This window comes from Dipteris shenzhenensis, chromosome 24 (genome assembly GCF_047967505.1).
Source record: "Dipteris shenzhenensis isolate YYH24624 ecotype China chromosome 24, Dip_SZ_1.0, whole genome shotgun sequence".
Taxonomy (NCBI): domain Eukaryota; kingdom Viridiplantae; phylum Streptophyta; class Polypodiopsida; order Gleicheniales; family Dipteridaceae; genus Dipteris; species Dipteris shenzhenensis.
The window spans coordinates 10,955,001-11,026,173 of NC_141619.1; the positions used below are offsets into that span (position 1 = coordinate 10,955,001).

General features: G+C 40.1%; 2 protein-coding genes across 2 annotated transcripts; both read right to left on the reverse strand.

Annotated features, from left to right (window-relative positions):
- Nucleotides 1-10,491: 10,491 nt before the first annotated feature.
- Nucleotides 10,492-32,836, reverse strand: LOC147886210 (uncharacterized). Its single transcript, XM_087395065.1, has 20 exons — nt 32,464-32,836; nt 25,799-25,861; nt 19,061-19,336; nt 18,646-18,950; nt 18,499-18,556; nt 18,241-18,389; nt 18,071-18,112; nt 17,641-17,974; nt 17,062-17,560; nt 16,920-16,980; nt 16,720-16,809; nt 16,097-16,403; nt 15,853-15,970; nt 15,575-15,692; nt 15,052-15,438; nt 14,421-14,753; nt 12,103-14,269; nt 11,702-11,986; nt 10,757-11,593; nt 10,492-10,668 (listed from the first exon to the last, which is right to left on the reverse strand). The coding sequence occupies exons 1-19, from the start codon at nt 32,834-32,836 to the stop codon at nt 11,157-11,159; spliced, it is 6,402 nt and encodes a 2,133-aa protein (XP_087251191.1). The 3' UTR covers nt 10,492-10,668; nt 10,757-11,156.
- A 24,332-nt stretch (nt 32,837-57,168) lies between these two features.
- ACBP6 (acyl-CoA-binding protein 6) lies at nt 57,169-58,427 on the reverse strand. The gene is made up of 4 exons (XM_087395560.1): nt 58,283-58,427; nt 57,680-57,797; nt 57,536-57,598; nt 57,169-57,453 (listed from the first exon to the last, which is right to left on the reverse strand). Exons 1-4 carry the CDS (start codon nt 58,292-58,294, stop codon nt 57,389-57,391), a joined length of 258 nt encoding a protein of 85 aa, XP_087251686.1. The 5' UTR covers nt 58,295-58,427; the 3' UTR covers nt 57,169-57,388.
- Between the last annotated feature and the right edge of the window lie 12,746 nt (nt 58,428-71,173).

The following is a 71,173-nucleotide window of genomic DNA, read 5'->3' on the forward strand; positions in this document are numbered from 1 at the left end:
AGACTTCAAGAAGATGATCCTACATTGCTTGATGTCACATTTCAAAAGCGTGTGGACTTTCTTGATGCTTTTGAGAACTTTAGAAGGAGTGACTTTGTTCGTGGAGAGGTTTTGTACCAAAGCTGATATGGGACTGACATCGAGAAGAGATACATGCTCGCAAAGAATAGATTCTTGGAAAGATGCAGGTTTGAGCCCATTGATGGGCAACACTTTTGTGAAGCTTGCAGGATCACCCTTGATGAGGGAAGAAAAGAAAACTTGCCACAGATTGAGTGGATGGAAAAGTTTCAACGAGTCATTTGTCATGTATGCATATTTAATGATGACTTGAAGTACATTCTAGAATTAGAAAGGCTGAATTCTGGTCCATTTAGGTTGAAAAGAAGCTCTTCTCTTTCTGAGATCCTAATAAAGGAAAGGGAGTTATGGGTGGCCTACTGTGGAAAGCCACAAACAGTGAAGGGTAGGAGACTTACATCTGAGTACATGGCAAAGAGGACTCAGTTCTATAGATGCTTGAAAGGTGTTGTAAGCAATATGCAAGGTGTACCAAGTAATAAGGTTGAGGCCAAGGATTTGAACAACGCCGTTGCAAGATATAGGGATGTTACTTGCATTGTCTCCCGTGAGGACTCAGTGTTTCAAAGCATGGTGGATGTTTGCCAAGCATATGAAATAGGAAAGATATCCTTTAACGCACCAGAGCACACTGCAACTCAAAGGAAAGAAATAATGAAACTGATGTCTATTGTTTGGTGGAGAGCATTAAGGTTTGTTCCAGATGCAATAACACAGAAGTATGCAAGAAGATCCTAAGCGGTGACTGCTTCTTTGGAAAGAAGAGCAAGCATAGCAACTTGGATGAAGTGGTCACCCGAATGATTTAAAGTGAGGTTGCTCTCTCGACACTATTATTTTTATTAAAATCTGATGATGAGTTAGTTGGCAAGTCAATTGATGTGGATAAGAAGAAAGCACTTAGCCTAGGTCAACTCCTTGATAAGACATGGGCTAGAAAGTGGTTCGCTTCGATGGATGCAGATGCGACACCAACAAAGGATCTAAGAGCTAAAATGCCAAAGGTTGTTGAGATAGAATATATGGACATCAAGAAAAAGGCTTTGCAGTCCACTGCCCAAGGTAGAGCAATTGGTGGTTTAGATGATGGTTCTCCATTCAGCTTCTCCTATGATATATTGCGATCAAAGAATGATACAAATTTTGCACACATCAATGGCATTAATACAGAGCATTTCATAACAATGAGCAGTGATGCTTGGGAGAAGCCATGTGTATATTTCATAGATGAATTGCAAGACCTTGCAGTGTCATGGATAGTTGAGAACTTGTGTGGTTTATCATAGAAGGTCCTATGGCAGATAAGAAAAGATCAATATTGGTCTTGTTTATGACATAATCACAAAGGGATGCCTTGTATGCGAGTTTGACATCTGCATTTGGGTATTTACTTTCAAAAGTATACCATGGTATAGTCCTATGCAATCATATGACTGTCTTGGAAGGCCCTGCCATTCAAGTCTTGCAGCCTTTCTTGATGTGCTTCTTATGCAGGGGTGGTGGCAATCTAATCAAAATTCCTTTAAGGACTCTCGAGCTTCATTACTTTAAGGACAATAAGGTTAAGCTTGATACAGCAATGGTGGATTACAGAAAGTCGATGGATCTTGATGTGATACTAGAGATGACAAGTTTCAATACACAAATGTACTACGTCCATGAGTGAACATCCCTCACAATGATGCAAGGAATTCAAAGATTTTGGTAATCATTGCAACCTTAGAATGCATGTCTTTACTTAGTCCATCTTATCATGTATAATACACAAATTTGGTTTGGATCTAGCTCTAAAGATAAGCACACACATAATACCAGACCCTGCTAAGAATTTTGTTGTAAACTATGTGCCCTCTAACTTTTAACCTTTGTAGATTCAAGCTTCAACTTGAGGGCAATACATGTGTCACACTTGGAGAAAGTGCTAGCTTATTATAGACTAACTTGCTTGAAGGCATCTTCTGAGTGTAGAGTTTGACCCTAGTTTGATAAACTCTTGTATTTTATCCCTTCCGATGTAGCATTTACTTCATGCAATATGTGCACTTGCTTATACATAGAAGGCCTAACCACTAAAGTGTCCCTTTGTCCATGCACTAATGTGTGGCTCTTATGTGACACCCTTTGTCCATGCACTAATGTGTGGCTCTCATGTGGCATCTTCTTTGCATTATTTTCCACAAGCATTTGAATTATTGATTTTTCCATCTCCATATGCCTCACAAGGTTTCTCAGCATATCCCTATTCCTATGCAAACCTTTGTATACACAATTTGTTTGTATCTCTAGAAGGCGGCCTTTTGAATACCATGTTTCTTATTCCATGCACTGCAAGAAACAGTTATGGCTTTAAGAGGGAACTTGATCCCAATCCCCTTTTTCTTATCTTGTTGTACTATCAATATATTTTCATAAATACAATTGACTCAATCCTCAACAATTTGACTCCAGTATTTCTTTCATAATTTAATGATCCTTGTGCACTTTGCCATCTAATAACAATGTTTTTTGCAATGATTGATAATTCAAAATTTTTAGTCATTATTTACAATACATTTACTCTCAACTTTTCTTATGTTTGGTTTAGTCCACTTGAACTCATTTTAGTCATCCTATGAGGTCTTTTCTTAATAGGAACTTCAATTCTTATAGGCCCATCAATGACATACTTAAAGTCCAAAGATTATAACAGTCACCTAAATCATCACAACTCATCATGTTGTGCACCAAGCTCAAACCTACTCCCCTTTACAGATGCAAGCAATTGAATTAACCACTTTAAGCACCTTACTCCTAGACCATTAATCTTTGGGTCAAGGTCAATGTAGTTTGTAATACTTTTCCAGATATAGTTATTCCAAGATGATAATCTCCTAGTTCCATACATTTAATTGGCTCAAAAGAATGCATGAGCCATAAATGACCTTCTCCCAACATTGCTTCCATGCATAAAACTTTTCTTTCAACTCATTTGTGGAATGAATAATTTGTTAATATTTCTCCTTTAAGTGGTTCATAAGAATGCATGAGAAATATGTTACCTTCTCCCAGCATCACTTCCATGTTTGCTAACCACATCAAACTTTTCTTTCAACCCATTTATTATATATTTTTGGGACCATCGCTCCTTTAAAAAGCTAATCGTAGTGCACGTGATGTTGGAATCTCTCATGTACTAGAAGCAAGACATGAATGGTTTTGTGGGTTTGGCTAAGCATATGAGGATGAGCCAATGCTGGGTGAGTAGATTTAAGGGATAAAGGCCCAAATCCAAATGCTTATGTAAGGACACACATGGTTGAAGTGTGTGGTGTGGAATGAAGACCAAAACTTTGGAGTTGGATAGATCTTCCTCTCTCATCTCTTCAACATTTTGAGAGCTTCCCTTTTGTGAGTTTCCACCACTCGAGCATTTTGAACCTAAGATTATTGAATGGGAATTAGAGCCTAGAATTTCTCGTTTTCGTAAGATTTTTGAGTGGCAAATTTCTTCCATGAAGCTACTCGCCTTTAATGCCTTATCCTTGTCGAATGTGTTAAGTTTTATTGCTAGTTCTCCTACTGGCTTAGTCATTGTAGAAGGAGCTACATAAAATCTTGCAAAAAAACTGTGTAGAATGGCCACAAATTACAACAATAGTTGAAAAGCTTTAGAAGAAGCTCTCCAACAATGGAGGGAAAAGAAGAGTAAGCACAATATCTGCAAACTAAGAAGACAGATTGTTGAATAGCAGTGTGAAAAAGCTTAAAGGAAGAGATGTATAAAAGCTTAAAAAATCCAATGGAAGCTACATTATAGAGGCCTAAAAGCCAAAGAGAAACTTAAACAGAGCTACAACAAGTCCTCAACTAGCAAATTGCTTGGGTAAAGTAGACCAAGAGAGTTGAAATGAACTACAACAGCAAAGAGCTAGAGGCTTGTGTGGGCAGTCGACCACACAGTTGCAGTAAGAGAAAGGTTCATCAAAGGAGATACAAATTGGATCTTAAAGAAGAAATATCAATGGATCTAGAGACAAAAAGGAATGCTACAAGCATAATACAAGAGCTGCAATACCAAAGCTAATGGGTTGTAGCAAAGATGCTAGAAAAGCTAATGAACATAATCTTGTAGAGAGATTATAGGAGACAACTTCTGCACAAAGAAGAGCCTCAAAAGACTGTGCAAAGAGATTTAATAGAATCCACATGTTGTAGGCTTAGAGCTTGAAATGGCCAAGCTAAGAGGAGCTCGAGCATTCATGGTTAGTTGGAGAGGCTGTAGTTACTTGAATAGATAGCCCTATACAAGGTTTCAAACTATAGCAACTTGCTTGAAGTAAGCTTTGACTAGACAAATGGAAAATAGAATTTCTTGGAGGCAAGCAAGGAATCTTGGAGGAGGAGAGTCATGGGTGGCAGAATCATTTAGGGCAGTGGGATAGCATGAAGGAGGGAAAACTTTCAAAAATTGATCTAGGGTTAAACTTATGACAACATTATCTTTTGATGCCTCGTTCCAAACTTATTTTGGGCTTGTGAACCCGATGGTTGACTGAGTTTATTTACATCTCCTTTCCCTTGTTAAACCTTAAAAGGGAGATGAAGGTTTTTGCCATTTATACTAGCAATACGTTCCTTCATTCTTTGGGTTGTAATGGCTCAAGCACTTTTCAAGCATTTTCAAGCATGGCAAACATGTATTCAAAACCTCCTGATGAATAATATGTTATTGTCATGTATTTTTTAAGAGGATAATCAATCTAACAAGTGCAAGAGACGAAGGGCATAACCCTTATATTTTGCTTCACTTGGATAACAAACTAGTCCATCATTTTGATGAGCCCTCAAAGGTGGGCACTTATGTAAGCATGTCACATGACAACTAAGAGGGAATCCGAAAATTGCAAGAGGAGAGTACATGTAGCAAGAGGGCATTTAAGACCTCTTATGTATTTTATAACACTTCACATGAGAATGTGCATGGACTTCTCTAGTTGCAAGAGAAGAGTGTACACACATAACATTGGTTCTTTAAATGCATGGCTTGATTACAACCACATGGTTATGATGAATCTCTTGAACCTCCATGATCTTTTTATAGTCCATTAGAAAGGATGTATTATAGAAAAGAAACCCATAGTGGTTCAAGGATTCATTATGACAACATCTTCATAATGAAGCCCTTGGACTTCCATGGGGCTTCCTACTTGAAAAGGATTTTTATTTTGACAACCATGTGGTCATAATGATCAGTCCAACAGGTGCACTATAACCACATGGATGTCAATAAAGATTTAATAATCCTTGGACCTCCATAGTTAAGAACATATTACAAGAAAGATTTCAATGGAGGTACAAGGGCTTGATTATTACTACATGGTTATAATGAAGTCCTTGAACCCCCAAGGGATTTTTTGCAATACATTAGCAAGGATGTAATGCAAAAAGAAGCCCATGGAGATTCAAGGGCTTTATTATGACCATGTAGTCATAATGAAGACCTTGGACCTCCACAAGACCTCTTTCTTGTAATTGATCTTTATTGACACCCATGTGGTCGTAATGACCCCTCCAACTAGGCACATCATTACAAGAAAGAAACCCATGGGAGCCAAAGGTCTTTATTACATGGTCATAATGAAGCACATGGAGGCACAAGGATTCATTATGACCACATGGCCCCAATGAAGCTCTTGGACATCCATGGGCTTTTTTCTTACAATGATGAATACTTAATTATAATGGGTCAACCAATTATGCTCATGATCATAATGAAGCCCTTAGATATCCATGGGATTTGTTCTTGTAATGATAACCACTTATTTGTTATGAGCCCTTCAATTAGGCTCATTACTACCACATGGTTATTAATAAGGATGTCTTGCAAGAAAGAAGTTGATGGAGTACTACATGGTTGTAATGAATCCCTTGAGCCTACATGGGCTTTTCTGCAATCTATTAGCAAGGATGTATTCTAAAAGAAAATCCCATGGAACTTTAAGGGCATCCCATGAAACTTTAAGGGCTTTAGTAAGACCAAATGGGTGTAGTAAATCCCTTGGGACTTCCATGAGATTCCTTCAAGCTAACAATGACAGTTATATCGAGTCCCCCAACCATTTGCATAGCCGTAGTCATTCTATGTAATCCTTACTCTTTGATGTGGTCATAATGAAGAATGTGTGTTGATCTTTCATGCAAGGAATATTTTGCATGTTGAAAATTTGATTGGGCTAGTTTAATTTTAAATGGCAAGCACCAAAATGGAGGGAGGAGAGATGTATGCAATGAAAATGTCAAGAAAGACAAAGGTATACAAGCCTCCTAAGGTGAAGGTGGAGGAGATCCCTCTATTGCCATGCATCCTTTGTACATTGAAAAATATGATCCCATGAGAGGAACACCCATGCATGATGTCCCTAACTTCCATCAGACCAAAAAATATGTGAACATGTTGGCATTTTCGTGAACATGTAGTGTCATGGAGACAAACAGGGATGATGGCTATTCTTCAACACAATCAAGATGCTTGATAATAAATGTGTCATTTTGTAGATATCATCATTTGGGAAGTTTGAAGTAATGAAGATGGCATCTATTGATAATAACAAAGAACATTCATAAGATTGGGTTGGGAATTGATAGAGGGTTGTACTCTAGAGAAGCATGCAACAGTAAGCATTGAAAACATGATTGATTGGTTTTCAATAGAGCTCAAGATTTAGAACAACCAAGAGAAAAAGAGAAAATCAAGAGGACAACTAAAACAATGGAGGGAAAAGAAGAAAAGCCAAAGCCAAGAGAACCTCTCAAATCCAATACAAAAAAGATGATTAAAAAAGAATCCACCATAGATGTACTTATACCAAAGGGTGAAAAGGTGTTGGCTCCTTATGTGGCACCTATAGGAGCTACAGTGCCTCAAGTATACATATTGTGTAAGCAGGAGATGTAGAGATTACAATGGAGGAAATAATGGTGCTTGACAAAGATAGGAAGTTGAAAGAGGCTTCCCTTATGACATGGGGTAAGTATTATCCCATTGGGAGAGGGGGTAAGTATTATCCCATTGGGAGAGACAAGACATGGAGATTGAGGTTGTACATGCCTTTGCAACTCCATGATGGATGTTGTATAGGGAATTCGTGCCTTTTTATGTAGACACACCGAGTAGAGGGTTTTTCCAAAGTACCAATACATATGGGCACCATTGTGCAGCTCATGCCATGGGATGTTAAAGCATAAGAACCTATCTCTATCTTGAGAATAGAAGATGTTCCAATGACATAGCTTTTTATTATTTCAATGTTGGAGGATTGAGGGGGAGGGGGCAAGAGAGAGAGAGAGAGAGAAGTTAATATACTAAGTTGTATTTCAAAGAAAATGAGATATGTACATAAGCCCTTTAGAGTTAAGGTTAGGGTTTGTCCCATGAGCCCTATCTCAATGGTGCAATTTACACCATTCTCAACAACCAGAGAGAGAAAGAGGAGTAAATATACTAAGTTGTATTCCAAAGAAAATGAGATATGTACATAAGTCCTTTAGAGTTAAGGTTAGGGTTTGTCCCATGAGCCCTATCTCAATGGTGCAATTTAGACCATTCTCAACAACCCCTCTTAAATTGCATTGGATAAACAAAGGGTGCTTTACAAAAAACAATTTGAATTTTACTTGTGCGCGTGATTCGTGGTGCTGATTTCTTCTTCTCCATGTATGTGCTTGAATCGACCCTACCTCCGCTTGGAGCACAATGTACTCCTCTAATCATGCACTTCTATACCACATAGTAGCAAACAAGGGGATTCAAAGTGTGGCCATCCTTACTACAAGTCAATAAAACAATGGACAGACAAAAGGGGCTAAGTTGGTTCTCCCCTCCTTGCAATTAAAAAAGAAATGGACCTTATGGTAAATTATGACATCTTGAAAGTGGGGGTTAGAGCTTAAAAGTGCTCGAAGCTTTTTGTGCCACTAACAAAACAAGGAGGTGGAATTCTCTAGTTTAATAGAAGGTGAGAACGACAAGAGAATCTTCTAGCTAATGATGATACTATGAAAGTGGGCCTTGCAACTTAAGCTTTGCTCATGTTTTCTTACTTGAATTTGGAAGCCCTCCCATCTTTCTTTCCTAGAAGTTTGAAGCCCTCACATCCTTTTCTACTCAAATTTAGAAGCCCTCCCTTTTTGGCATGCCAAACCTTAGAAGCCCTCCTATCCTTTGGCCAAAAGATGAGATCATGCTTTAGGTGGTGGGTACCTCAAGTGAGTCCTACTTCACATTTATGGTGGGAGATGATGATTGGATGGAAAGACAAGAGGTCAGATTGAAGGACTTTGGAGGATGTACGCCTCAGAGAGTCAAGATAGTAGCTCAATGGTACATTGATCCAAATCCATGCACATCAAAGGAGGAGGCTTGGAGGTTGTGGATTTGGGAAGGAGACCCTTGCAAAGACTTTAGTGGGACCCATGACAATTCTCTTGGTGGGAGACCCTTCATTCAAGATGCCCTCAATATTCCTTTTTTTCAACAATTTAGTGAGATTAGCAAGAGGAGGAGGATTCATGCCAACCACATGGACTCTCAAAAGTTTCTTGAGGATTTTTGGCATAGGCTCTAAGACAATTACAAGCCAAGGAAGATCTCCCACTTCTTTGGATGATGGTGTACACAACCCTTGTAGTGGTGCAATGGGCTTATGGCTTGGGCTGTCATTTTCCAATTACATGCTCATTGTGTGTGGGATTGCCCCTCAACACAATAGGTTTGAAGGAGAGCATTGACGATGGTCTTTCTTGAGACTCAGGATGAGATGGTCTTGACCTAGGGAGCAATGGTTACAAGGACATTCATGGGAGATTGTCCTTTAGATTGGTAGGGCTGGTGTTGACCTCAATCCATAGTCCTAACTTCATAAAGACGAGATGAGGATATGTCATAGATGGAAGGTGATAGCAAGCATGGTTGCCTAGTACATTATGAATAGCTGCATGCACTCACTCCGTAAACATGGTTCATACTCTAAGAGGCAGATGGGATAGAGTCTAAGTAGTCTCAAATTGCACTAGGCATAGAAGGAGGCTTTTATCAATTCATGGGAGCCTATCCCGTTCCTTAATGGCGGTATAATGTGGTTTTATAATCACTGAAGTGGCTAATTGTCCAACCCTTTGTACAAGGTAATCCCCCATAGAGCGGCCAGCCAAAGGGATATCCTTATATTTTTATATTGTACCCTTCATTGGGAAGTTCTATTTTCCTTGGTGTTCGTGTCACTGAGGAGTTTATTGATAGCCTGTTTTATTCTCTCAAAACAGAAGAATGTTATTCCTCTCTTCGAATGGGAGTGGAACATCTAAGCTAGAGGGAACATCTAATGCGCCTTTTTCAAGCTAAGCTATGAGTCGTGCTTGGGAAATAGTAGAGCATGCCGAAGGTAAGAAAAGCGAAGGGGGGGCAGTATATAGGGCTCTAAAGTGACCCGTTGTACAATTATATAATAATAGGCGAAAAGGGGGGAGGGGTAAATATGTATAGAGAGACAGAGGGAGGACGAAACAAAGCAAGAGAGCTAAGGGGTCTATGATAGACGTAACAACAAAACAAGCAACAACAGGTGAATTTGGCATCTCTCTACCTAAGACACTAGTGCTGAGCCCATGAAAACAGAAGCGCAAAGATGCTCGTTGGAAAATTGGTATATTTTCAACTCTTTAGTTAAAGGCAGTCCACAAGAAAGGCTAGAACTCAACAATGAAAGACACCTTAACAACTCCTTGCAGGACAAGTAAAGACAATCAAATTGGCTCTAAAATCATAAGAGCATCTAGCGTAAACCATACTCCTCCCCCTTCCCAAGAAACATTAAGGATGGGCAATTTCCATATTATATTCCCTCCCATTATGCAGTCCTGTCCTACCCCTTCACACATCAATCTTCCCTAGGAACAACCCATCCTCAGTCCTATACTGCTTGCACACTGAGGCTCCCATTTCTGAGCATATTTGCATCCCTCCACCAGAATGAACTCTTCCATGAAAAACAAACAAAGAGCCTTTGCCAAGAAATTGATATTCCCAAATTCCGAAGTCCTTTTTCAGCTGTCAAGAGTCACAGGTCAAGACCAAAGGCCAAATTTGACTTTAGCCGGTTGGTTACGTCTATCACACCTGCATAACATATGAGGTAAAAGCTTTTGAGACGACTTGAACGAACAGATATCCATAAAGAGTGTCACAAACCACCAAAACTGATGCACTAATTAGTTTGATAGGATTTTGACTATACCCGAAGAGCATTCATGGCTGCTTCGCTGTGTTTGCAAACTCTCTCAAATAACAAGATAAAGATATATGGATAACACTGAATTATACACAGGAACCCCTACTGCTGTTGGGGCATGGCACTCTGATGCAATGTGAATATGATCAAAATTGAAATTTGTTCACAACTGAAGTGGCTCGTCCACTGAAGTCATTATTCAGCGCTTACAAAATAGCAAATAAGAGCCCTTCCACATCCTGTAGGGCATAACTTTACACCTTTACAAATGCTCAATGTTCAAGAGCAGTATAATGGTAAAATAACCTGAGTAAAAAAGTCCCTGCAGAAAAAAAGAGTGGAACGAAAGTTAATAGACATAAAGCAAAGTTCCATATTGTGAACGCTACTACGAAGACTTGCTTGCTTACCCAGGTCATTATCTTTTCCCTTGAAGTGACTTTAATGAATCTTCCTCTTGTGCACTCATGTTCCATTGTGTAGGATATTTGTCAACAGATTCATCATTCACTCCACCTCTCACAGCAACTGAACAGACTTTGCCTGAGAACTCCAGCATTCACAAATAATGGCCATAAGAAGAAAAACACCAGCTCCAAATGTGCTATGAGGAGAGATCATTCCCTCAAGGTTCCTGATAGCTGCATAAAGCCGACTGATCTTACAGTTTACTTGCTCTTTTCCAAAAGGAAGAATGCAACAAATGCCACTTGAGAGCTTTGGCACACGAACAATATTGTCCTCCTTGCAAATGTTGAATGCTGAAATCAGTCTCCTGTGACAGGCATCAGCAGGTATAGGTAGATAGATCTACGAGGGTCCCTTCGATTCTGATGTTTGCACGGATGCAGGGGTGCCCCTTGATACAGCTGAACCACTGGGTGAATTGCTTTCCACCAGCTTTGCTGCAGTGACAGGTGGATGTGGATTTGGTATTTTTCCTTGGTGCATTTCTGCAGATCCTGTCGTTAATACAATCTGTGTGTCGGAAATATGCTGTGAGGCATTAGTGGCATAAGCAACCATACTGTTAGAGTCACTACTTGATAGCATGGCTTGAGATGTGAAGCCAGTCATACCACTCCCACTTCGAGGAGTGGCACCATCTCCCCCAAAAGTACCAGTCCCACTTTGTTGAACTCCTGTGTTCATCATTGGACCACTGCTTTGTGGGCGGAGAGATGATGCTGGGTAGTTTACACCCATTACAGAAGATGTGTGGGGTGGCAATTGACTAAATGCCGCACCTGCAACAGACATGACAACTTAAGCTCAAAAGCCTCATCTTCAAGACCAGCAGTCCAATCAAAGAAGCTTTAGATAAGAAGTGTGACATAAATGAAAACAGTTATTACCTGTCAAGACATTCTCATTAACAAGTTTTCCTGCTGAGCTGGAGAGAGAAGCAGAATGCAAATAAGATAAAGAGCTGGCATTTGTGCCTGTAGCACATACTGGCTGCAGACTAGAGTAAGTAGTGCCAGCTGCCATCTGCGGATGAAAAAACTTAGGGCTTGAGTTATTATTTCTTTGTATGTTGGATACAGGGGGAGGGGGACCTCCAGGATTTCCAGATGGCTTCACATTAGGGACAGACCTTGAACCAGATCCATCGGAACTCACTGTTTTTCCATCAGTGCCTGTCAACACAGTTAAAATTGGAGAAGCATTAGGAAATGCACGACTTGAAGCTACTCCAAAGGAAGCACTGAAGGCTTTTGAGGGGACTGCGTAGACTGCACTGACAGATGGTTACCAGACTGCTGCTGGGGATAAGGATGCTGCTGCGAAGGCTGAGTGACACTCAAAGTTGATTGCTGTTGCACAGGCTGTCCAGACTGCTGCTGTGTGAGGTAAGTCATCGGTTGTTGGTCAGCCAGTGAGTGAGACTGTGCCTGTTGCAAGGACTGCTGCTGCTGCTGCTGCTGCTGTAAAAAATGCTGCTGCTTCATTTGAAGCTGTGGCTGTACAGACTGTTTACTTGCTCCATGAGGAGCTACTTGATTTGTTAAGGGTTGATGAAATTGTAGTGTCATTGTTTGCTGCCCACTGGCTAGGTGGACTTGTTGCTGCATAGATTGGGCAAACTGTTGCTGCTGCTGCTGATGATGATGCTGAAGACGATAGTGCTGTTGCTGCTGAAAATTTTGTTGTCCCTGTTGATGTTGTTGCTGGTGTGACTGAGACTGTCCCCCTTTTGTAGGAATTGGGCTAGGACCCAAAATTGATGTGGAAGATTGAGTAACAGGACCAGATCTCTTGGCTGAAGCAGCTCCAGTTTGTTTCTGAGAATGGTGCACATGATTTTTTGCTGGGGGAACATTCTTTAAAACTGTGCCAGTGCTTGACTTTGAAACTGGAGGCAAAGGTGGTAAAGGAAGAGCACCACCTATAGAGGATGTAGACATGGTGGACGAAAGCATTGGGCCTAACATTGCATTCAAAGCAGGCTGCTGACCTCTTGCAGGTTGCCCCTGATGTTTAGTGATAGGAGCACTAGCAAACATACCAATAGCCATGGTATTAGGTGCTGTAGAAAGTGATGTTCCAACTTGCATCCTTGGCACAGGCTTTACTTGAGATGAATGCTGACCAACTGCTTGTCCTTGCCGCAGATTCTCGCTATTACCACTTATGCTTTGTCCGTGAAAAGGCACACCTAATGCAGGAATCTTGTTCAAAGGACCTCCAAGTGATCGATCTGAGAAAGGGCTAGATGTAGAATCACCTGCTCCACCTGTCACATTAGCCACCCCTTTCACTCGTCCAGTAGCTGGCTTGAGGCTTTGGCTTGGTGATGGTGTGGCGGCAGGAAGACATCCAACAGGAAGAGCCCCAATCTGTCGAGAGCTCATAAATCCAGCAGGTGAAGACATAATGTTGAGTGATGCACCTGTATTGCCAGACATACGAACTGGCACCTGTCCACCACCATTGTTGTCTGGTGAGGAACCTTGCACATTAGGGGAGGCCTGAAGCTCCATTCTTGAAGTGCCACCTGTAGCAAGTGCTCGCTTAGCCAGCATCCTCTTGTTATCAAGGCCATCAAGGCCATGGCCGCTGCTAGAGTAGCTGCTCTCTTCAATATTTGAGCGAGTCTCTTCCATCATAGATGAACCAGCCTTCGCCATAAGTCTATTCCGATGCTGCTGATGAGGATGTTCCTGACGAGCATGTACATGACCTCGGCCATTCTCAGCCATGCTCTGCAAGACAGCATGACCTTCTGGTGCCATAACAGCTGCAACAGGTGCCAAACCCAATGGACCTGGACCTAATGAGGTTCTATTCACCACTCCCATGGGCATGCTGGAGAAATGTTGAGACATTTGAGGATCTTTGCCCTTCAAGCTAGTTTGCAGGGTGGAATTTGGGTCATGATGCTGTGATATCAGATGTTGCTGAATCTGTGTAGACACCATTCCCTGCTGCTGGGCTTGCACTTGTGCAGATGGTTGCTGGTGCTGATTTAGCGGCTTACCGTTACCAGCTTGCTTCCCACTGAAGACATCCACTAGAGAAAAATCATGAGCAGGCAAGGCTGGCATGCCTGCCACAGAGGAAGAGCTCATAGTTGGAACTGGCATGTTGGAAAGTACCTGATTGAACATGTGTTTGGGAAACAGTGGGATTTTACCCTCTGCTGGAGAGAAAATTTCGCCTCCCATATTCCCTTCCCTGCTGCCATGTGATGCAGCACGTTGTTGAGATTGAGATGGTGAAGCAGAGGGGGTGTGGTGCTGCTGCTGCTGAAGAGATCCAGATTGGATCAGACAGGCACCTTGTTGCAAGTTCAATTGCTTTTTCTGCAAAGAACTCATGCCGGAAGTTGTACTACATGCTGCAGATGGACCCTGCTGTGACTGCATAGGGGGATGTACTGAGTGCGTGTTATAGAAGGGGTTGCCAAAGAATTGTGTAGCCTGCAAAATACAATTACAACATATAGACTATAGCATGAGGAGAATGTAGCAGATGATACAGACTTTATTATAAAATTCAGCAATTTGGTTGGAGAACAGTTCACAAAGAAGCTACAAAGACAAGTGGCACAGGAAAGGATTAAAAATCAACCTGCTGCTGTGTGATGCAACCTGTGGACGCATTGAAGGTAGGTCCAAAAAGTCCAGGCGGAAAAGAGAAAGGGAAAGCCTGCTGGATCATAGCTTGCAATTGGGCAGCAGCTGGACTTACAACATTAACATCGGAGGAACTACTTGCTGACCCGTCTGCAGCTCCAGAGCATGACACAACCGCTGCTGCAGTCCCTGCACCTGAAGTGCAGCTCACAGACGTATTACTCTCTCCTCCCTCGGCATTTCCAGGAGCCATGATGGGTGAACCACTGCACATTGAAGATGCAGTGGGTTGTGTGACAGGGTATCCAAATGCTGCTCCTTGTGCAGCCTGTTACAACAAATTTCATTCACTAAATTTAATTTTCTCAACAGTATGTTCACTAAAGAAAATCCAAGGCAAAAAACTTTCCAAAATAGAAGGAAAATATAATTTCTATTTTCAAGAATTACACAACAGAAAATAGAAGAAAACAAAGACAACACATATAGCAAGCACAGCAAAGGTGATGTGAGACCCAAAATCTGAACATTCCAGCATGCCAGAATTGAGACCATATTTTTTCAGAAGGATCGCCTTAAACGTGAAGCTAACTACCCAGAATATAAAGTTTTCCAATTAGAACAACCTGGAATGGCAAAGCTTGCTGGGCTAGGGGTGGCATGGCTTTGTTCCTATCCATGTACGATGCTCCTTTCTCTTTTGAACTCTGCATATTACTCATGCTGATGTCCCTTTCATTATGAGAGCCTGACACCAAACTTGAACCCCTATTCCCAGCTCCGGTACCAGTTAAACTGCATGCACCATTTCCAAATACAGCATCAGGAGGAAGAGGCATGTTCTGATTGTATGACTTCATAGGATATGGACTTGCTCCAGGATTCCCAAAAGCGGCAGCCCAGTGAGGATGCCGGCGCATTTGATGCTGCACATCAATGAAATGTGCAACATATACATGAGTTGCACAGCGCTTGCATGGTAGTCGGGCACCAGGGAAGGCAAACGGAGGAACCTACAATTGCATCCTGTATGTCAGAAATAAGCACTATTTGTATAAAATGTAGATTCTTATATTCGCAGAATCCCATTGTATAAATGGCAGTTGTCCGGACAACCATTTCACAGAGTTTGTTGGAGTGAGAGCCTACCTGCAGAACTAAAGGACTATTTTTGTCCACAGAAGCAGCTCCACTGATTGCTGCAGAAGCAGGCCAGGCAGCAGCAACTGCTGCAGCAGCTGCGGCAGCCACTGCAGGAGAATAATATCTGTTTGCAAAACAACATACACGTGCCCTTGACTCAGGAATCCTTGGAAATAAATCTAGATGAATCCAGGAACATGCCCAAAGACATCCTAGATAATCAAAATTTGTGAATTGAAGGTGTTTCCATGGTTCATGCTTAGCACTTAGCTGCTGAAACTTACCCCATCTGAGGAAGACTCCCAGGCCAGCCTGCCATTCCCATTGAGATAGGCAAAGATGGGCTAGCCATGCCACTTGTTGCACCATTTGCAGGGGGGCAAATCATTGGAAAGGGTAAGACTGCAAACACAACTTAAAGGACAAAAATGAGGCGAGACATTCTACTTTTTCTGCTAGCTTATAAGAAATAGTGGCAATAACACATCCTATTTGAGAAACGCCAGACTGTATACCAGCATTACTCACCAGATCTGTCTGTTCTCTGCTGCAGATTTAACTCGGACTTCACTCCCTTTATGGTTGGCGAAGGAGCCTGCTTAGAACCTCCCATTTTTCCTTTCTCCCTCTCTGTCTCTTTCGTGTCTCCTTGCTTAACAACTTGATGATTCCTTGCATGGTCCACAGTCTTCAGATCTTCCATACTACTCTCCAAACCTTTTCCCACCATTCTAATACTACAGTAACTCATATGGCTCTCCACATCATCCCTCTCATCCTTGACCGCCTCCTTAGCAAGCCAGTCACCTTTGATTGATCCATCGTTTGGATTCTCCTGTATGTACAAAGTACACAAATTTGTCACTCCAATGACATATGAGTACCAACCTTGGGCCAACTATTAGCAAGCAAGTATGCCGAGTTGCATTTTAAAGTCAGCACTGTGTGAGATAAGCCGCACAAAGTACATCATACACAGCGCAAGGAAACCATGTGGTCTTTTGGAATTCGCTGCACTCATAATCCTATCAGCACCGGCTTGCTGCATGGTCAAAGAGTAGTATGCCAGGTGTTTTTAACATGGTGGCGACAGCATGCAGTGTCCATTGCTTGTGACCAAGGAAAGAAAGAGACACTGTAGAGATGCCTACCTGTGTCTTTTCGTTGAGCTCCAAAGCAACCGATTCTAAGCTGTTACCAGTTTTATCACTCGTACCGCTCGCTGATGCTTTGGGAGGTGCCTGTTGTCAAAAGCAGAAGTAAGAATCCTGTCAAGAAGTTTCTAAGAGTGCAAATATTACCGAGGGTCTAAGCATCGCTGGAGCACTAAAGAATTAAAGGAATAGCATACCATAAGATCGATCTCATACTTGCTATGATGAGTGGCGCGCATTGCAGCAGTTCTTGGCGAACTGTCAATAACAAAAAAAACTTCATGAAGACAGCCCTTCTTGCTATATCAAGTTATAGAGAGGTTCGAGACAGGGACGTACCTTTTCCCTCTCTCAAGCTTTGTCAAAGCGTTGCGCGCATCCAGCAGCTTGCCTTCATCCGCACTTTCTTGCTGCATGGGCTTAATATCAGCAGGTGACGAAGCATTGGCAAGAACCGTTTTGCTTTCCCCTGACGAAGCAGATGTAGGATCCTCACAAAGGGAATTCGTAACACTAGGATCGGCAGAACACCTTTTGTCCCCTCTGGCCAGGGGATCGATTTCTGAAGGGGGCAAGAATTGAACAGATAATGGTGGAGGTGAAGTGGGCAGTGACGCTGGACTATGAAGAGACGCATTCCCTAGCGACGTACTTGATCCTGTTTGGTTCACCTCAACTTTAACCTGAGCCCTATTCGATCCAGCAGACTGTACACTATGATCGATGTCGACTTTAAGCTCCAAAATTGAACCGCCACCAGAGATGGTCCTCGGTTGGCATTGTGTCGTGCTCCCATCTTCAGCCTTCTCTCTGACTCGAGGACGCTTCCTTTTTGGAGCTGATCAAAATGGCAAAGAATAGAATACGTGAACGGTTGCCTTTCAACTGACCAGAAAGATTCAATTATAGAATCCTTACCTTCCGCTGAAGCTGGGACAACCATCGCCACTGGATTGGACGAACCCGGTGGAGCAGAGACTCCAGTAGAAACAGGAGCAGGTGAGGAAACTGGAGGGGTAGAGATTGGAGTGCTAGAGATTGGAGTGCCAGCTTGAGCTAGCATGGGAGAGAATGCTGGAGAAGTCTCGGAAGCTGGCGGCGAAGATTGCAAGGGATGCGTTCTTTCTGGTTTTACTTCAAGTTTGCCTTCGGACAAAGATGGGCTCGCCTGATTCGTCACCATTCTTGCAAGATCGAACAAAGCTTCTGCAACCTCTACCTCTTGCTCTGAAATCGCGCTTGTTGTGGAAACCTGGCATGCAAAGATCAATGTCAAACCTCAACACCTCTTCATTGATCTTTGCTGGAAACCCGCGCTTCACTTCGTATTCATTCTTGTTTTCTTTACCTTGGCCAGCTTTGAAGCTCGCAGCTTCGTCCCATTGGGTTTCTGCTTCGTCCAAGCGCGAAAAACAGCAAGAGCAAGTTACTCTTCAGCTTTCTTCTGGTTGCGAAAGGAAGATCAAACAGAAGCCGTAAGCGGAGAAGCTCTAAAGAAGTCATAAGCCATGAGCTAACCGTTCGTTTCGTAGGTTTCGATGAAGAACTAGGGGGTGAAGGAGTTGAAATTCTCGCGTTTGATGGCGCAGCACCTGCAACAGGAGATTGGTGCCTTGCACTGTCCCTGACCAGCGCAGGCGGAAATTCATGCGGTCTCTTTGTGACAGCTGCATATTGAAGCCACGAAGATGATGAGTTTCGAACGACGCCCAAGAAGCATTCAGTCTGCTTGCTATCTCTTCAAATCCGTTGTGAAGCCTGGATAACAAGAGCTACCTGTTCGAGCCTTTCGAGGCACGGCTGAGATAGCCACTGCATTGCTCTCGTCCAGTATCTGCAATCCACAACGAAGATACAGCACTGTCATTCGATTTTTGAACCTGGAGGAGAAGTCAAATCCGAGCTGCAAGTTCGGCTGCAAACCTTCCCATGTAATAACCTCAGTTTTCCGTTTCTCCGAGGGATTGTAGGAGGGGGCAAATCGTCGTCGTCTTCCGACACACCCATTCCGGTGTCTTCGGTTGTTTCATCCATCTCCTCTCGCGGCATCGCACGAGATTGAGGTTGAACCTCGTGCGTTAACCGACGCCTTCTTTTGTTTCGAGATCCAGACATCGAGCTACTGGAGAAGACACCCTGTAGCAATGACATGCCACTGAGCTCTTTCTTGGACCTTTCCCGCAACCTTGAATTGTGGACGTCCTCCATAATGTCATCGTCGTCCACAACTGCAGCCAATCATCGTCACGTTAGAAACACTAAAGCAAAGACGCAAAATGCAAGAAACAGCAAATTAGAATAGCCGATCGGAATGAGGGGGGGAGTAGCCTCTCCCTACGATGCTGAGACAAAAGGAGGACAGTGAGTTCATCCGAAGGCACAAAGAAAGCGTAATGAGAGCGAAGCCTGCTGCCTAGGAGCATCGATCGAGCAATCAGAGAAAGTTCGTTTTCGGGTCCCCGTAGGACCTCCGGATGCGCAGATGAGCGTTCCGGCTGTCCCAGAACCGGGAAAAACGGTGCAACGCGATCGATTTGCGAAGCAATGGGAGCGCAAACGAGCGGAAAAGATCCAGCAAAGGCAAGGGAAAACTGGACTACAATGCGGAAGAGATCTGAAAGGGCAAGGGGAAGAAGAACCTGAGGAATCTTTGAGGCCAGAGGAGCGAGGGCGGCGGGGGGTGGAGGAGAGGCTGGAGCGGCGGCCGTCACGGCTACGATCCATGGAGAGGATTTCAGGCGAGGGAAGATTCAAGGGAGGGGGAGGGAAGGAGAAGCAATAGAAAGGGAGGCTATGGAGGAGAGGAGGAAGCCATAGCCAAGGAAGGTTGAAGGAAGGAAGCCATAGCCAGGGAAGCTTGAAGGTTTGGCCGCCATAGCCAAGCTCGAAGCTTTCAGAAAAAAACCAGAGTAAACAGAACCAAAAAGATAGTAATGTTAGTGATGAAGAAGAAGATGATGAAGACGACGATGAATCAGTCCCTGTGTAAATGAGCCCTTCCTTTAGAGAAAAAAAGAATTCCCTTTGAATTCTTTTTTTTGAGGTTTGCTTTTCTTTTTCTTTTTCTTTTCTTTTTAAAATCGAGAAAAAAGAAAAACCTTAGACTTTCCCCCCTCATTACGCCATGATGTCAGTCCCCGAGCCTGCAGATTGAATCGACGGCCTGCATCCGTCCTCCCAACTTGTGTGGACCTCTCTCCGCCGTCCGATCGCCCACCTTGCTCCTTGCCCTTCCACGTGCCTTCGCTTCAACCTCACACGTCAGCCGACTGGAATGACGTGGCGGTCCATGCTGACGTGTTGGACCCCTGGGCCCACCCCCGCCACCGCGCAACGCCTTTCGCGCGCGTCGAACCGAGCTCCCGCGCTTGCCACCGTCGGATCGGAGCGACCATCGCACGGTCCGCATGGCCTAGCGCCCGGTCGGCTCATCCCAGCCGTCCGTTTGCCGGGATCTTATCCGGCTTGCCGACACGCGGCGCCGAGCCGGCGCAGGCTCGGGCGATCAACGGCCAGCGTGGCGGGGCGGCCCCCAGGGCCCACACGCAAAGAAAAGCTCGTGGCAAAAAAGGGATGGAAAAAATCAAAAGGTATAACGGCCTCCAAATATCCGCAGCCCCTTAAATTTGGTGTCCATTTACACCGGGGCTAAGGGTCCGCCTCACATTAATGCACTTGTCATTTGAACTCCGTCCGATGCGACAGCTCCAACCTTTTAAAAAAAGCCGCAATAAAACAATATCCCATTTAATAATAATAATAATAATGACGCAAAACTCCACCACTCTGCCAAAAGCACGAACTGTTTTTTTCTCCCCCGTGGCCCCCACGCACACGTAGCGGGCCTCAAGCCTGCCCGTCCACGTGTCTAGATTTTGCCAGCTTGGCGCGTGCAGTCCGTTGGATGTTTCCCAGCTCGGCGATTGGTCCTTTTGTGGTCCCCACTTTTACATAAGCGCCTCCCTCATCATTTCCATGCCTTGGCCGTCCACGCTGGGCCATGCATCATGCCACATGGGTCCATGGCCATGCATCGGTTTCGCATGTCAGCCGCATGGCCTCTCGTATGCAGGAGCTTCTGACACGTGTCACGTCAAGGCTTCCACTTTGACATTTTTAAATTAAAAATAGCACATTTCTTATCTTATATTAAATTAGAAATTAATTAATTAATACAAACTACCTTCATTAACATTCCCTCACTTGGAGACTACAAGTTAGTAGTGCCATCTTGGAGTCCACGTCCACCCGTGTCTTGCGTCTGCGTGGGCAAGGAGATAAAAGTACCCACAGATAAAGCGCTACAAGCAAGGAGACCATTTTGCAAAGCAAGATTAAGTAAAAGACGCTTGGTTTCTAATGGGTGTGCCTCTCTACCACAAATTTTTTGGCTACCCGCAGATTAGGTGGAGTTCGAGCATGTACATACAAGGTCATAATTATAAAGCTACAATGCTAAGTATGTATGGCTAAAACATTACTACCAACAGTCCACACAAACCATTCTCACCTTATCAAGGTGCAAAACTCTCAATGAGATCTCCAATAGCAAAGCAAAAAGTCCCACAAGTCACCATCAAGTTGACAAGGCTATTTTCAATGGGGGGCAATGCTCCCCTTGGATGCATGACATATTCCCTACTACCTCAACAATGTGGCATTGCATTAAGTGAGGTGCTTGGTTCTAGGGACAGCAAAATTGGCAATCCCATCATGCTTGTCATGTTTGAGATCCCCTTGGATGAATGACATATTCCCTACTACCTCAACAATGTGGCATGGCATTAAGTGAGGTGCTTGGTTCAAGGGACAGCAAAATTGGCAATCCCATCATGCCTGTCATGGGATAAGTAATAACTGTACCATCGATAGCCTCAACCACCCCATCAAGTTTGAGATCCAACCCCATCTCACATGACTCCATGTACTCTCCATGAGACTGATGCATGCACCACAAATGTAATGTGGGTTGAAATTCACCTTCCACTCCAATCCAAGTTAATATTGAAGTTTAGCTTAAGGCATATCTAGACATCTATACTACTAGCTCATCATTGAGTTGAGCCTACTAGTCCAAAAGCATTCTATGTATTTCACAAAAGACTCTGTATTTAAAGAAGACATCATATAAGGATGCATTGAGTGAAATAAAGAAAAAGGAACATGACCCATATAGAACACATGAAATGACTTGAGGTTTTATATGCTTTAAAATATTTTCTTTTCATGGTCACCTATTCGCTTTTTTTAATCATTACATACGCGGTTGTTATTTCAACAACAAAAGGATATAAAAGGAGGACTTAAGTGAAAGGGAAGGCAACGTATTGAAGGGCATGAAGCTGCAATCCATTCACAAGGTTCACAACAAAACTTCTTCACATAAAGTATTCCAACTATATCAATTGTCAAGAACCTAGAGGCTCCTTGGGGGGGAAATTTTATAAAGAGATGGAGTAGTTGAGGGGAGTAAGTGTGTTGTTGCTTCTAGATTTTTGTCTTTGGTTTTGGTTGGCGAGTCTATTTCAATGAATGTATGCCATTTGGCAAAAGAAAATCCCATATGTAAGAATGGTATGAAAGCCTAAAGAATACATAGGAGAAAAGACAAGTGATGCTTTCGAAGGGAGATCCTAGTTTTTTTAGGGTTGGGTCTTTGTCATTTGTTGGCACCTACATACTTAGATTTTAAGGATAAAAAGGAAGATATCCTAGCTATTGGAATAGCAAAATTCAACAAAGTGTTCAAGATAGAAGGAAGGGCAAAATCGGTGTATCCTAAGAATTGCAAAGATTTGACTTTTGATGTGTCCCAAGCATGTGTCGCATCAATTGAAAAGAATATCTTTCCTTTGAACTTTTGTGCCTCTCTATTAGTGTACGCGGGTGTATCCCACGTAGTCGGCCAAGTTTTGTATATGGTCCCATTTGGCCTGTCCAACCACTTTGCAATATATATAACCTTTTTGTTAGGGGGGAAAAAAAAGATCAAAACATCAAATCTAATATCCTCCACAAATCTCTATATTTCAGCTCTATATAAAGATTGATATTGTGTTAACATCAATGAGTTTTGTTTGCATATTATAATTTCTAGCATTAGAAAGCATATTCTAGAGAATGAAGGACTAGTTTTTTTCAAGCTTGAACGTCATGAGTGCCCCCCTCTTGCCCATAATGAGCAACCTCCTCAATGTCTTGAATGCCTCCTTTATTCCCTCTTACCCATTATCAACCCCTCTTGCCCATTTGTCAGCAAACTAACTCACATTTATAGGAGTTATCACCACCCTTCAATCGTTTTCCCCTCTCCCTCCCTCTTTTGATGTGCCTGCCCTCTCCCAATCTCTCTCCAACTCCCTTCTACCCCCCCTGTCTCTCTCTCTCTCTCTCTCTCTCTCTCTCTCTCTCTCTCCTCCAGTGAAATTCTTTTGCCCCTCCCGTCCTCGTCTAACACTCCATTTCCCCATCCCCCTCTCACCCTTTTCCCTTTCCTCTAAATCCTCTTCCCTTTTATGGACAACTTTTGACTATGGAAAAATAGTACATGGCATCCATGTGTAACATTTCTTCATGCATTCCTTATGACTACATTTTGTAGTCATTTCCCCATCCCCCTCTCACCCTTTTCCCTTCCTCTAAATCCTCTTCCCTTTTATGGACAACTTTTAACTATGGAAAAATAATACATGGCATCCATGTGTAACATTTCTTCATACATTCCTTATGACTACATTCTGTAGTGTCTTATCAATATCATTTTATTACTTAGACGTTGAAGAAAAGGTTACCTTATCCATCAGGTGTGGATGTAATTGTGTTGCATGCTTTCTTCATTTATTTATCAATCTATATAGTTATAAAGCATGGTCCTAAGTAAAAATAACGATTTAGGAAGTGACCATATGATCATTTTGCAAGTGCTAGGGATATTAAGGCACTTATGGCATGATCCACAAAAACTTTCATGTCAATCTGCTAAAATTAGATTCATCTTGAGATGGGCGTATTTAGGCACATCTTAATTGCAAGGTTAAAAATTAAGGGTTTGATTGTTTGATGTATAGTTTACTTCATCAACTCTAAACAAATCCAAAAAATGCAAAGAAGAAAACCTTCATGCATGTGCATGCGCGCGCATGTGTGTGTGTGTGTGTTGGATATACTTGCACTATTTTAGCCACATATACTTGCACTATTCCAATTCTACCTTTAAATATCCTTGTGCCAAGACGATCAAAACCCAAAGTATTAGGAAGAGCATAGAAAGACCCAAAAATAAGCAAGTGGTAGTCAGTTTTACAAAGGACTCCCTTCTCAAGCAGTGACGAAAACTTGTGGACAGCCATATTGCAAGCTGCCTATCTTCCGATACATAAGGAATCGCATGCTGACTTGAACTGAGATGTCGCAGATCTTTAGACAAGCTAAAATTTCCCTTTTGGAAGCAAATCAATCAGACATTTGTATAAAAAGTTGTACCCTTCAATAGTCTTCCCTTTTGTAGCGACAATCCAGATGCAATGTAGCACACGGAAGTAAGGAAATGGACAAGCTATCGCAACTTGTTTAAAATGAGTTGTAGAGAAAAGGTAACAACGTGCTGGTCTAAAACAATGAAGCAACTAACACCGGGATGAGGTAACAGCCATGATGGTCCAAAACCATGAAGCAACTAACACCTGGTGCGCAACGTGATAATTCCAGTTTAGCATGAATCTAACAAAAAGTCGCGGACACGGCTTCATGTAGAAAGAGTTCTGAGCATGGACCTAACAGAAGGTTGAGATTCTATTGATGTAAGAGCTTAAGTAGAGAGCTCTAAGCCATAGGAGAGACATAGAAAGCTTGAGCCGTAGGAGAGCCAATCATGGTCGTGTGGCCGTTTAAAGCTAATCCACTTGGATCAATTATGAGCTGCTCAACTAGCAGTTGCCATGGCAAAGCTACCGCCTAGGGTCACTAGCTTTGCAAAGAGGCTAAACGTAAAATGTAATATAAGCAGCAGAACGAAAATAATCCTAGTACTTTAAACCATGGATGTAAAAATGCAGACATGCACAAAAGATAAGGACAAAAGCCCTCTCTGCCCTACTGTTGTTCCAGAGCAGCGTCCTTTCGGAAGGGTTACTGTAGCTATAGAGTGCTGGCTTCAACCAGCCCAAACTGCATGGCCATACCAGTGCTTAGGAGGAGCCTCATCAGCAATCCCACTTAAAATGAACCGAACTCTCTCAATGATTGTAAGAAATACTAGTATCGATCAAAATTTTCGTGTGCCTTCACAGAGTCTATACAAGCCGAGTTCACAGAGGTTACAGTCTGTGGACATATATCTTTATGGAGCAATTAGCAAACAACAACAACTTACAGTTTAATAGATCTATGGACATAGTATTGAGAGCCATAGATATGATATATAATGGAGTTTAGCTCATGGATGCGTTGTATATCGCCCGACCCAACTGACTATCTCCTCGTATTTCTTGGGCAAATAACCTTGGATCCTCTGATGGCCAAGAACCTTGGAGTCTTGCTTCGTAGTTTCATTAGCCAGCGAGTTGCTTCAATCTCTCAAGCTAGTCGGTAATAATAGAGCCAAATGAAGTCCATGATTTGGATACAAAGCTTGAATACCTGGTTGGGGTCCATTTGAACGAGAGGAAGATTGATGGAGTCTCCTTGATCTTCTCCGCATCTTTGCTGTTGTAGTCTAGTCGACGAGTCCCTACATTCGTCCCACTACGTGCTCACACGGAGAGATAAACTGGGCTAGTGCACTTGGGGGTGTAGTATCCAAGCTAGGAAGTGAGAAGGGAATGCATCAGGGTGAGCAGAGGTCGGAAGGTTGTTCTGCATGAGTCCTTGCACTCAGCTGTCTGGCCTAGTTAAGCAGAGATAAGTGTCCTCAAACTACCCGCCATAATAGCAAAGGCTCGTGCTCATGGTGGTCGGGCTGTATAGCAGCTGATGGAGGTAAGTTTACGGGTTATAGAGGGCATGAGAGGCAAGAAGGAAGGAGATGGAGGCCCTCAAGGCGGACAGGTGTCCCTTTTTCCTCCCATTTAGTGCATACCTTTGTCCTTTCCACCATCTTTGCTCAGAATATCTGCCTCCATATCTTCCATAAGATCTCTACCTAGTTCAATACAATATACTTATTCATTATGAGCTTGTGTGGTGTCAATTGCCCATTACATCACATTTTGACTCCTAGTAGCCCACTAGTGAGCCTGGTGGTCCTTGCACACCCTAGTATCATAGGGGTCCCCAAGGGGAGGAGTGTGTGTGTGTGATGCACCTATCATGCATACACACTCATACTTACATAATCGCAAGCATTCATGCCAATATGTGTATATATGTTATAAAGTCAATCTTGATAGTCTACTTTTGCACATTATTTTAGATGTATTGATGTCATAAACTATGATGCATCAAAAATATTTACACAATTCTAAAAGGCATAAAGATGGAAAGAAGAGCACTGGAGCTTCCCACGTTATCATCTCATGTATTAGATTAAACATAACTTTACATCTTGGCCAAGATGATTTACCATGTGCTATTTATTGCATGCTATGTACAGCTGCACCTCACCGATCTAATACATGTATATACTATTGGATATGCATGTGGAGTTCTTGAGCTTAAAAGCCATTCTTTTTCTTTTTGGCCCATCTCTCCCACACAATCCAAGGCTACGAATTCCATAAAACCAACTATTTTAATCCTTAGCAATGTACAATGTAAACAAGGAGGAGGAGATGGCATAAAGTGCTACGAAACAAAAGGATTGTATTCTATTTGACTCAGCAAGGTTTAAGTAAGTGTTCATCTTTAAGAATAGCTTCATTCTCGCAACCAAGCATGGCTACAAATGGATTTGTAAATTGACATTTAAAAAGATAATCATTCTACAACCCTCCACATTTCTTCTTATGGTTCAAGACTTGTTGTCAAGGTGTCAATTTCCATTTGTTAATATGCATCCATTACGTACAAAGTGTGCCAACTCATTGTGCTCATCATTTTTGTCCCTACATGCGCATCATACATATCCCAAATAGTCTTTTCATTGGTGATATTAAGGCTCAAACTTCCCCACTATATTCTTTATTATTATGTTATTTTTAATATGTAGGAATGGAATGGCACTACTAAGAGTTCATAGAAGCTAGTGTCCTAAATACAAATTATGGCATAGTATATGAACATTAACAAAGGTTACTCTTCTTCAATGTATTTGGTAGAAAGCATATTTATTCATTCATGCTCTTTGTTTGGATCTCATAAAGTATTCATCCTAGGAAGCAAAAGGCTTTGTGGTTTTAATGTAAGTATTGTTGTGTAATTTGAAATTATATTCAAGAATAGGATGTAAACTACTATACTAAAAGGGGATCATGAAAGGGATCTTGTGTCAAATGTCAACTTGAAATAGGATGCCTTACATTAATGTGTACTAAATTAATCATGAGTCATAGTTCTCAAATTTGTTGATTAGCCAATGTGAAGAGTCATAACCCACCTTTTGTTTGGTACCTTTTGAAATTTAGTTATATGTGCCTATTGAAAGATTATAAATGAATAGCTACATACATAGTTAAAGATTCAATTTCAAATGTGCACTTGGTTTCTTTGCATCTCAAGATTTTCCAAATTTTGTCAAAGGCATTGCAACATAATATTTTTTCTCAAAGATGTGATTCTGTTTCTCAAAGTCTATGTGATTTTGTCAAAGGTAGTGTGGTATAATATTTTCTCTCAAAGCTGTGATCAGTCAAAATTATATCATCCCTTTGTTTTGTCATAAGCTTCTATGAAAAGGAATATGTCATGACACACAATGACAAAAAATTAACATGTTTTAAAGGCTTAAAACATTATGTTGTTCCCACCAACACTTCATCCTTATTAGCTTTGTGTCAGCTAATCTAATAACAATGATCGAATTTATTTATACTTATTTCAGTCATCTCATGGTCTAATGCATTGCGAAAATTAATGGAAAAGTATTCAAGATAGATTTGTTTAATTGTCCTTTTTTAGTATAATTATTATCTCAAGTAGAGGCTATCTATACTAAAATACTATAAAGTTTGTTATATTTTAAAGATGGAAAAACCTGTTACAGAAGATGCATGATACATCGTGTTTTTATTTTACATTTTTGAGAGAACGTCCAAAGTTGTATATGTGCTAGATCCTTTAACCAAGAATACCTTATTCTTTTGTTAAGGTTATATCTACAAAAAGCACACCTTACCTCTTCCTCTAAATGTTTTTAATGGAGTAAAGAACAAACTATGGATTTGGTTCTGAAAAGAAAATTCCCACTATGAAAATGTTTCTTTTTGAAAATTAAGCATGCTTCTTTTTGGTGGATAGCTCCACATATTGTAGGTTGGTTTTCCCAATGAGCCATGCAAAACTTGTACAAAATAGCATGCCTTTGAACCTTCAATTCTTAAATCTTGGTATAGATACGTGTGCAATAAAAATACAAAAAATGGATTTCTTTTACATAAATATATGACTTTCAAACATCGTCAACATAAATAACTCCTTGGAAAGTGTTATGTCTTGTCATCACAAAAGCTTTAGCATGTGACAATGTAGATGGAATGATTCTTGCACATATTAAATGCTATATTTCTCAATTATTACTTGAAATGTCACTACAAAACAACAATAAAATGGAAATAATCAATATCAACCTTTGACCAAAACCGATCTCTGTGATTATCTAGAGATATAATAAGGTATAGAAGAATTGTCTTAAAAATCAACATTTAGGCAACCAATGTTTAGTTGTAAAGTTGATAGACTAATAGGGCCCTTAAACGTATACATAAGGATTGCAATGACTACTTCATTTGAGAAAGGAAAAAGTTTTTATACTTTTTACTAATATTTTTCTAGACACCAAAATGTAGAATCGCTATTTTCTTACACTTAATTTTCCTATTTGCTATGGGAAGGAAGAAATAGCTAAAAAAGCATTTGGCGCTTGTCAAATTTCACACCACATGAGCTAGGCTTGCAAGTTCAAAAGCATTAAAGAAGGCTCTGTGTATTTCTAAGAGTTATTCTTATTTGTGTGTGTGAAGTTTTCCATTTTCCAATGCATATCAATGTAGTGATACCCTTTAATAACAAAACATAAGCGTGTGCGTGGCATGTAGACATATTGATTTGTAAAAGTATCTTACTACACTTTCAAGAACCTAACTTTAAGCACATTTGTCTTTTCAAAAAAGGAGAAAACAAATTTTGAATCCTTTATGTTGACTTTACGAGTCTTTGTCTCAAGAGTATATAAGCATTTATGTTTTCTTGTAAGTGTAGGTAATAGTTTATGTATTGTCTTTATGGATAGAGATGCATATTTTCATCTGAATTTGAAGAGTTTTGTTTTAATACTTTAGTGCCATTATCTAATGTAGGCAGTAGCCATTATTTAGTATTTATGTATAAATAATATTCTCTCTCTCTCTCTCTCTCTCTCTCTCTCTCTCTCTCTCTCTCTCTCTCTTTCGTATGTTATTTACAAAGGTTCAAGATACCTTTATAATTTAGATAGCTTAAGGACCTTGTGTATATTCCTAGACTTGAAATAAATTATTTCCATTCTTCTTCCTATCATTTGGAACTCTATCAATAGCTATTTGACATTTAGAGTGCCCAAAAAAATCATGGTGCAAGAGAATATATATAAAAAGTACAATTGACATATATGCTCCCAAATTTCAAATCAAATGACTTAAATATTGAGTAAAACAATAAAAAACTCTCATTGTTAAACCTGTACTCTAATAGCCTTCTCCCCCATTAAGCACAAACATTCCATAAGAAGAAAGAACATATTATTATTTTAAAGCATTATTTCCATTTTGGTGTTTTTGTCAAAGCTAAACAATTTGGATAGAAGGAATATAAACTTGTGGATGTGCCTACTTGTAAATGCATGTAGTTGCACCATGCTTATAAAATCCCACAACATGCCGAAGTATAGCAAAATGCAAAAATGAACAGACAACAATTTCTAAGATTAGGAGGAATCAAACCCAAAAAACAACTAAATATTAGATTTATTAAGAGACTTGGGATTCCAAAGAAGTGTTCATTACTACTATTGGAAATATCTTTCACTTTTAAAGTAAAAACAAAGGCCCTACCGACTATGCTAATTAGATTCTATTGACTTTTTGTTTCTACTACAGTCACTTAATAAAGTGTATTGAACCTTGATAATGGAAATCCTTTTACAAATTTGAAATAATGTTACCCATGATAGTAAGGATGCAACAAGTAGATGTATTCGCTCTTTATAGATACCTAAAGTACGTGTTCACCAAATGACATTGTTATGTCCACAATACAATACCGTATAAGTATTTCTAGTTTATCATTTCATCTATCTACGAAGTATGTTAAAACTTTGTGAGATAGATTCCATTATAATTGACAATAGCTATTTTGTAACAATATGCATAGTCAAGCGAAATGACACTGAGGGCTACTAATTCTAAGATGGACACTAGTAGGTGGGTGTATCCCTAAATTGATTTAAAATATAAAATACATTAACTTAAGAAAAATATAATACTTATATTATTAATATACCTTTTTTGTTTCTACTTTGTTACGAAAAGAATAAGCAAAGAGGGAAAAACGAAGTTTACAAATGTATAATACCTCCATTTCCTTAACCAAACGTATCACCATTTCCTTGCCAAGTCAAGGCCAAGCCTAAATGGATGCCCTAAGTCCTCACTTTAGATTGTAAACATACTTTGCCTAGTATTATGTTTAAGGGCACCCCTCATTTATGACAATGGTTTTTTAATAACAAGAGTTAGAAATATTGCTACCCTAGTATGGTTTGTGAGTAACAAGAGCTTCATAATCTTGCTTCTTATCTATACTATAAGACACACTATTTGTGTCATTCTAAATTAACCATTTCAAATGGGGTAGAAAGTCCATGTACTTCAATGCCAGACCTTAATATGATCTATCTAATATGGTAGCTTGTCGAAGAAATGCATGGAAGATAAGGTCCATAGAAATGAATATACATATTAAACAAAAGGCTTTGGAAAGGTAGCCTCAATATCTATGGCTAAACACCTTTCCTTTCAAGACTCGACAGGATAGCTACCCTTTCAAGACTTTTGAGAGACATTGAAAGCATAAAGTGCAACATTTCTAACTTGATATATTTGCATTTCATGAATCAAAAAGCCAATGTGTGCCCCATTCAAAACTAAAATCAGAATTCTAATTAGTATTAGTTTGTGCCCCCCATGAAAAATTAACCTAAGTTATAAGAGCCCGCCCCCCCAACCAAATGAAGATTTAACCTAAAGTTATTCCTCCCTCCTGCCTACACTCCCGTTGTCTTTCTACCTCCCATCTCTCCCTCTGCCTTAGCTTGCCCTCACCTTCCCTTTGGCCTTCCATCTCTCCCTCTCCATTACCTTGCCCTCGTCTCCCCTATGGCCTCCCATTTCTCCCACCCTTGCCTCCCCTCCCATCTCTCCCTCTCGTTTAGCGTGCCCTTGCCTCTCCCTCAGCATTCACTCTCCTCCCCTACTACCTCCCATCTCTCCCTCCCCCTTAGCCTCCCTTGTCTCCCCCTCTTGCCTCCCCTCCCCCCCCCCAACTTGACCTTGCCTTCCCCTCAACTTGCCCTCGTCTCCCCTCTTGCCTCCCATCTCTCCCTCCCCCTCAACTTGCCCTCGCTTTCCCTTTTAGTATCAGCCCCTCTCCCCTTCTTCGGACCTCTCGTCCTTCCCCTCCCCCTTGAACATGGGTAACATTATGTTAGTAAGGTTAGTTAACACCACATCAGGTAAGTTTGGTTTTCATTAGGTTATGTTAGTTAATGTTAGGGTAGGTTAGCTTAGCTTAGGCATCACAAGTTAGGTTAGGTCAGGCTAGTATTTGGTTTTTTGCTTGTATGTTGAATTGATGAAATGCAATGGTGTTTGATTTTATGGCGTGTGACTATGTAAACCCATTAATAATTGCTAGTTTGCCTTTATTTTTGTTCAGAGTGCATTCAATAAATGAAAACACTCACATGTCAACTCAAATGCAACAGGTGCAAGGAGTTGGACAAGACATTGATAGGAGTCGGATTTGCTTGTAAACTGAACTAAACAATGAAATAATAGTAGAGAACTCGTGAATTTGCAAAATGGATATATTGTATTATGCTTCAGCAGAGATAAACAACAACTCAACCTCAAAATGGGTTGTTACAGGACTTTTATAGCTGTCCATATCCATTCCAACTGTTATAAGTCTACAGTCAGTTATATCTTTTAGTAACAACCCTTATTACAAAACATCATACTATTGCATTAGCCCACTCTTATCAGTTACAGAAAGTGGTATCCACCACTACATACTTAGTAATTGCCTTGTGCCATGGGACTGACTTATCTTGACCTATGCTGACCCTGGGTTATTGGCCATGTTCGTGGAGACTGAGTCTTCAACACGTGGCACTTCCGGTGGAGAGACTTTTTCTTTAAAAGTTAGAGACTTGAACCCTTTACTGGAAATAATCCTTCAGATCAAGCTTGAAATTGTGTGTCACTGCTAGGTCAATTTCTATACTTTGACTGACAATAGTGTCAGTTGTGGGCTATTAGTCTTCCTTTTTATCATGCTTCTCTGCATCTGTTGTCTTAGGTGGACTAGCACACCATGATTGAGTTGGGCTACTCATAGCATCAGCATTTGCAAATAATTCAGGCATCTTTGTTTCTACTTGGGCATACTGATTAACCTCTTCTGCATGCATTGTAGGAGTTTCTGAGATGTCAGTAGGTTCTTCTTCTAGTATGGAAAAATTCTTCTCAAATGGCATTTGTCTTTTAGTTCCCACCTTCACTCTTGCCCTGAGACCCTTTATCTCGTGTGTCATAGCCTCATATGTGTAAGCAGCTGATGCAAGTGCTTCATATGGGCGTGTAGCAATTGCAAAAAGCTTGCTTTTAAGATTGGCCCATGCTTCCTGTGAAGTTCTACTGAGCTGATTCTTCATTTCAGTAATATCTGCTATTGTCATAAGCACACCGCCTACTTCTTCTGCCATTTCCTTGAGTTGTACAACATTTTCAAGTGCACAAATATAGTCTTTTAAAAGTATATTCACAGTTTATAATTCTCTTTGATCAGCTCCCATGTTGTCAAGTTGAATTAAAAACTCATCCTTCATTTCTTGCAACCATGTTTTGATAGTAGGCATGCATTTTGGTTGTACTTTGACCTGCCCTGTCAATTTTCCTATGTATCTGTTTTGTTGTTCCTTGGAGCTATGGTATTCTTTAGCCATCTCTGCAACCTCTGCATGTGCATTAGCCAGCTCTTTCTCAAGTTCTGTCTGTTTGAGAAGGAAACTCTTGTACTTTTTCTTTCTGTAACTCTTGTACTTGCTTTTGCATTCCCAGTTCTAAATTTTTCTTTATTGGTCACAGTAGTCTTTCATTGTGATTAAGGCATTGTCTACCTCCATTGTTGACACCTCCTCATGTGTCCTCTTTGCCAATGTATCTGAGATCGGGGTATCCGAAGGAGCAGTAAGTTTCCATAGTGGTGAGAAACCACCTACCAGGCTATGTGGAGGAGTATTGAGTAGGATTCTTGGGAGGTCATCTTCCGGCTACCATGTCTGTTTTGCTACTGTGTTTGCCTTTGGATTTAGCTTAATCTTCCTTGTTGCTAGCTTCTCTGATTTGCTTGGGAGCTCTGCTTCTTTGGCAATGGGAGTATCCTGTAACGATTCTACTAGTGATGTTCCATACACGGCTTGCATGCTCTCTTCATGTGAATAGTTTGCTGCCTCCAAATCTTGTACCAAGTCATCTTTTACCGGATCCAGGCTATGCCTGCTCTCTTGCTTTGTATCTTGGCTGTGCCACATTTTTGTCCTTTGCTCCCTATATTGGATAATCACATGAGGCTTCTTCGTCGAACTTTGTGCTGCGAATAGAGCGGTGATGATTGGCAAAATCTTCGAGTGTGCATTTGTTGACGTTAAGTCCTTTTTCATAATTTCGCTCATGACCCTTGAATGCAAGATATCAACCCAACTGATTCTGGTCCCCTTTTCGACTACTCTGAGCAAGGCATATGAGTCATGGCTCATTGTATTGGTTTTGACCAATAATTGCATTCTCTCTAAATACCAGATTAACTGCTGCCTTCTCTCGTTGTCTTGCACATTACTGACAAAAAAATACTTTTTGGCCATCTCAGGTGGACCGAACTCTTGCTGCATCTCTTGATCAATATCCTTTTGATATGTTACCTCCTCCCTTATCAACGGTAATTGAAAAACTTCAGGAACGACTCAGGGGTAACCATCAATGTATATGTCAACTTACCTCCCATTTTTTGAAAAGACTCGTACTATTTGAGAGCATCGGGTGAGGATTTCCAAGCTACCCAGGACAGTGTCGCATAGTGCAGGAAACCAATCTTTTTCAACCATTTTTGGTTCTTCTGAATGTCTAGAGATACTTTGAATCCAGGGAAGGTAGCTGTAATTATCGACTTCTTTAGTGCTGGCTGTGGCGTCTCATTGTCGCTCTCTGTCTCTTCGTTTGCTTCCGCCATGACGGCTTTCTCTACAGTAAGGCTTTGGCGTGGGCTCTTTCATGCAGGGGTCATTGGCTTCTACCTGAAAGCCATGTCCGAGTCGAGGAGGGTAGTAGAGATGAGGAGGTCGAGGGATGGCTATTGAGTCTGAGAAGAGATCAGGGTTGTGGGTCAGGACTTACGTTTCGGTGCCATATGTACCAGTTCGTGTGGTGTGGAGCTTGCTGGGACTAGCGTTTTCTAGTTGATCTTTGTTGAGCTTGCTTGTTGTCGACTGGCAGTCGGAGTTGGTGATTGGGGGAGAGTTGCATCGAGCTCCCATCATCAAATTATTAGAGTACTTGTGAGGATTGCGACGGTGTCTTGTATAATTTCCATAATTAGTCGCGTCGAGGCTGGAGCTTCACATGAAAGTGGGGAATTATCCACATAGTGTGGGCGGTGAGGTCGTATGCTCACATTCGGAGGCAAGAGTACGATGAATCTCTCAAATTGTGCATTGGATGGGACAAAATTCCCTTGGTAGTGGATAGTCCAACAGGCGATAGTCGAGGGTGCAGATGGTTGACTTACTAGAGTCGGGGCGAAGTCGAATGCTTGGCAGTGTGCACTTTAGTCGAAAGAGGGGCGGACCTCGTATGTGTCAATCAGACATGACACATGGCCTTAGGGTCAATTGGGTCGGACAGAATGTGGTGGAGCACTGGCATATGTGATTCAGATATATCTGATTGGGTTGGCTGTGCTGTCAGATGCCAGTCGGACTATGCTTGTCTACATTGGGAGGCAGGTCGCGGACTGCATTGTCTAGGGAGTTGGACTCCAATCAGACTGCTACTTTGATCAAATATGGCTTTTTTGTATGCTCCAGCTCTCCTATGATGACATTATAATTAACCCCTTGTTTGCCAAGATAAAATAAAATTACCTGATTAGATAGTTTGTTGCTTTATAGTTGGTTTGAGTGTCCTACCGGGTGGGCTACCGCTTGATGTCGAAGCTGTTTTGTCAAGGTGCGGAGAGATGTCCGCTGTTGCTACTACTTTTGTAGTAATCTTTATTGTTGCTACTTCGCATAGTGCTCTTTAGTTGCTGCTCTTGATTTCTTCCATCAGTCGGTGTGTAAAATAGTTATGATATTGCATTATTTTCTTCATTCGACACTACAGATAGTTCTTCTTTGATTTTCTATAGACTAAACAGTTGTAATCTCTTATCCTTATAAGCGAGTTTCTTTTGCAGGTCCTTGTCTATGTGATATACCTATAGTTTGTACTTTGGAGATGCTTGTTGGTACTGTGGTAACCTAAAATGTTGAAACAGAGTGAAAATATTCTATTGTATATATGGAACCATGCAGAGAAATTGTATTTATTTTTGCCTCTGTTGTATGATCTTCAATGTATGGTTTCAATCTAAAGCCATTTACTGGTTTGTCAAATGTATTACCATGGAGATCTGAGAGAAGAAATGTCCCTTGTTCATATGCCTCAATTACCCTGAATGGACCATCATATCTGAGTTTGAATTTTCCTGGCATTTTTCCCAATTTGATGTTGAACATCAACACTAAATCTCCCTTTTTGAAAAGCTTAAACTTTATGTTACTATTTATCCATGTATCCATGCTGCTCTTCTTCTTTGAATAATGTCGACTGTGTGAGAGCTTGTCAATCTATCCTCATCCAATTGTAAAAGCTGCTCCAATCTTGCATTGACAGAGTCTTCTGAGGAAAGTTTGTTGTCAATTGCTACTCTGATACTTCCTACAATAAATTCCATGGGTACTACTACCTCACATCCATACACTAGCCTGAAAGGTGTCAATCCTATGGCTACCTTATGTGCTATCCTTAGTGCCCAAAGTACTGAGTCTAAATGTTGATCCCAATACTCTGGATGATCAGCAATGGTTCTTCTATAAACCTTTTTCATTAACTGGTTTGTACTCTCAGCCAAATCATTGGCTTGTGGGTAATATGCTGTAGACTTTTTGTGCAACATCATGTGCATTTTTGTCATCTTTCTAATTATTTTGTTTATGAAATGGGTCCCTCTATCAAAAACAATCTCAATTGGAACACAAAATCTAGTAACAATATTATGGTAGGGAAAATGTGCAACTGTTCTATCGTTACATGTTTTAAGTGCAACAGCCTTTACCCATTTTGTGCAATAATTAGTAGCACCAAGTATATATTGATTACCTAAATATTTTGCTGGAGGCTTGATTGGTCCAATAAAGTCCAATCCCCACTTTTGAAATGGACCTAATGGAAGGATAGGTTGGTGTGGCATTATTTAACACTATGGGCCACCATAATCCAACCTTCAAGATTTTCTTGCCTATAATATCTCCTGAGAAGTGACCTCCTGCTATACCTCCATGTGCTTCTGTTAATACAGCTTTTTGCTCATGGTCCTGGATGTTAGATATGCTCAATGCCCCACCCTCCTGGTAACCACCAGTGGTCCAAGGTGCTCAAGTTGTAAGGCCCCCATATGAGGAGAAGCCATGTGTGAGCCCGGGACACTGGATGGATCCTGACTTGCATGTCAGATGAGGTCTATCAATGAGACCGTTGATGGTAGAAAGGTGATTGTGTGGGAGCCCCTTATTCTTCCTAGGGCCTGGGGGCCAGCTGGGGGGTCCCAGCCCCTGGCCCCTGAGGCGATGGTATAGGGAATATTCCGTGAATATTCCATGGACGACTAGTCGGCTCCACCGACTAGGTTGACTGGTCGGCTCCACCGACTAGGTCGACTGGTCGACTACGTTGATTCGAGTACTGCCCCCATAGCTATAAAGAGGCGACCTCCCCAGTCCATTGTATTAGATCAGTTCAAATCAGATCTTCCAGCATAAATCTTTCAGCTAGTAGCTCTTCACCTAGTATTTGTCTAGATCGCCATCTAAGCTCCATTGTGGGAGCGCATGGGTGGCCGGAGCCATCATCTGTACTACATCAGTATTGAAGGAAAATTTTATTCATCTCCAGTTTGCTGTGTACTCTCTATTCTTTGTTTAGTTTCTGTTCCGCTGTGCCATGTAATTTAACATGGTATCAGAGCGGCTCTAAGAATTGAAGAATAGGAGAGAGGCGAGGGCTTCAACAACATACAGAGTGATGGCAACAAGAAGCGGCTCAACAGGAAGCACAACTCGAGTTCAGCAACTGCTGCTCCACCAACAATCCAGGCATTGAGGATTTGCCCACCAGCCTTTATTGAAGGCAAGCTAGATGGTACGAACTACACTCTGTGGAAGTTTAAAATTATTGTTAATCTGGATTCATATGAGCTTTTGGAGATAGTACTCGGGACTAACCCACTACCATAAGAAACCCTCGACCCAACAAATCCAAGGAGTATGATACTTCCTAATGCTGACCTTCTACGAGCTTGGAAATGCAGGAATGCAAATGCTCTGTGTGCCCTGGTTACAAGTACTACTGATAGTGTTTTGACCTTGATTCAACATACATTTAAGGCAATTATGGCTTTCTGTAATCAGCACATATTCTCAATTTTCCATTTTTCTTTGGAACAATAACAATTGGAGATAACCATGTCACATGTGTTAGGGGATATATGAAACCAACCCTCAGCAACTTGTCAATTTCCTCCTTTACCAACTTGGCATAATTTGGATTCATTCTATATCTCCCTTGAATGATTGGTACTACATCAATCTTTAGATTTATTCTATGTTGACAGAATGATGGATCTACCCCTTCATATTAGTGTAATGCCATGCAAAAATGTCCTTGTACTGGCCTAATAACTTTCTAAGAGCCACTTTGAATGGTGGGGGTAGATTTGTACTTACCATGACTGTTTGTGAGATATCTGATGACTCTCTTCACTGCCTGTCAATGTTGTGAATTGGGCATGTGCATGAACCTGTTGAGCTGAGATTCTTTCCCTGGCACTTCTTTGCATTTGCTCTTCAAGCTGAATTTTTCTTCTTGAATTGCTTGTTCTCGTGATGTAGGAGCAAGAGATCTTTTTGCATCACTGTTGTCTGCATTTATCTCCTTTTTTGTAGATTCTATTGTCAAAAGCTTTTTTGACTGTGTTTCGATTCTGTTCTATCTCACAGCAGTTGGAAGTGTGTCTGACTACTATTTTTGTTCATCTGGGTCAACATATTGATCAATAATCTTCACAACATCAATTTCAAAAATAGGGAAGATAGTGGGGTCGCTTTTGAGAAAAATTTCTTCCTCATCTTCATCAATATCGGAAATCATATTGATGCCCTCTGCTTCTAGTGTCTATGTTTTTCTGGGAAAACTTTTTATAGAAGATAAGTTAACTTTGATTTTTTTTTTCCCTTCTTGATAGTGACTCTCTCTAAGCCCCAATCTTGCTTGACTTGGGCAGCTCTCAAGCATGGCCTACCCAATAGCATGGTGTAAGCAGAATCTTTTTCCTCCATTCTGAGTACCACAAATGTAACTGTGAATGTCATACCCATGATTGTAATTTCTTGCCCTCTCAAGATTCCAAGAGGTTGGATTCTTCTTTGGTCAGCCATCCTCACTTGGAATGGAGCTGGAACTAGCTCATTATAAATATATCCTTTGATAGGATATTCACACCTGAACCTCCATTAACTAAGACTTATGGAATTTTTTGCCTTTTGTATATGACATCAATGAGTGGTACTTAATAGTCCACATCTTTAATTGTACATGTATAAATGTCTGGAGTCTCTTCTTCATCATCACTTGCTTTATAATCTTTGCATGTATTTGACTCTTGTGTTAGCAATCTCTTGCAAATCTGATATTTGAAGGCTGGGACCAAGTTCAATAACTGGTCAAGAGTTATTTGAACTTGGGACTCTATAAGCTTTTGGTAAAAGAGTGTATGGTCTTCTTGTTTTGTATTGATGTCTTCTTTTTGCTTATTGTCTGTTGTCATAGGCATCTAACCTTTTTTTGCTGTGGTGGAATGTAGCACATCTTGAGCATCTACTGTTATATCTGTGTTTTGCCTTTCTGGTGTTTTTGACCCTGTTTTGACTGCAGAATGCATATGCTATTTGCAGATGTGTCTTGTTCTGAGGAAGCTTTTTCTGTGTAGTTTCTATCTATTGCAATCTATTCTAATGGCTTTTGACTGCTTTGAGGAGCTTTAGCCTCTGGTTGTCATCTTTGGTTTGTTGTGCAGACGTACTACTATCGGACTGCTATTGGATCTGTCTATATTGAAACCGATCCCTTTGCCTTTGTTAATGTGATGCTCTTTCCTGACATCCTGGGAAGCATTGTTGGCAAGTACTTGTTGCGATGCTTTATTTCTTGTCTTATTTTGATTAGGCCAATTCATTGCCTTGGCATTGTCTCTTTGTGTTTCTCCCAATCCTTGTAGAGGCTTTGTGTTTTTTGATCTTGTAATTGCTAATGCATGAATAGTCTATACACCATTGCTAGGGATTCTCTTTCAGTGGTGTAGAAGACAAAATCATTTGCCAATAGATAGTGTCAAAATTTCTTAACACTATACACTGTTGCCAGGGCTTCTCTTTCAGTGGCGGTATAGTTGATCTCTGCATCATTGAGTTGTCGATTGGCAAAGTAGAATGGGTAGTCTTTCTTATGTTCAGCAGGTTGGCAAAGCACACTCCCAATCACATACTTGGAGCCATCAGTATGAACATGAAAATTAATATCTCAATTGGGTGGGTGATGTGATTAGGTGCCACTTTAAAAGCTCAAAGGCTTGGTCGCACTCTTCTGTCCATAAGAATTCCACTAATAATTTGTAAAGTGGTTTGGTGATAATGGCATACTGCAAGATAAATCTTCTATAATAGCTGGCATGTCCCATAAATACCTATACACCTTTAGAATTTAGGGGACACTGATCCTTGATTGTGAAGGCATTCACATTCTTTAAGTTAACGCATATTCTTAGCTTCTTATTGCATTTAGGCACGATGACAATGGGTGAAACCAAATCAGTGTGCTGGATCTCATAGATGAATTCGGCATCTAAAAGTTTTTCCAGCTCGTCATAGACCATGGTACCATATTTTGGATTTGTTTGATAAGGTCCACATACCTTAGGGTGGACAGCTTCCCTAATAGGTATCATGTGTACTTGCACTTCTGGTGAAAGTCCCTTCTTGTATGACCATGCTAGGCAAAGACATGATCTTCAAATTGAGTATTTTTAGGCTTTATTTCAAGGTCACAAGGAAAATCTGAGTTCTTATTACCATGGATATCTTGTTGACGTTCACCATTCCAGTCAAGGTCAACCATAAAGAATGGCACCTCTAGATCATTTGGTTCTTCATGTGTGAGTGGAGGATTTACTTGCATGACCTTAGCATTAATTTTCAAGAAGATGGGATCTAGTGAATGGTAGTTGTCAATGGTCGCCAATGCTTGAATCCAATTGTTGACATTGCTTTGTGTATTGCTCGCTAAGGCATGCTATTGCAAGGGGGCTTATTTGCTTGAGATTGTTGTTGAAGTGGTTTCATCCAACACTCTAGGAACAATTGGTTTTATTGCTCATGTCCCCACATTGACTCTCATGGTGGTATTGCAATTTTGGATTGTCAATCTATCAGTTCCGCAATCATGGAGAACTGATGCCTCATGCAACCAAGGACATCCAAGCAAGATTTGATAAGATTTCTTGGGAAGATCCAAGATTGTGAATTGAAGAGAAAACCAGACTCCTGCAACTTTTTTTGACACTCCATTCACTATTCCCAAGAGCTTTCATCTGCAAGGCGTATGTTGAAATTAGCCTTTTGCATTGGTGGGGTTCCCATTCATCATAGAGCTTCTTACATAGGACATTCACACCTACTCCACGATCCACTATGGCTTGGACTTCATCACCCATCTGCACAGGGATATCTTCTATGTCTTCCATAGGTGGAGCGAGATTTGTTAGTTCAATCCATCGTTTGAAACTCTCCCAGAGATTGGGACAATTCCATAAGAGGATTCCAATGGGAATTGACACACGGCAACTTAGAATGGTAGAAAGTGCAGCACCTTCAAGTTGGCATGGTGGTACATTATGTTGTGGATTCAATATTTGGTGGGGCCAAGTCAGGGATTGAATCTTGTGCTTGCTTCTCAACCTCAAATTGAGCTTGTTCCTTTTGCACCCATTGTTGAAGTGCCTGAAATTGAGCCTTCTCCACTTCTGCATTAGGCTATGGAGCTTCTTTTATTTGAGGCTCGGGAGCTGATGTGGATGAGTTTGGCTGCTCATTGCTTGGTGGATATAGGCGCTTTCTTTTGAACAGATCTTCTTGATTGAATTGGAATATTAGGTCCCTTGGTGGCCTCTTTTTGCTGGCATGTAATTACATTAGTAGGTTGTGATAATATGCTTGCCAGTCTTAGACTTTGATGGTCCACCCCAATAATGCCGATTGGGACGTTAGGCTTAGCGTCATTTTGTTGTGGGACCTTATTTTTCATGGGACAATCCATATAGGCATGGCCAATGCCACAATCTCTATAGAGTGGTTGGAAAGTAGCAGGGCTACCACGATGAGGGCACTCTACGATCTGGCGATTCTCTCCTCAACTGTAGCACTTGATTGGCTCTCGCTATGTGTTGGGCTGAACTTGATTCACATAGACCGGTATTAAACCTTTTGCTCCTTCCACATAGTACACTAGGTACTCAGCTTCATAATCGAATTGCAAATCCACTTCCTCGGCTTGAAGTTGTTGTATTGGAACTATCGGAGGAGCTGGATTTGGTGCTCTTGGATATGGTCCTAGATTTGGATTCCTGAGTAGTTGCGAAACTTGGGTCCGGACGGGAATAGGATTAAGCCTCGGAGCTGGGGGTGCTTGTGCAAGTGCCGGCTGCTTGTACACTGGGTTGGGTGCCGGTTGGTATTGTTGAGGTCGAGGCAGGTTGTTGCGCATGTTGAAGATGCAACAATTTTCGTGATGTCCACCGACTATGCAGATATGGCACCACAACCTTGGCTTGTGCATTGATCTTGGCTCTTAGGATAGGCATTCATTTGCTATATGATTGGCCATGCAATGTGGACACCATACATTTTCTCACCATGGATAAGTCTGAGGTGGCGGCTGAGACGTGAAGATTTTGTTCCATGGCCTGCATCATTTCTTCTCTTAGCTTCATGTTCATGGCTTCTAGGTGATCTTCATTAGATGTTTCTCTAGTGGACTTGGATTTTTCCTTTTTAGAGTGCTTATCTCGTGCACTGGCTCTTCCATCATCATTGCTAGGGTTAGAGTCAACGGTCATGCCATCCTCGATGTTAATGGTTGCCGCATGCGTAGCACTAAATGTTTTGTAATTGCTAATCTTTTTCATGTCTTTGCAGATTTTCTTCCTTAGGCCTGCAATGAACCAGGCCGTGAGGTACTTATCATTGGGGTGTGGGTCACATTTGGCAATTAAGCATTTCATCTTGCCCAAGTACGTGCGTAAATCTTCTCGTCAACCTTGTTTGAGCTTGCTTAGTTTGAGAGCGGGATCATCTTGTAATATCTTCATTTGAAAGCAGCTCTTGAATTCAATTTGTAGCAGGTCCCATGTGGCTCTTTCTTCCACTAGGAGGTCTAGGTATCATTCTGAGGCTTCATCAATTAAGGCCATGGGGAATCATGCGACCTTGGTTTCATTGGATTGATCTTCTCCAACTCGGCATGTGGCATCAAAATGCTAGAGGAACCTTGCTGGATTGCCATGACCTTCGAGTTTGCCCAAGGGGTGCCTACTTTGATTGTTATTATTGCAACCAAAATTATTGTGAGGGTTAAAGAGATTGTTCCCATCTGCTTTGAGTTCAAGGTCACCATCATACGATGACAATCTACCATGTTGTGTTGTGGAGGAGTCAAAGGGATTGATTGAATTTCAGGGGGGAAATTCGGGGTAGAGGGTTGTCAGAGGTGTTGGCCGAAGCGTAGTTGCATGCAAATTTGGCGAGAGGTGGGATGAGTGCCTCTTTTGCAAGTGCGAGTGTTGATGTAGGTCTACTAGGGGGGTTAGAGATGCATTAGTGTGGTAGGGACTGTCGTGTTAATAATGTGCCTAGGATTATCCCATGTGAGTGTGGAAATGTGCCAATGTGTAGACGGATCATCAATCGAATGTCACGGTGGAAATTTATGAGCGAATTAGTGCAAAAAGGGGCCCACCTAGGGGCACAAATTAACGAGTTCTAGGCATGCCAAAATGGTATGAAATAGGCTAGAAAAATGCCTCATAGCATGGTGTTTCTGTGTGTGAAATCTTGGTTGGGTCGAGTTTGGGTCCAAAATGAGTGAGTTATGGTCTCTAAAAGTTGTGGTGAATTACGGGTAAAATTAGGCCTTTTTTTGGGGGTATGTCTTTAACCTTAAGTGTGGTGTGAGTGGCCTTTAGTTTACAAAGCCACCTAATTGATACTAGTTTAGTTACTCTAACTGGTTTAGTTCAACTAAACTAACTCATCGGGCCTAACTAGTTGTAGTTAGTCAACTAGTGCAATTAGTTGAGCTAACTACTGTTAAGGCTAATCTAACCTAAGGCTCACCTAACCTAACCCCAATTAGTCTAACTTGACCTAACTAAGCTAACCTAACATAGGGGTTCATCTAACTACAGTTAGTTTAGGTCCCTTTTTAAAAAAAAAAAGTAAATATTTTTCAACTATAAAAAGTAAAATCTTTTATAAAATGCAAAAAATCCCTATGAAATAAATTTCCGGCCAAAAAAATCCTGGCAAAAAAATTTTTACGAAAAAAAGTCAGAGGGAAAAAATCTCGGCAAAAGAATCTAGATAAAAAATTATGTCAAAAAATTCTAACAAAAAAATTCATGACAAAAAAATTTCATCAGAAAATTCCTGTGGAGGGGGGGGGGCGGAGGTGTAGGGGAGGAGGAGGGGGAGGGGGGGTGGAGGTGGGGGAGGGGGAGGGTTGGAGGAGGGGGGTGGGGGTGGGGGGGTGAGAGGGAGAGGGAGGGGGGGAGTGGGGGGTGGAGATGGAGGGGGGGTGGTGGAAGGGGGAGGAGGGGTGGTGGTGGTGGAACTCCCTCCTCCTTCTCCTTCTCCTCCTCCTCCTCCCTCCTCCTCCTCCTCCCTCTTCCTCCTTCCTCCCTCCTCCTCCTCCCCTCCTCCCCTCCTCCCTCCTCCTTCCTTCTTCCTCCTTCCTCCCCTCTTCCTCCCTCCTCCTCCTCCTCCCTCCCTCCCTCCTTGTCCCTTCTCCTCCCTTCTTCTCCTCCCCCCTCCTCTCTTGTCCCTCCTCCTCAACCCTTACCCCTCGAATCTGCGAAGGAGACTAGCTCTCCACTCCTCAACCCTGGATCCTACTAAACCCTATAGCCCTCTTTTAACCCTGGAATTCCTAGATAGCTCTGTTAACCTACTCCCCTTTTGAACCCTGAAATCCCCTTCTAAACCCTTGAAATCCCATGGAGGTGAGAGCCTCCATCAATCATTATGATCAAGCCCTCTTTCTCACCCATACATGCATGAGATTTTCTTTCCCTGTTTTATCCTACACCTCTCATCGGAATATGACCCGAGGACTTTGCTACACTTGTGAACACCTATGCTACAACAAACGATGACATGACTGTAGGTGATCAACACCCTTGGAACCTACACTTGGGAGAAACAGTGGCAACGCCTCTCCTCAATGATCTTCTAAGGTCCCTTCCTTTGTGTGCTCTTCTAAGGCACCCTTATTTGTGTGTTCAATGATTTACAAAGCCCCCTCTTTTTCTTGCTCTTCTGATGCCTACCTTGAGTAGGATGATCTTGGTTGCCCCTTATAGAAAACCTTCTCCGATCCTATCAATTCCTCTACCTGATAAAGTTTCCTCAATGATTGCATTTAAATTTCCTTAAGCATCTTGATAATCCTCTAGTGTAAGCAAAGTCAAGACATCTCACATGAATCTAAGTGTTGGGGGATCTTTCATCTCCTAAAAGACAATGCAAAGGGATATTTCCACTAACACAAGAAATGTTCTTATATCCCCTAATCAAATAAATTGTTCCTCCTTCTTTCATAATTTTTCGTGAAGCTTGGGCCCAAGACCTTGCATATTCTATGTATCCTATGTCAAAATACTAGATTCCACCTCCAACACTATAAGAGAAAAGCATGAGGTACTTATTTGCATAATTCAATCTAATGATAAAAAATATCATATAGCTCCTCCTCTTTATGGTGGCTATTACATAAGCTTGGTGTGCTTCATGGGGGGTGGCCATCATGAGCATGCATGGAAGAATATGAGAAGAAATGAGTGGAGGGTGTCTCATTAGTTGAAAAATGCAATAAATATTTATACATACACTTTTTATGTACTTTGACTTATTAAAAATACCCTTGAGCTTTAAAAAGTAAAAAAGAGACTAAAATATGCCATTTTTGCACTTTTGGAATGATCTGTACTTATTAAAAAGAATGAAACATTTCCTAAAGACAAGAATAAAAATGATGATTGAATCACATGTTTAGTCTATCTTACACATATTTGAGAACTTCATATTCAAAATCACTTCAATCCATGGATACTTTTTATGTGGCATCTAGGTCTATAATCAACCACTCCAAGATAGGTTATGCAATACTGATAGATAAGGTGCAAATCATCCTTGTACAACTAGGCTGCAAAAAGATTCTCCAAGGGAAAGTATTTAGACTTTTGGGGATCTCAATGGGATTTGAAGTTTCCATGAAGGATAGATGGGACCGGATCCTAAATAGATTGAAGGCCAAAGTTGACAAGTCAAGAGGTTTCCAAGCCAATTTAGCAGGGAGAAGCACTATTCTAAATCATTGCATATACCCTATCTCCATCTTCTATTTATTTTGCTGGTGTCCATCCAGTCTTAAGAAATTTATCATATTGTAGATCTTTTCTTTGGGGAAGAATAGCTAAAGTTAAGTGGTCTTATTGTACAAGACCAAAGAAGGAGGGGGGTCTAGAAGTCATAAATATTCAACAGGACTCATTCAAATTAGCCTCCTCATGATGGGTAATAAAAGCAGTTTTGCACCCTGAGGTAAACAAAGCTATCCTCCTCCTGAGAAACTTCAGCTATGTCATACCTACAAGGGCTCCTAAATGTAAAAACTATCCCAGACTCTCTACCTTATGCAACCCCAAGCCTTATTAGACCAAGGGTAGTCAGCTTTGAAGATCACTATGGCACGCCTTTGAACAACTCAAATGTCACATAGTCTTCTCATGGGCAAAGGTTCTACATGGTTTTATGTTTTTTCAACCAGCCCCCCTAATGATGCCAAGTTTTGTCAAATCTTGGTTCCTCTTTAAGAAAGGGCTACAAACATGGGGACAACTTTAGCAAAAGTAGGAATCTAGGTGGAAAACCTAGCTCGAGATTAGAAGGGAGTTCAGATTATCCAACCAAGATTAGGTTCTAGTAATGAGCAAGATTATTTTGTGGTAGTAAGAAGTTACTTGGAAAGGAGGCCACATCCTAATTCATGCTAAAGAGTTTAACAAAAGTAGGAATTTATGTGGAAAACCTAGCTCAAGATTAGAAGGGAGCTCAGATTATCCAACCAATATTAGCTTCTAGTGATGTGCAAGATTATTTTATGGTAGCAAGAAGTTACTTGGAAAGGAGGCCACATCCTAAGTCTTGCCAAAGAGTTTAGCTAGGTGGGGAGCTCTCACCTTTACCTTATTCCAACCCCCTTCAATGACATTGAAGAGATTGCTAGAATCCTTAACACTAGTTTGGTAGCTCAATAGGACATAAAACTATCCTTTTTAGGTTCAAAATGTATTTTTTAGTGGTTTGAATCTCTATCCAATGTAAGTACCCTTCAAGACATATATTTTTGACTTGTTCAAGAACATGGTAAAAATACATCCATAGAGAAAAAGCTATGACAAAGCCTCCATTTTCTTTGCAAAACTTGTGTGGTTGCTGTTTTGACTCGTACAAACTATTGGATGAATGAATTTCAAACATATAGCTCTTTAAAAAAATCTACTTCTAGTGGTATTAATTTTTTTGAACACAGTTTTAGTTTAGAAAATAAATTTGGGTGTAACTTTCAATACTAAAATATATATTATGGCCTTTAAAATTGAATAAATATGTGTATGTCATCATTTGCTATAGTGTACTCAAAGTTATGTACATATGAAACCTAATCTTATACACATAACCAAATCTTAAACCTTCAAATTTTGTTTTACATGATATAATATAACATCAATTCATATGTGGGGGTTAAAGGCCACTGTACCTTAACCCTATGGGGGTTAAAGGTCAGTGTGCCTTTACCTTGGTTATGTACAATGCTCAAACACATATATAAATGAATGAAAAAGAAGATTAGGATTCTTGGGATCCTTCAATTGAATCTGGTAAGGGCTTCAAGAAGTGCTTGTGTGTAACTCATAACTTGTAGACCACATCATCATTCTTCCCTTTGCACATAACCTCTATCAAATTGTTTTCTTTAATGTTGATGGTTGAGACCATGTCACCATTTCTTATTGCCTTTGGAGAATATTTCATGCTTGACACATTCTCGGTAGTGATCACCAAAAAACACTTTGATTTGTGCTCCATAAAATATCAAGCATGTTCAAGATATTTGAAAGACACCTTGGAACCAAAACTTGAAGCCATAGTTTTCTGCAAAGCAATCAAAAATAAAAAATGAGAGTTACAATGATTTTAAAACTTAAAATATAAAAAAAATTACTATCCCTACCGAATGTAGAGAGTTATACCAATCCTTATGACTGGTCATGTGGCGTGATGCACCACTCTTAATTGGTATCAGAGCCCAGGTGATCTAGCTAAGTGTGCGTGAATGCCTAGAAGCTCAACAGCTCTGTGGGAGGAAGGAGAAGCTCTGTGGGAAGCTTTGTGGGTGATTTTACTTGCATCCAAGTGTGCAGAGACCTTGAAGGAACCTTTGGAAAAGTCACTTTGGTTTTGCGAAGTGGTTTTGAGAGCCTGTTAAGTGTTTTCAAAGAAAAAGTCATTTTTTAAGCTTTTTCCTATCTCGTTTGACGATAGAGACTCCGTATTGACTTGTAGAGGCAACATTGCCTACTTTTGGTGTCCATTTCACTTCAGGAGCTTGGAAACACCTTCATTCTTGAATTTGGAATCATTTCGTTGGATTTTTGACTCACTGTGTCAGTTTCAACGTTTTTCTGCCCAGGTGTTGGAATTCAGGTTTGGAGCAACCATTTGCAGATCTGTCAGCTTCGATGGACTCAGGAGGTTCTAAAACTTCCATGTTGCTCATCATTCACACTCCGGGGGAGTTTACAAATAGTTTATTTCACAGTAGTAAATGAGAATACTACGGAAGATTTGTGGAAGAAATTATGTGCCACTTATGAGAAGGAAACTATCTCTAATAAATTTTACCTCATGAAGAGGTTGTTTGAGTTGCAGATGAAGGAAAGGTCTCCATTGCTTCTCACTTGAATGGATTCAATATTATTTTCAGCCAGCTTCAAGCTTAGAAGATGAATTTTGATGCAAATACTAAGGCAATATTCCTCTTGTGTTCATTGCCATCCTCATGGGATACCTTCCATACAATTGTCAATAACCCTGCACTTGGTGGAGTACTGAAGTTTGATGATGTTGTGGGTAGCTTGTTGGCCAAGGAGATTAGATGAAAGTCTATGGATGGCAACAAGTAGGATGCAGCCTTAAACGTGCAAAGGGGTAGATCACAATTCAGGGGGAAGTCCCAAGAAAGAGGGAAGTCTCATAGCAAATCCAAGGCACGGAACATTAAGTGTTACCATCATGGCAAGAAGGGCCACATGAAAAAGGATTGCTACAAGCTAAAAAGAGAGTAAAAGGATAAGAAAAAGAATGTGAATTAGGGTGCAAATAAGCAGGAAGAGAGTCCAAGGGAGGCAAAGGGAAGATCGAGGAGATCAATTCAATCACTGATAATAGTGACAATGACATTCTCTTCATGTCTAGTCTACTAGCAGATTTGCTTATCACTTCAGATGATGCATATTCCTAGGGTTGGATTTGGATTTTGGTGCTTCATTCCATGTTACTCCCCATAGGGAATGGTTCTCCACTTATGGCAATGGAAAGATAGGCTTTGCGCATCTTGGAAATAACTATGCATGTGAAATAGTGGGAGCAGGTGACATAAAGTTCTCTTTTGCAAATGGGTTTGCATTTGTTTTGAAAAATGTGAGACATGTTCCTAAGCTGACCAAGAGTCTTGTTTCAGTGAATCAGCTAGATGATGTTGGTTTTCAGACCACCTTTGGTTTTCAGAGCTGGAAAATTCAAATGGGCACTATGGCTTTGGGAAGAGGTGCCAAGTGTGGGACTTTGCATCCCTTACATGTATCAGGGGTGTTTGATCAGGTTTTTGCAATAACCGAGCAGCCAAGTACATGTATCAGGGGTGTTTGATCATGTTGTTGCAATAACCAAGCAACCAAGTACTTCTTTGTGGCATTGCAAGTTGGGGCACATGAGCCAAAATGGAATGAAACTCTTATGCCATTTGGGTTATGTACCGCATTTGAGTTTTTTTTACTTTGAATTTTGTGAGCATTGTCTCTATGGGAAGCAGACTAAATCAACCCATAAAAGAAGGGGAAAGAAGAGCTTGAAAAGCTTGATTTGGTGCATTCAGACATATGTGGTCCAATGTCTACACAATCATTAGGCGGGGCTGAATACTGATGATGCAACTAGGAAAGTATGGGCTTATGATATAGCTCAGAAGAGCGATGTGTTCCAGGTATTTCAAAAATGGCTAGCTTTGGTTAAAAATCAGTTAGGTATAATGATTAAATGCCTACGGACTGATAATGGTGGAGAGTATGTCTCTCATAACTTTTAGCATTTCTGTGATACACGTGGGATCAAGAGGGAGCTCATGTCTCCTCATAGTCTAGAGCAGAATCCAGTTGCAATCCAGTTGCAGAACATATGAACCGCACCATTCAGGAAAGGTTGCAATGTATGCTTTACAATGCAAGACTTTCTAGTGGTTTTTGGGTTGAGGCAATGAAGACTGCAGTGCATGTGATCAATAGATCACCTAGTAAGAGTTTGGATGGTGGTATTCCTGAAGAGGCATGGACTGGAAAGAAGCCCTCTTACTCTCATTTGCATATATTTGGGTGTGAGGCATTTGCACATGTGTCAAAAGAGCTTCGAAAGAAGCTGGATCCTAAGTCTAGGAAATGCATCTTTCTAGGTTATGGTGAAAGTGGAGAGATTGGCTATCGTCGTTGGGATCCAGAAGCAAAGAAGGTCATATGAAGCCATGATGTGGTCTGTAATGAGAAGAAGATGCATAAGACACCCAGGAGGGATGTGGAAATGAGGAGAATCACTTTCCAGGATGTGAATCCACCTGCATATGTTGATAGACATCAAGCTGTCCATTCACCAACTATGCAGGAGATGGTGCCCCTAGGTACTCCCACGGTTACACAATCAAGGGCAGATGATGGATCATCTATTGGTGGCAATGATGAGCTAAATGTGGCTGATATGCAAGCGGTATAACAAGTTGAAATGCCCTTGAGCAGATTATCTTGGATGTCTAGACTGCCTGAGAGATTTGTTCCATGGCAAACTATGTGATGCTTACTGATTGCGGGGAGCCTTCTTGCTACAGAGAGGCTATGATGTGCGAGGATCAGCGCAAGTGGGAGTATGCTATGCAATCAGAGATGAATTCACTCATGAAAAATAAGACTTGGGACTTGGTTTCTTTGCCACATGGAAAGAAAGCATTGCCATGTAAATGGGTCTACAAGATGAAGGTCACAGGTGATGATGTGCCTAAGTACAAGGCCCGTTTGGTTGCTTAAGGGTTCAAGCAAGATGAAGGTAACAGGTGATGATGTGCCTAAGTACAAGGCCCGTTTGGTTGCTTAAGGGTTCAAGCAAGAGAAGGGTGTGGACTTTGATGAGATCTCTCCAGTTGTGAAGATGACCACACTTAGATGTGTACTTGGACTTGTGGAAGCAGAGGATATGGAGCTTATGCAGATGGATGTCAAGACAGCGTTATGTGTTTACCTTTGCATGCAAAGACCAAACACATTGAGGTCAGGTGCACCATTTCATCAGGAGATCCGGTCTTTCATGCAACGACCAAACACATTGAGCTCAAGTACCATTTTATCAGGGAGGTACTTAAGGACAAGCGCATAGAGCTTGTCAAGGTACATATAGATGATAACGCTGCAAATATGCTGACGAAGAGTCTACCCAGTCAGCGGTTTGAGTATTGTTGTGTATTGATGGGCATTCTATAGTATGTCCATTGGTTGTTCTCCCTTAAAGGCACATTGGCCTATCCTGGCTCTCCCTCTCTCTCACCTTCTTATGTTCCGCTTTGGTTGTTGATATCTCTGATTCATGAGTAATCATTTTTTGACCATTCAATTAGGTTTCAAAAGCTTATACTCCGATACAACGAAGCTTATGCACCATGGAAACCTTCTTTATCTCATCTAATGGCCTTATATTACTATACAAGTGTGGTAACATTTCTTATATAATCCATATTACTATTTATAACCATGCACAACATGAAATTTTTCTTAAGGAATATAGTACCTTCAACTTTACACTATATTACTCTCTAGACACACTAACAATAATTCATCATTTGCATAGACCGAAAGAAAGATGATAAAACCCTCACACTCAACCACCTTAAGGACTTGAAAAATGTAACATTATCTTTGACATACAAAGAATTTTCCATCCATATATAGAAATCTCAAATATAAATACCTATTTTGAGAAAAAAATAATTGATAACAAGTCATTTTTAGCTTGTTTGGCAATAAAAATAAGAGAAAATAGCAATCAAATCCTAGATACATCCCTAACTTTTGGACTTTTTTATTCAAAGAAGATGATTTTGGCCATATAGCAATGATTTAATTTTATACATCCAAAAAAGTATGCATTAGGACATTGTAAGACCCACTTTTCATAAAACATGAAGTTGCTATTTTTGGGTATTGTTTTGACCACCCAGAATTTAGGGTGGAGAAAATTCTATAAATTTTGATCTTAGGACAAATAATTATAACTTAAAATAATTTCTAAATAAAATTTGGATCATAAGAAATGGCATGATGAAAATAAGATATGAAATGTCATTGTATGTAGCTCATGAAAATTCATCAAACATGGCCACTTAGCAAGACTTAGGACACTTTAATGAAATATCATTGTATGTAGCTCGTGAAAATTCATCAAACATGGCCACTTAGCAAGACTTTTTTATGTCTTAGGACACTTCAATGTCCTAATACCAAACCAGTGTATAATGCAAAATGGAAACTAGCTGACAACAAGATCAAAATTGCAGAATGAGTTTGGGATAAAGCCATACCCAAAAAACATGCCACTCTCCTCTAGCTCATTTTAAATAAAGCAATTGGGACTAACTACAAAAGTGAGAGGATAGGGCAAGGGATAGATTTTTGCAAATGATGCCCCCCAAAGAAGGAAGATGTCTTCCACCTCTTCATCAATTGCCCAGAGATAGTAAAGTTTGGAAGTACATGCAAATGTAGGGTAGAGAGCCCATTAATTGGAAAGCAATCTTACTAAGGGACTCATGCAAGATGCCTCACTCTTCTTGGATCATCTTGAGAGCACATGCACTTTGATCTATATGAGTTGCAAGGAATGTTTATTAGTTTTAGAATGAGTCAATCCAATGCTCTTGATTCTTTCTCATGCTCGTTTAACACCCTCTTTCAAAAGTAATTTTTGGATTACTAATATCTCTGCTTATCATGTGAGTAGGCCGAGCGCCTTCTTAATTAACAAATACACAACTACAATGAGTCACTCTCCCATTTGCATGAAGAAGCAAAAGAACGCTGCAAGACATTTAACAAATGTTGTAAAGAATTTTCAGAGTGCTTGCAATATCAGGACATCGGCCCTCTATTCCATGTTAAAGAAGAAGCTGCCTGAAAGGCTCAAGCTACTCTTGTTGGCAGACTTTTCTTGTTTAGATATAGATGTTTTTCAAAGGATTTGTTTTTTTGTTTATCCACTGAACTCAAAGGATGTTTGGATCATGATTTATAAATATTCTATGAATGTGTATACAAACTAATTTTTCTACCCAATAGATAGTAGAAAAGATGATGATATATTTTCTAACTTTTGGCATGATCGAAAATTTCTAAAAAATAAAGAGGAAACTTTTAAAAACAAAAAATAGTTTATGTTTCTAAAAAGAAAGAATACATTTACAAAGACAAAAAAATAGATTAGAAACACACAATGTATGAAACTAGGACATTATTGATTTTACACTCACGTGATGGCATTAATGCCACACTTGTTCCTAGCACTGTGAAAGCCTAAGAACTTAGTGTCCATTGTTCTTGAAAGTACCTTTCTTGAAGGAAAATATGGATGGCCAAGTGCACAGAGGCTTTCTTTGATTGAGCATTGATATTGCTTCTAGCTGCCTTCTTACTTTCTTTCTAGTCATGAAAAGAAAAAATATGAGTGATTAAGATGATAGCAAAGTAGTGATGAATGTGCTTCAACACCCATTTATCTGTAGCCTCAAGACACTAAAAATTTTGCAATGTGCCACCGCATTTACAAAACTAAATGTGCGTGCATGTATCACTGTGAAACTACTTCAAAATGCAAACGCAATGGCATGAGAAATTAGTAAAATTGTCCATGAACACCCTCGATTTTCATAATGATTCTTTGATGGGCCACACAAAAAGTGAATGCATGTTACTAAAAAAGAGAGAGTTGTGCTTACCCCATCATGATACATATTTGATCAAATCCATTGTTGATGTTATCTTGCTCACATCACCAACACATCCCTAACTCTTTTTAGCCTACTCAATGGAGTTTTCTTACTATCACTTGTGCAATTCCAACTTGCTAATCGCTTGACTACTAAACATGGCAATTCCTATTATGAAGACCCATCAAGATGGTGCCTTAATGCCCAATTTTAAATGTATAATCCACTCATGGATAGAGGAGATAAACTATGCAAAGTCCAGGTTCACATGGGATGGCAAAGTGAATGCAGATGCTCCAATGGGACATAGAACCCTAATCCGATGAGTGTATAGATCTCATGTAACGCTTTTGAGAATGATGAGAACACTCACAATCTTATTAGCTAATCTCTAACTCAAGTCCTACCCAATGTTATATGGAAAATGCCACGTAGTCACTTTCACTTGACACCCATAGTGATTGTATCAAATATATAAATGGAAAACCTAAAATTAGATGTTTGCACAGATGCACATTAAAAACCCACTTGTCTCAATTTGTAAAGCCTTATAGCTCTTAATAAAGAGCCTTCATTAGTAATGAAGACTACCCCTAAGAGTAGTCTTCATTGGAAAACCTAAGATTAGCCCTTTGCACACATGCACAATAAAAACCCATGTCTCAACTTGTAAAGTCTTCTAGCTTCTTAATAAAGAGTCTTCATTCGTGTCCATAAGCTCCGGCCCGATAAGATCTAGGGAACCCACCTCAAAATCGAGGCTTTCCAAAGCAGACAATACCCTAGCTAGATTGTTGCATGGAAATTGCTATATTTCAAGGAGCAGAGATGAGTGAGTACGCCAAATATGACTTAGGAAGCATGTTACTGAATAACATGGCTAAGCATGACTTGATTTTTGCTTGTACCCACTCCATAGTATATCTACAATGTTTTGCAAGTTGCTCCCACATCAATCCATCTCCCAAGAGTCTTATGCTGATGATTGTAACTCTGCTCGTTTCAAGCAAGAGGCTATTGATTACATCATCGTCAAGAGTTTATAGACCATCAACACTCACATGAAAGAGAGATGTCTTTACATGGCTCTACACACCATTATGGAAGGTCTATGCTATCACTTGGTAGTGTTGAAAGGACTTCTAGATTATTATTTTTTGAGTGTCTACCAACTCATTGCTCGTCTTGCATTGTTGATAGAAACTTTTTACAACCACCCCTTCAACCCATCATCTTGCTCTTTTTTGGAATTTTATCTGCAATAATATATTAATTCTAGATAGGTTAAGCTATTATAATTGAAGGTAGATTAGTATTGTGCTACAAAGCATACCACTATTGTAAGTTGAATTAAGACTTCAACCCAGCTCCATAAACTCAAGTTGATTGCAACCTTCCCATACTTAAATATTTGCAATGCATGCATTCTTGTCATACTATTTATATCTAGATTGGACTCCTTATGAAAAGACAATGACGATAGAGTGGATCAAGGTTAAGAATTTCTTTCATCCAAGCCATACATATTCCATGAACTCTTCCCTAGCTTGTCTAACATGCATGATTCTTTATGTTTTCGTAAGATGTGTTCAACAATGTGGTATGCATGGTTAGGACTACGAAATTTTCACTATATATCCCAACTAATTGGAATGTTGTGTACTAAAAGATTGCAAACAAGAGTGAGTACTAAACCAAACAATATATACAGAGTATTTGCAATGTGAGCTTGAGCAATTTGGAGGTCAATCTCCCTAGGGCTTCTATAGTCATTTGTTGGTACTTCCTCCCAAGTTTTTAGCACAGTGAATTTGTAATTGCACACTTAATGACCTAACATCTACTATCACCTAATTAATGTCCTCTTATGACCCCCCAACACCCTCATTCTTAGCTTTCCTCGCATGTCAATAATATTGACCATCATACTCAAAACATTCTCCTCAAGGCTACCAAAAGAGAGCGTTACAAAAGAGGGCAATGAACAAGGCTAGCACCAACTTGGGTGGGCATTGAATCTCCCTTGGAGTCCTTTCAAGTGTAAACCATGCTTGTCATCATCTCTCTAACTTGGTAGTCTAGTAGGTGTATTTCTTTAGCTACTGATATCTATTTATCCTAAACCACGTAAACTCTAATTCTAGTCCAATTGGTATACTGACATGGAAGAAGTGAGCTAGATTAATACACCTACAATCCCAAATTCAATCAATGCAATGCAAATTGCAAGTCTCTTTTATGATGTCCATACTAATTCATTAACTCACTCTAACTATTATATTGTACTATTCCCATGTTCATGGTTGAATGTTGCCAACCAAAACAGGAAAATGTTAAATGAATTCCGTGAGATAATTGAGTTCATGGTTGAATGTTGCCAACCAAAACAGGAAAATGTTAAATGAATTCCATGAGATAATTGAGTTCATGGTTGAATGTTGCCAACCAAAACAGGAAAATCTCCTCCTACAAGAATGTTGCTACATTGTTTGCCCTTCTCCAATTGCTACTATAAGTGACATGACATGAATAACCTTTATCCTTAAACAAAAAAATAAGCTGCCAATAACCAAAGCTTACCTAGAAATACAAGTCAAACACCCTACCATGAGTCAAATCAAACATTGGCGACTACCAAAGATAAGTTTTCTCCAAGTTCACTTGCTAAAGTTAACTCTGAAGTATTTTGCTTTAAATACTTGTCACAAGTGTGATGAGCATTATGAGACTGCTTCTAACTCGTCCGCAGAGGAAGTTCAGCAACTTGAAAGACCCATAAAAGGCTTGCAAGAACTGTAAACATGCAACAGACGTGCACAACTGCCATGTATTTCACTCATCTATGTTCATGCCAAAAGTACCAAAGAGCACCATAGACCAGAATGAACCTACAGGATGAACTGATGAGCCACATACAGGTTAAGGAAAGTAAGAAAAAAGGGGTGGGGGGACAGATATAGAGGGGGGGGGGGGGGGGAGAGAGAGAGAGAAAGAGAGAGCTGAGTATAGCTACTTATTGAACTTAACAAATGGCTTCACTGCATCCAAAAACCATTATAAGATTGCCAGCTACGTACACAAATCTCAATGTTCACTAAGAAATAAGCACAACTGCTGCGAGTACATTTCACTGGTTCATGATTCACATGGCCAACCTGAACTTTAGCAAACGAGATCGCATCAGTTTGTGAAATATTTTGTCCTTCAAATGAGAACACTACCCTAAACAGCGACTCGAGAATGTGTGAGGGCCTTGCAATTGATCATGCCTCCTGAAGCTGTGTCACCTTGGTGATATACTCTTCCATCGCTCCTTCCTTCGTCTTACCTACAGAATCATACGCAAAATATCAGCTCAATTGCTGCAACATTGCTGTCATGAAAAGGCTAAAATTTCGCGAGCGACTTACCTTTGAATTCATTCCAGGCATCCCACTTTGCTTTGCCTTTGAGATCAAAGATCCCAGGACGACCTGTTGTCAAGCAGTTCAAGAATTCGTAAGCAGTTGCTGGGTTAGTTAGACGTCAGAAGGTGTAGCCACAAATTCTCTTACTTGTGTTCACATCACCAACTGTGGCCTGCTTGAACAATCCGTACAGAATTAGCTTGTCCGCATCTGTGGTCGTATCTGGTAGAGTCAGAGCATCCTTTGAAGCCTTATCAAAGTCCTCCTGTGAACCGGAGAGAGAAATGCACAACATAAATCATCTCTGTAATATGTCACTGCGGTCAATGAGATGGCGAATTTCTCACTCTGAAAGCAGAATACAGCGAAGTTTCCAAACCCAGAAGACATATGAGATGCCAAGAGAGCTATGCCCGCCAGGAGCAAACCGGAGCTTTAAGAGATTGTTAGAAAACGCTAAGTGAGAGTATCGACTGAGACAACATGTAGATCTACAATTGCCCGCTGGAATACAGAATATAATAGTTAATGCAAAATCGCACTGGACGGGAGAAAGCAAGGGATCGGAGACTAAGAAAAGCGGCATGCGTAAAACCGCAGCTGCAGCAGAAGGAAATTGGCAGAAGATACAACAAAGGGGAAGCTAGCTATAAAAGGATCTGAGGAGATACTGCAAAAGCTGGAGAAACCCTAAAGCAAAAAAGAAGATGTGAGCGAGGAAGCAAGAAGATGAAGGGAGGGGAAGGATACCTGGAGACCCATGGAGAGGGAGATGAAGGTGTTGTAAGCTTGTGATGAAGGAAGCAGGGAAGCGGCAAAGGCAACTATAAACTAATTTTGCATACTAATAGTTAGCCCTTTGTCCTCTGGTTTTTGGCTTCTTTTTTTATTTATGCCTTTGGTTCCTTCACACCTTTTTCATTGGTTCCCTCGCCCCTTCTTTCGCCTTGCCTTTCCTCTCACTTGTTTTGTGGTTCTCCCTCCCCCTTAGCCCACCAACACCTCGTTTCACTAGATTTTATTAGCCCGACGGAGTTGTGAAATTCCCACCTGTAATTTGTTTAAGAAACTTAATTTAGTTGTTTGTTGCAATACAACTGCCTTTTGCATCCAAAAGTGCTTGCTTTACCACTCTACTAGGAGGCAATGCCCCACTTGCGCAGTCTTGTTACACATTGTTTTCCCATCAAGATTGTAAAATATGCAAGTATAGTACAATGAATGGCATGTCCTACTTTTAGCTAACCAGCTTGAAACTATAATCAAGGGTTGCATGGACCCTAGGTTGTAGCCTCAATCATATGCCCTTCCCCAACCCACAAACAAAGAGAGAGAAAATACGACGTAAAGGCTCCTTTTGCCACACCCTTCCCATTCTACTTGGACCCATAGGAGAAGGCATTTTTTGATCTTGCAGAAGAATGTTCTAATATGATTAGACAAACATGTCGTCATAAGTAGCTCAATAACTATTCAACCATGCATCTGAAAACATCTTCATAAGTAGTTCAACAACTATTCAACTGTGCATTTAAAAGTGTCTTCTAGAGGTAGCTCAACAACTCAACTAGAATAGAGACCTAGCTACATCCATTCAAAACCCAATTCAACACAAAAAGGTAGATTTAAGAGAGCTACAAGGTTAGCTGCTACTAAAGGGCCACATTTATATCTGTTACCTTGTGTTTATTGAAGGGATTTAAATGTTTTGATACCTACCGACTGTGATGATACTTCTTGAACCACGATATACTAATGATGTTCCTTGTAGATTCTTTGAGTGTGTGTGGAAGACTTTGCAACACCCCTTTGCATAGTGAAAAGACAAAAGAGTGAAGAAAGACAATGAAATAGGACTAATTAATGGAAAAGTTTGTACAAGTCGGTGAAACCCTATTTAGAAAGATAAGTAGCAATGGGCACTTTTGTAGAAATGGCTTTGTGGAAACTGTATAGAAGTTAAGCTTAGATAAGTCCTAACAAGCATCACTTTTATTGAAGAGGGGAGTCTGCATACTTGCCCCCATCCAACAAGCAAAATAGCGAGAACCAATTTTAACTTTAGTTGGGAAGACAAGTGTCATAAACACCCCTCCCTTGTTATCGGAGTCATAATAAAAATCAATGCTTGGTCATATACTTATCAAGCTACATGTAAATATAAGAATTATTTGGGTATTTAGAGGTTAAGGAGAGAAAATAATGAACCTTTGGAAAAAGGGGGGGGAGCGGATTTTAACACAAATTAATAGAAGTAATGGGGAAAGGAGGGTCAAGGAATGGGTTAGAAAAAATTAATCTAAGTAAAGGTAATCTGAGAAGAAAAAATTAAAGAAGATGAACTGTTGTAAAATATTAGGTAAAGAAAATGAAAAAAAAGGGGGGGGGGGGCGGGGTAAGGTCTTTGATGGGATAAGGACTATAAGAAACAACTTTTTCCGGATAATCAAATAAAATCTTAAGAAGGGTTAAGAATAAAATTTGAAAAGCGAGGAATAAAGTGATAATGAGTGTGTTTAATTACACTAAGATTTAAAAGGGGAAATAATATATATATAGATAAAAGAGGGGAGATAAAGAGCAACATTTTAAAGAGGGGGGTAAAAAAGGGGGGGGGTAAGGGGAAAGGGGGGGGAAAACTTTGGAGTAGAAAATACAAAGGGATTCTTTATACTATAGGGAAAGGGAGACGGAGAGGGAGTGGAATTGGGGGGGGGGGGGGGGGGGGGGGGTTTAATAAAAGACAAGAGAAAAATCCACGTAAAAAGGGGGGAAATGAAGTAACAAAAAAGGAAAGGAGGTTACACGTGTGTGTACTAAGTACACTTGTGAGAGTTGAATGGACCGATGCTCGAAGGGCGGGGTATAGTATAACGGTGAAGGGCGGTACAAAGAGTCGTGCCAAGAGCTAGACTGCCACGAAGGGACCTTGGAGTACAATAGATGGGAAGCAAGGGAGAATTTAGAGTACTGGATGTAGATAGGACTGAGGTCACATGGGTGGGCGATGGGTGTCTCTCTAGTACTTAGACATACATAAGTCGCACGGTGGAGCGTAGACTGTCGGGGTGGCCGCAACAGCCTCCAGCACTGTTTGAGGAGAAGGAAGGGAGCCAGAAGTAGGTAGAGGGCAGCACATGAAGCGGGTTCTGACAAAGGGTAGAATAGATTATATATAAGGGCACAAGGAGGTTTTGTCGGGGAGAGAGCTGGGCAGTTAGGGACTACCTTGGGCAGGGGGAAATTGTCCTTCTGCACCAAAGTACATGAGAGTGTGAGATGGCGGGTAGTTGGGTGACTAGACCAAAGCTTTAAGCGGGGAGGGGGAACTGATTGAGGGTAGGCCACTAAGTTGGGCCCTTGCTAAAAAACAAAATTAGAATCTAGAAGTTAAAAAAATATAAGAGTAAGGAAAAATAGTTTACTGGAGTATTTTATAAGGTTAGGGAATCATGACTTTATAAGATATTATAGTTAATTAGCTAGAGTTAATCAAGAAAGAAATATGATAATTAGAAAGTATAATAGGACAGACCGGAGTAATTAAAAATAATAATAAAGAAAAGAAAAGGGGGCTGGAGGAAAAAAGAAAAATGGAAGCGAATGTAATTAGATTAATAATTTAAAGAAAATTAAAAGGGGAAAAGGAAAATCAAAGAAAAATTAAAGGGACAATAAGGAAAAAATTAAGAAAAACAAGAGGGAGAGAGAGACAGAGAGACAGAGGGGGGGGGGGGGGGAGGGGGCATAAAATATGACTTAATTGAAAAATTACAAAAAAGGAGGAAAAGGTAGGGGAAAGGGTTTAATGAGGGGGAAACTAAGAAAACATTAAGGATAAAAATGAAGAAATAAGGAAGAATTAAAAAGATTAACAATAAGGAAGAAAAATAGAGATTTCAGGACAAATTAATGAAAACAAAGAAAAAATGAGGAGAATCTTAAGGAAAGTTAAGGAAAATGAGAAAAAATAAGGAAGGAATAAGGAAAAAAGGAAAAAATAAGAGACAATTAAGGAGAACAAGAAATAATTAGGGAAAATAAGGAAAAATATAGGGGGTTTAAGGAAAAAAGGTAATAGGAGAAATGGTAAAAAATAAAAGAAGACAAATATTAGGGAAACTTTAAAAAAAGGGGGGAGAAAATTAGTGAGAAATTAAGGGGAGAATAAGGGAGTTTGAGGGAAAAATAAAGTAGGGAAATTAAGGGGGGTTCTCGAGGGGAGCTCTAATGAGCAAGTGGCAAAAACCAATGGAGGAAGGGATAGTAAGTGTGTGTGTATGTGTGTGTGTGTCTGTGTGTGTGTGTGTGTGTGTGTATGTGTGTGTGTGTGTGTGTGTGTGTGTGTGTGTGTGCCCACCTTTGCCCCAGTAGGATATAACACACTAGGTGAGATAGTAGGACATCACCTGCTGTGATGACCTACTGTCTACCCGAAGAGAATAAGAAGTATTGAGAAGTGCAATTTAAAGTAATGGAAATGGAAGAGAAGTATTTGAGTGAGGTAGGTGAACAGTATGGAAGTAAAATGGTTTAACAGATATATGGGTAAGTTGTGGTTATAGTAATATTAGTTGAGAAAAGGAAATGGATAGTTTTGACAATACTCTAGATTAGAAGAGTATTATATAAAAAGGAAAAAAATAACAACAAGCAAGTGTAGTAAAACAGTGTTGCTCAAGAGACATGAAAGGAGTCAAAAGGCCAAAAAAGCCATAATGACTTAAATGTATTGTTTGGGAGGTGGGAGTCGAAATTAGGGGAGGGCTTGTAGAGAGTTTTGGATTCAAAGCATGACATCTGATGAATAACTTTGCAAGGACAAGAGAGGGATTAGAAAGATGCTTTTTGGAAAACATAAACAAAAAAAAAAAAGTTTAAGAAGGGAGTCAAGAAGCCAAAACAGCCTTAATGACTTAAGTGTACTATGTGCAACCGTCCAGAGTTGCAAGGGAAACAACAGAACGGAAAAGTTTGTACAAGTCGGTGAAACCCTGTTTAGAAAGGAAAGTAGCAATAGGCACTTTTGTAGAAATGGCTTTGTGGAAACTGTATAGAAGTTGAGCTAAGATAAGTCCTGGCAAGCATCACTTTTGTTGAAGAGGGGAGTCTGCATACCGGCCACCATCCAACAAGCAAAATAGTGAGAACCAATTTTAACTTTAGGTGGGAAGACAAGTGTCATAAACACCCCTCCCTTGTTATCGGAGTCACAATAAAAATCAACGCTTGGTCATATACTTATCAAGCTAAATGTAAATATAAGAATTTTTTGGGTAGCATGCTTAACCAAGGACAGAAAATAATGAACCTTTGCAAAAAGGGGGGGGGGGATTTTAACACAAATTAATAGAAGTAATGGGGAAAGGAGGGCTAAGGAATGGGTTAGAAAAAATTAATCTAAGTAAAGGTAATTTGAGAAGAAAAAATTAAAGAAGATGAACTGTTTTAAAATATTAAGTAAAGAAAATGAAAAAAAAGGGGAGGGGGGTAAGGTCTTTGATGAGATAAGGACTATAAGAAACAACTTTTTCTGGATGATCAAATAAAATCTTAAGAAGGGTTAAAAATAAAATTTGAAAAGCGAGGAATAAAGTGATAATGAGAGCGTTTAATTACACTAAGATTTAAAAGGGGAAATAATAAATATATAGATAAAAGAGGGGAGATAAAGAGCAACATTTTGAAGAGGGGGGTAAAAAAGGGGGGGGGGGGAGGGGGGGGGGAAGGGGGGGGTTTAAAAAAGACGAGAAAATCCACATAAAAAAGGGGGGAAATGAAGTAACAAAAAAGGAAAGGAGGTTACATGTGTGTGTACTAAGTACACCTGTGAGAGTTGAACGGACCGGTGCTCGAAGGGCGGGGTATAGTATAATAGTGAAGGGCAGTACAGAGAGTCGTGCAAGTCATGCCAAGAGCCAGACTACTGCGAAGGGACCGGGGAGTACAATAGTGGGAAGCAAGGGAGAATTTCGGGTACTGGAGGTAGATAGGACTGAGGTCACATGGGTGGGCAATGGGTATCTCTCTAGTACTTGGACGTACATAAGTCACACGGTGGAACGTAGACTATGGGGCTTGCCGCAGCAGCCTGTAGCAGTGTTTGGGAAGAAGGAAGGGAGCCAGAAGTAAGTAGAGGGCAACACATGAAGTTGGTTTTGGCAAAGGGTAGAATAGAGTATATATAAGGGGGTAGGGAGGTTTTGTTAGCAGGGAGAGAGCTGGGTAGTTAGGGACTACCTTGGGAGGTGGGGGGAAATTGTCCTTCTGCACCAAAGTGCATGAGAGTGTGAGATGGCGGGTAGTTAGTAGGTGACTAGACCAAAGCTTTAAGCAGGGAGGGGGAACTGATTGAGGGTAGGCCACTAAGTTGGGCCGGCCCTTGCTAAAAACTAAAATTAGAATCTAGAAGTTTAAAAAAATATAAGAGTAAGGAGAAATAGTTTACTTGAGTATTTTATAAGGTTAGGGAATCATGACTTTATAAGATATTATAGTTAATTAGCTAGAGTTAATCAAGAAAGAAATATGATGGTTAGAAAGTATAATGGGACAGACCGAAGTAATAAAGAAAAGAAAAGGGGGTTGGAGGAAAAAAAAATGGAAGGGAATAGTAATAAGATTAATAATTTCAAGAAAATTAAAAGGGAAAAAGGAAAATCAAAGAAAAATTAAAGGGACAATAAGGAAAAATTTAAGAAAAACAAGAGAGAGAGAGATATAGAGAGGGGGGGGGAAGGGGGCATAAAATTTGACTAAATTGAAAAATTACAAAAAAGGAGGAAAATGTAGGGGCAAGAGTTTAATGAGGGGGAAACTGAGAAAACATTAAGGATAAAAATGAAGAAATAAGGAAGAATTAAAGAGAATAACAAAAAGGAAGAAAAATTAGAGATTTAAGGAAAAATTAAGGAAAACAAAGAAAAAATAAGGAAAATCTTAAGGAAAGTTAAGGAAAATGTGAAAAAATAAGGAAGGAATAAGGAAAAAAGGAAAAAATAAGAGACAATTAAGGAGAACAAGAAATAATTAGGGAAAACAAGGAAAAATAAAGGGGGTTTAAGGAAAAAAGGTAATAGGAGAAATGATAAAAAATAAAAGAAGACAAATATTAGGGAAACTTTAAAAGAAGGGGGGAGAAAATTAGTGAGAATTTAAGGGGAGAATAAGGGAGTTTGAGGGAAAAGAAATTAGGGAAATTAAGGGGGGTTCTCGAGGGGAGCTCTAATGAGCAAGTGGCAAAAACCAATGGAGGAAGGGATAGTAGGTATGTGTGTGTGTGTGTGTGTGTGTGTGTGTGTGTGTGTGTGTGTGTGTGTGTGTGTGTGTGTGTGTGTGTGTGTGTGTACCCACCTTTGCCCCAGTAGGATACAACACACTAGGTGAGACAATAGGACATCACCTAGTGTGATGACCTACTGTCTACCTGAAGAGAATAAGAAGTATTGAGAAGTGCAATTTAAAGTAATCGAAATGTAAGAGAAGTATTTGAGTGAGGTAGGTGAACAATATGGAAGTAAAATGGTTTAACAGATATATGGGTAAGTTGTGGTTATAGTAATATTGGGCGAGAAAAGGAAATGGACAGTTTTGACAATAATCTAGATTAGAAGAGTATTATATTTTAAAAAAATTTAACAACAAGTGAGTGTAGCAAAACAGTGTTGCTCAAGAAACATGAAAGGAGTCAAAAGGCCAAAAAAGCCATAATGACTTAAATGTATTGTTTGGGAGTTGGGAGCCGAAATTAGGGGAGGGCTTGTAGAGAGTTTTGGATAGAGGGATTAGAAAGATGCTTTTTTGGGAAACATAAACCAAAAAAAAAAAAAGTTAAAGAAGGGAGTCAAGAAGCCAAAACGGCCTTAATGACTTAAGTGTACTATGTGCAACCGTCCAAAGTTGCAGGGGAAACGACCTGTGTGTGGAAGATTTTACAACACCCCTTTGCATAGTGAAAAGACAAAAGAGCGAAGAAAGACAATGAAATAGGACTAATTAACGAAAAAGTTTGTACAAGTCAGTGAAACCCTGTTTAGAAAGGAAAGTAGCAGTGGGCACTTTTGTAGAAATGGCTTTGTGGAAACTGTCAGAGCATCACTTTTATTCAAGAGGGGAGTCTACATATCTGCCACCATCCAACAAGCAAAATAGTGAGAACCAATTTTAACTTTAGTTGGGAAGACAGGTGTCATAAACATCCCTCCCTTGTTATCAGAGTCACAATAAAAATCCATGCTTGGCCATATACTTATTATCAAGCTAAATGTAAATATAAGAATTGTTTGGGTAGCATGATAAGTCTAGAGGTTAAGGAGAGAAAATCATGCACCTTTGAAAAAAAGGGGGGGGGATTTTAACACAAATTAATACAAGTAATGGGGAAAGGAGGGTTAAGTAAAGGGTTAGAAAAAAATAATCTAAGTAAAGGTAATCTGAGGAAAAAAATTAAAGAAGATGGACTATTTTAAAATATTAGGTAAAGAAATAGTAATAAAGAAAAGAAAAGGGGGTTGGAGGAAAAAAGAAAAATGGAAGGGAATAGTAATAAGATTAATAATTTAAAGAAAATTAAAAGGGGAAAAGCAAAATCAAAGAAAAATTAAAGGGACAATAAGGAAAATTTTAAGAAAAACAAGAGAGAGAGAGAGGGGGGGGGGCATAAAACATGACTAAATTGAAAAATTACAAAAAAGAGGAGGAAAATGTAGGGGCAAGAGTTTAATGAGGGGGAAACTAAGAAAACATTAAGGATAAAAATGAAGAAATAAGGAAGAATTAAAGAGAATAACAAAAAGAAAGAAAAAATAGAGATTTTTAGACAAATTAAGGAAAACAAAGAAATCTTAAGGAAAATGAGAAAAAATAAGGAAGGAATAAGGAAAAAAGGAAAAAATAAGAGACAATTAAGGAGAACAAGAAACAATTAGGGAAAACAAGGAAAAATAAAGGGGGTTTAAGGAAAAAAGGTAATAGGAGAAATGATAAAAAATAAAAGAAGACAAATATTAGGGAAACTTTAAAAAAAGGGGGGAGAAACCTAGTGAGAAATTAAGGGGAGAATAAGGGAGTTTGAGGGAAAATAAATTAGGGAAATTAAGGGGGGTTCTCGAGGGGAGCTCTAATGAGCAAGTGGCAAAAACCAATGGAGGAAGGGATAGTAAGTGTGTGTGTGTGTGTGTGTGTACCCACCTTTGCCCCAGTACGATACAACACACTAGGTGAGACAGTAGGACATCACCTAGTGTGATGACCTACTATCTACCCGAAGAGAATAAGAAGTATAGAGAAGTGCAATTTAAAGTAATGGAAATGGAACAGAAGTATTTGAGTGAGGTAGGTGAACAGTATGGAAGTAAAATGGTTTAATAGATATATGGATAAGTAGTGGTTATAGTAATATTCAGCGAGAAAAGGAAATGGAGAGTTTTGACAAAAATCTAGATTAGAAGAGTATTATATTAAGAAAAAATTTAACACAAGTAAGTGTAGTAAAACAGTGTTGCTCAAGAGACATGAAAGGAGTCAAAAGGCCAAAAAAGCCATAATGACTTAAATGTATTGTTTGGGAGGTGGGAACCGAAATTAGGGGAGGGCTTGTAGGGAGTTTTGGATTTCGAGCATGACATCTGATGAATAACTCTGCAAGGACAAGAGAGGGATTAGAAAGATGCTTTTTTGGAAAACATTTATTTTAAAAAAAGTTAAAGAAGGGAGTCAAGAAGCCAAAACGACCTTAATGACTTTAGTGTACTATATGCAACTGTCCAAAGTTGCAAGGGAAACGACCTGTGTGTGGAAGTCTTTACAACACCCCTTTGCATAGTGAAAAGACAAAAGAGTGAAGAAAGACAATGAAATAGGACTAATTAATGGAAAAGTTTGTACAAGTCGGTGAAACCCTGTTTAGAAAGGAAAGTAGTAGTGGGCACTTTTGTAGAAATGGCTTTGTGGAAACTGTATAGAAGTTGAGCTTAGATAAGTCTTGGCAAGCATCACTTTTATTGAAGAGGGGAGTCTGCATACCTGCCACCATCCAACAAGCAAAATAGTGAGAACTAATTTTAACTTTAGTTGGGAAGAAAGGTGTCATAAACACCCCTCCCTTGTTATCGGAGTCACAATAATATTCAATGCTTGGTCATCTACTTATCAAGCTAAATGTACATATAAGAATTGTTTGGGTAGCATGATAAGTCTAGAGGCTAAGGAGAGAAAATAATGAACCTTTGAACAAAAGGGGGGGGGGATTTTAACACAACTTAGTAGAAGTAATGGGGAAAGGAAGGTTAAGGAATGGGTTAGAAAAAATTAATCTAAGTAAATGTAATCTGAGAAGAAAAAATTAAACAAGATGGATTGTTTTAAAATATTAGGTAAAGAAAATGAAAAAAAAGGGGGGGGGGGGTAAGGTCTTTGATGGGATAAGGACTATAAACAACAACTTTTTTCAGATAATCAAATAAAATCTTAAGAAGGGTTAAGAATAAAATTTGAAAAGTGAGGAATAAAGTGATAATGAGAGCGTTTAATTACACTAAGATTTAAGAGGGGAAATAATAAATATATAGATAAAAGAGGGGAGATAAAGAGCAACATTTTGAAGAGGGGGGTAAAAAAGGAGGGGGGGGAGGAAAGGGGGGGGGAAAACTTTGGAGGGGCAAATACAAAGGGATTCTTTATACTAGAGGGAGAGGGAGAGGGGGTGTGGGGGGGGGGGGGGGTTTGGGTTGGGGGGGTTTTAATAAAAGATGAGAAAAATCCACGTAAAAAAGGGGGGAAATGAAGTAACAAAAAAGAAAAGGAGGTTACACGTGTGTGTACTAAGTACACCTGTGAGAGTTGAATGGATCGGTGCTCGAAGGGCGGGGTATAGTATAATGGGGTGAAGGGCAGTACACAGAATCGTGCAAGTCGTGCCAAGAGCCTTACCCCGCGAAGGGACCAGGGAGTACAATAGATGGGAAGCAAGGGAGAATTTAGAGTACTGGAGGTAGATAGGACTGAGGTCACACGGGTGGGCGATGTGTGTCTCTAGTACTTAGACGTACATAAGTCACACGGCGGAACGTAGACTATGGGGGTGGCCGCAACAGCTTGCAGCAGTGTTTGGGGAGAAGGAAGGGAGCCAGAAGTAGGGAGAGGGCAACACATGAAGTGGGTTTTGACAAAGGGTAGAATAGATTATACATAAGGGTGTAGGGAGGTTTTGTCAGGGAGAGAGTTGGGCAGTTAGGGACTACCTTGGGAGGCGGGGGGAAATTGTCCTTCTGCACCAAAGTGCATGAGAGTGTGAGATGGTGGGTAGTTAGTGGGTGACTAGACCAAGCTTTAAGCGGGGAGGGGGAACTGATTGAGGGTAGGCCACTAAGTTGGGCCTTTGCTAAAAAATAAAATTAGAATCTAGAAGTTTAAAAAAATATAAGAGTAAGGAAAAATAATTTACTTGAGTATTTTATAAGGTTAGGGAATCATGACTTTATAAGATATTATAGTTAATTAGGTAGAGTTAATCACGAAAGAAATATGATAATTAGAAAGTATAATAGGACAGACCGGAGTAATTAAAAACAATAATAAAGAAAAGAGAAGGGGGTTGGAGGAAAAAAGAAGAATGGAAGGGAATAGTAATAAGATTAATAATTTAAAGAAAATTAAAAGGGAAAAAGGAAAATCAAAGAAATTAAAGAGACAATAATGAAAAAATTAAGAAAAACAAGAGAGAGAGAGAGAGGGGGGGGGGGGGCATGAAATATGACTAAATTGAAAAATCACAAAAAAGGAGGAAAAGGTAGGTGCAAGAGTTTAATGAGGGGGAAACTAAGAAAACATTAAGCATAAAAATGAAGAAATAAGGATGAATTAAAGAGAATAACAAAAAGGAAGAAAAAAAAGAGATTTCAAGAAAAATTAAGGAAAACAAAGAAAAAATAAGGAAGGAATAAGGAAAATAGGAAAAAATAAGAGACAATTAAGGAGAACAAAAAATAATTAGGGAAAACAAGGAAAAATAAAGGGGGTTTAAGGAAAAAAGGTAATAGGAGAAATGATAAAAAATAAAAGAAGACAAATATTAGGGAAACTTTTAAAAAAGGGGGGAGAAAATTAGTGAGAAATTAAGGGGAGAATAAGGGAGTTTGAGAGAAAAGAAATTAGGGAAATTAAGGGGGGTTCTCGAGGGGAGCTCTAATGAGCAAGTGGCAAAAACCAATGGAGGAAGGGATAGTAAGTGTGTGTGTGTGTGTGTGTGTGTGTGTACCCACCTGTGCCCCATTACGATACAACACACTGCATGAGGCAGTAGGACATCACCTAGTGTGATGACCTACTGTCTACCCGAAGAGAATAAGAAGGATTGAGAAGTGCAATTTAAAGAAATGGAAATGGAAGAGAAGTATTTGAGTGAGGTAGGTGAACAGTATGGAAATAAAATGGTTTAACAGATATATGGGTAAGCTGTAGTTATAGTAATATTAGGCGAGAAAAGGAAATGGACAATTTTGACAATAATCTAGACTAGAAGAGTATTATATAAAAAGGAAAAAATTAACAAGTGTAGTAAAACAGTGTTGCTCAAGAGACATGAAAGGAGTCAGAAGGCCAAAAAAGCCATAATGACTTAAATGTATTGTTTGGGAGGTGGGAGCCGAAAATAGGGGAGGGCTTGTAGAGACTTTTGGATTTGGAGTGTGACGTCTAATGAATAACTCTACAAGGACAAGAGAGGGATTGGAAAGATGCTTTTTTGGAAAACATAAACCCAAAAAAAAAAAAGTTAAAGAAGGGAGTCAAGAAGCCAAAATGGCCTTAATGACTTAAGTGTACTATGTGCAACCGTCCAAAGTTGCAAGGGAAACGACCTGTGTGTGGAAGACTTTACAACACCCCTTTGCATAGTGAAAAGACAAAAAAGCAAAGAAAGACAACGAAATAGGACTAATTAACGGAAAAGTTTGCACAAGTGGGTGAAACCTTGTTTAGAAAGGAAAGTAGCAGTGGGAACTTTTGTAGAAATGGCTTTGTGGAAACTGTATGGAAGTTGAGCTTAGATAAGTCCTGGCAAGCATCGCTTTTATTGAAGGAGTCTGCATACCTGCCACCATCCAACAAGCAAAATAGTGAGAACCAATTTTAACTTTAGTTGGGAAGACAAGTGTCATAAACATCCCTCCCTTGTTATCGGAGTCACAATAAAAATCAACACTTGGTCATATACTTATCAAGCTAAATGTAAATATAAGAATTGTTTGGGTAGCATGATCAGGCTAGAGGTTAAGGACAGAAAATAATGAACCTTTGAAAAAAGGGGGGGGGTATTTTAACACAAATTAATAGAAGTAATGGGGAAAGGAGGGTTAAGGAATGGGTTAGAAAAAATTAATCTAAGTAAAGGTAATCTGAGAAGAAAAAATTAAAGAAGATGAAATGTTTTAAAATATTAGGTAAAGAAAATGAAAAAAAAAAGGGGGGGGGTAAAGGTCTTTGATGGGATAAGGACTATAAGAAACAACTTTTTTCGGATAATCAAATAAAATCTTAAGAAGTATTAATAATAAAATTTAAAAAACGAGGAATAAAGGGATAATGAGAGCGTTTAATTACATTAATATTTAAAAGGAGAAATAATAAATATATAGATAAAAG

What these genes read in the sequence shown, in the direction of transcription:
- ACBP6 (XM_087395560.1), bottom strand. An exon ending in AGTTGGTGATGTGAACACAA is followed by an intron (nt 57,599 to 57,679) that starts GTAAGAGAATTT and finishes GCTTGACAACAG; the next exon opens with GTCGTCCTGGGATCTTTGAT. An exon ending in TGCCTGGAATGAATTCAAAG is followed by an intron (nt 57,454 to 57,535) that starts GTAAGTCGCTCG and finishes ATGATTCTGTAG; the next exon opens with GTAAGACGAAGGAAGGAGCG.
- LOC147886210 (XM_087395065.1), bottom strand. Translation starts at nt 32,836, where the DNA reads ATGGCAGAAGAAGTAGGCGGTGTGCTTATGACAATAGCAGATATTACT. An exon ending in TGAGGTTATTACATGGGAAG is followed by an intron (nt 18,557 to 18,645) that starts GTTTGCAGCCGA and finishes TGTGGATTGCAG; the next exon opens with ATACTGGACGAGAGCAATGC. An exon ending in TGTCCCAGCTTCAGCGGAAG is followed by an intron (nt 17,561 to 17,640) that starts GTAAGGATTCTA and finishes CATTTTGATCAG; the next exon opens with CTCCAAAAAGGAAGCGTCCT.